The sequence below is a fragment of the Ammodytes marinus genome, assembly GCF_949987685.1.
Source record: "Ammodytes marinus genome assembly, chromosome: 5".
Taxonomy (NCBI): Eukaryota; Metazoa; Chordata; class Actinopteri; order Uranoscopiformes; family Ammodytidae; genus Ammodytes; species Ammodytes marinus.
Window position 1 is genome coordinate 14,464,017 of NC_137234.1, and position 70,914 is coordinate 14,534,930.

The 70,914-nt window shown below is 39.8% G+C and overlaps 5 protein-coding genes across 6 annotated transcripts in view; 3 read left to right on the forward strand and 2 right to left on the reverse strand.

Moving 5' to 3' along the window:
• Positions 1 to 3,318: 3,318 nt before the first annotated feature.
• dennd4a (DENN/MADD domain containing 4A) lies at positions 3,319 to 30,082 on the forward strand. Its single transcript, XM_080028620.1, has 31 exons — positions 3,319 to 3,447; positions 7,751 to 8,075; positions 8,265 to 8,511; positions 8,607 to 8,676; positions 8,801 to 8,970; positions 9,902 to 10,140; positions 10,267 to 10,333; positions 10,435 to 10,493; positions 10,613 to 10,757; positions 11,094 to 11,269; positions 11,637 to 11,737; positions 13,042 to 13,260; positions 13,668 to 13,813; positions 14,252 to 14,272; positions 16,778 to 16,911; positions 17,234 to 17,366; positions 19,568 to 19,774; positions 19,866 to 19,994; positions 20,098 to 20,242; positions 21,765 to 21,881; positions 22,629 to 22,739; positions 23,307 to 23,381; positions 23,498 to 24,360; positions 24,803 to 25,019; positions 25,633 to 25,724; positions 25,823 to 25,998; positions 26,229 to 26,646; positions 27,276 to 27,393; positions 27,662 to 27,824; positions 27,922 to 27,986; positions 28,465 to 30,082. The coding sequence occupies exons 2-31, from the start codon at positions 7,765 to 7,767 to the stop codon at positions 28,599 to 28,601; spliced, it is 5,271 nt and encodes a 1,756-aa protein (XP_079884746.1). The 5' UTR covers positions 3,319 to 3,447; positions 7,751 to 7,764; the 3' UTR covers positions 28,602 to 30,082.
• Positions 30,083 to 30,823: 741 nt separating this feature from the next.
• Positions 30,824 to 36,439, reverse strand: slc24a1 (solute carrier family 24 member 1; the record flags this gene model as incomplete). Its single annotated transcript, XM_080027267.1, has 9 exons — positions 30,824 to 31,073; positions 31,189 to 31,355; positions 31,566 to 31,655; positions 31,734 to 31,985; positions 32,157 to 32,245; positions 32,692 to 32,772; positions 33,466 to 33,574; positions 33,751 to 33,810; positions 35,396 to 36,439. The coding sequence occupies 9 exons, from the start codon at positions 36,437 to 36,439 to the stop codon at positions 30,824 to 30,826; spliced, it is 2,142 nt and encodes a 713-aa protein (XP_079883393.1).
• An 8,457-nt stretch (positions 36,440 to 44,896) lies between these two features.
• On the forward strand, positions 44,897 to 57,095 carry ints14 (integrator complex subunit 14). Its single transcript, XM_080028287.1, has 12 exons — positions 44,897 to 44,953; positions 45,347 to 45,634; positions 45,748 to 45,855; positions 45,945 to 46,100; positions 46,584 to 46,702; positions 46,799 to 46,941; positions 47,035 to 47,127; positions 47,514 to 47,658; positions 55,484 to 55,617; positions 55,868 to 55,986; positions 56,405 to 56,470; positions 56,549 to 57,095. The coding sequence occupies exons 2-12, from the start codon at positions 45,413 to 45,415 to the stop codon at positions 56,780 to 56,782; spliced, it is 1,539 nt and encodes a 512-aa protein (XP_079884413.1). The 5' UTR covers positions 44,897 to 44,953; positions 45,347 to 45,412; the 3' UTR covers positions 56,783 to 57,095.
• A 136-nt stretch (positions 57,096 to 57,231) lies between these two features.
• Positions 57,232 to 63,588, reverse strand: hacd3 (3-hydroxyacyl-CoA dehydratase 3). Its single transcript, XM_080028288.1, has 11 exons — positions 63,409 to 63,588; positions 62,496 to 62,538; positions 62,320 to 62,393; positions 62,067 to 62,231; positions 61,864 to 61,909; positions 59,783 to 59,893; positions 59,537 to 59,664; positions 59,286 to 59,398; positions 58,154 to 58,260; positions 57,937 to 58,068; positions 57,232 to 57,837 (listed from the first exon to the last, which is right to left on the reverse strand). The coding sequence occupies exons 1-11, from the start codon at positions 63,484 to 63,486 to the stop codon at positions 57,761 to 57,763; spliced, it is 1,074 nt and encodes a 357-aa protein (XP_079884414.1). The 5' UTR covers positions 63,487 to 63,588; the 3' UTR covers positions 57,232 to 57,760.
• A 130-nt stretch (positions 63,589 to 63,718) lies between these two features.
• Positions 63,719 to 70,914, forward strand: part of ppcdc (phosphopantothenoylcysteine decarboxylase) — an 11,050-nt gene continuing 3,854 nt past the window's right edge. For both annotated transcript variants that reach the window (XM_080027835.1, XM_080027836.1), the window contains exons 1-4: positions 63,719 to 63,925; positions 64,625 to 64,720; positions 69,438 to 69,566; positions 69,683 to 69,851. In XM_080027835.1, coding sequence (XP_079883961.1) covers positions 63,782 to 63,925; positions 64,625 to 64,720; positions 69,438 to 69,566; positions 69,683 to 69,851 — 538 coding nt within the window. In that variant the 5' untranslated portion in view covers positions 63,719 to 63,781. The remainder of the gene's footprint in view (positions 63,926 to 64,624; positions 64,721 to 69,437; positions 69,567 to 69,682; positions 69,852 to 70,914) is intronic.

The following is a 70,914-nucleotide window of genomic DNA, read 5'->3' on the forward strand; positions in this document are numbered from 1 at the left end:
AGGTCGATGGTTATCCAATATCAAGTCATATTATTAATTTAGTCAAAATCATGATGTGTAGACTTTCTACAGGCTGTCGCCCTTAATCACAGTTCACAGATCAGAAGGAATATCTGAAATATAAAAAAAATTCATTCATCCTCTAGTCTCGCAAAGCCAGACCAAAACTACATCAAGTAGTATTCATCCTCAGACCCTGAGTAAGTTAATGTAAATAAGTAGCCTATGTTGAGATAAAAACTGCTATTCCTCCTACTGGCCACCAGGGGGCATACACTGTGACACGTGCGCCACGCGTGAGAGTTGTTAGGGAAGAAATCAAAGCATGAAACCAATGACAAGTGAGCAGATAGGCTTTCTTTCATTATAGGAACTCCCCAAATATATAAAGCACGATATTATTATCATAAAAAACGAACCATCATCCTTCACCTAGTTCAAGATAGTTTTGGATTGCCTTTATATGCATCGGTTCTATGGTGTAATGGTTAGCACTCAGGACTCTGAATCCTGCGATCCGAGTTCAAATCTCGGTAGGACCTAAATTTTCACTTTGATTAAATCAATTTGTGCAGCTCTCGTTCGTAATTAAGAAACTATAGCGGTGACATTTGTAAGCAAGAATATGAAATTATTTCGACAGAGTGACTTACATTCAAACTTTTTTTAGCTACTTTCTTAAGTGTGGTGAGCAACTGACTGTTCTGTGTTATTTCAGAAGTATAAGGTTTATGACGGTTCACACAGTTAACATTCAGCCCAAGAATTTAAATAGAAAATATACAATTCAATATTATAAAAAGAGACATGTGCTAGCAGCTAGCCAATTATCTAGTTTAAAAAAGGGAGAGCAGTAGCCTACAACTGGTCAGAAAATGTGCAATGCTGCTTACATGGCCAGTTGATGATGTTCTGTTTGCGCAAATGTTTTCCAGTGTGTTGATTAGAAAATAGACTTAAATTACCTTGTTCAGCGGAAGTTTAGTAGGCTACTTCTTCTCTTTACAATTGATAGTCAACTTTTTTGAAATATCTAAAAGAATGTAGGCTGCAGACAATTGCCATGAGAGCTCTGTTGCTGCATTTGACAGCTGAAGTATTTTAGTCACTCATAGGCTTTAGCCTACTCCGCTCCCTGTTATTTGGGATGAGTGTAACGCCTGCAGAAGACGACTGCTTTTGATCCATAGCTCACAAGCACGTAGGCTACTGAGCTTTACGCTGAGATCAAAACACATCATGTGATGTCGGTGCCATGGATTCATGTTCAGGATTTGTAATAGGGCCTAATAGTTTGGAACCACGGTCATTTATTTAAAGTCAAAGACCATGACTGACCATGACTACAAATCTTGTTACTTTCACCTTTGATCATGTTTCGTAGCTGAATTCGTATGCAACTGTTAAAATCTGAGTGGCATCTTAGTGGTGAACGTTCAAGTACGCAATGCTCCCTGGGGAACCCCTCTTTTTCGAATAATAACAGTAGCTACAGTTCAATCAATCTCTAATCCCAAACTCTAACTCTCCCACTCCATCTTTTTACATGCCTGCAAAGGTAACAACATGTCAAAGATTCTGGATTTAGTGACTAAAATCACCTTTACCACCACACTTCTATTTCAATGTAATGTGGATGTCAATATTATACAAACATGACTTAGCAAAATGTCTCAAACTGGAGTAGCCTACATCTAATAACGGCAAATTTCCACAGAACTTTATGTCTTGTAATGACCACACAAGGGCAGTAGAGGGCAAGTCAACTGGCCATGTTGTCTCCGGCCTCAGGTGCCACTGTTCTGCACCAATTCAGTCTGGCAACATGAGCCATTGTGAACTTTTATTGACCGTAGCAACTGACAGAAAAGTTATTTCCCTTCAGCAGACTGAGTATAACAAATGCAATAGTCAGTTGTATTCCTTAATTACGCTAAACCATGTGCATGTAGTTGTTTTAGCAGAAGACATCAAAGGAGATGTAGTTATATACATTTTGAGAACAATGAAGACAATAAAAAGCACTTCGAGTCTTTTGCTGACATTGTGGAGAATAGAGCTAAAACTGCATAATTTATTCAGTCAATAGTCAGAAATCCTAAACATTTGGCTCGTTCCAGCTTCTCTAATGTGAGGATTTGTTGCCTTTTTGTGTTGTACATGATAGCAGAATGAATATATCTGGGTGAAATGTGGTTTCAATGTTTTTTTTTATTATTATTATTATTTTTACATTTTACAAAGAAAACAATAAGCCTAATTGTTTAATCAAAAACATATTGGCATATATTGATACTGAATGTTATTTTGCAGCTAATGTTCATTGCAGTTGTAAACATTTACATTTTGTGTGCTTGGAGAACACATTGTACAACAGGTGGCTAAATAAATAAAATATTCAAAATGCATATTTAAAAGTAATTAGACAGTATTGGTTTCTGGTCAAAAAGTTCGGCCAGCTCTGAAGCTATAACAGTAAACAGTGCTTTGTAAGCCCATTACTAGCCTACAATTTCTACTGCTATCAATAGCATTACTACTGCTAAGCTTAATAATAATAATAATAATAATAATAATAATAATAATAATAATAATAATAATAATAATAATAATAATAATAATAATAATAATAATAATAATAATAATAATAATAACAGTAAACAGTGCTTTGTAAGCCCATTACTAGCCTAATAATAATAATAATAATAATAATAATAATAATTATTATTATTATTATTATTATTATTATTATTATTATTTTTATGTGATCTGTGCATCAGTTAGAGAGTATATTTTTAAACTCTGATTTGTCTTTGCAAGATGTTTAATTGTTTTATCCTACAAGTGTTTATGAGTTGATTAGCTGATGGCTGTTTTTATTCATGCTAATAATAATAATAATAATAATAATAATAATAATAATAATAATAATAATAATAATAATAATAATAATAATAATAATAATAATAATAATAATTATTATTATTATTATTATTATTATTATTATTATTATTATTATTATTATTAAATTATACATCGTGTATAATTTTGTTTTTTGTTCTTACTGTGTGTGAAGTTGTGTTGTCCAGCATTAAATTGTAAAAGCAGAGCAAATGGTTTCCTCACACCAACAAACGTTGTTCTGCTGTCACGGCTGTCATCAGTGACGTCAGCGACGTTTGTAATCAGTCACGTGAACCGCGCAGGTCTGGATAAAGCGCTGCTCGCGACTACTCGGTCTGGTCTGTTCGCATCAGTCAAACCCCATTGTGAATTTTTATTTTTGTATGCTAACAAATTTAGACAGAGGAAGATAAATACAAAGAGGGGGAAAACAGACGAAGCAAACACTGAGGAATAATATTCCTCATCAACAGACATCTGGCTTTTATTTCCTCGCAGGCTCGTATTCGAGAGATCATCTTTCAATCGCCCTGATTCTGATTTGTGAGTAGATTCTTCTTTTATTGAGAATAATAAAAAACGCACCCAGCCTCTATGAAGCTGTTTGTTTATGTTAGTTTTTATTTATTTTTACATGTTGAGATTGTGTGATCATTTATGCGAGGATCGCGTTCAAAACTGGGTCCTTTAAATGACTATTTAAAGGGGTTGGATGGTGGATTGGGACGGTGAACAGGTTATATAATTGCAATTTCGCGTCATGCACCGCAAAACTGATTTAATGCTTTATAGTGAACATCGCAAGCTATATTTTACAGAGCGCCTATTGGTTACAATGATATCATATGGAGGCTTATTTTCATTGCATCCCGTGTTGATGCTCCGTAAGATGGCTTCTACTGATGTGGGCATATGAGAAAACCCCTCCGTAGTATTATGGTCGCTGTGGTCAGTCCTGTTTTTAAAGGAGCATGTGCTGGCTTTGTGCTGACCCAAATATTGCCAGTGTACGGAATGCATGCGATGCTAGCACATCAACGTTTTTGTTTTTATTTGCAGCATCACCTTAAATTATTTTTTCTTTCTTCATATTTCTGCTCTATTTAACTGGGCGTGTGTTGTTTCCTCAGGCACGGTCCCCCCTGTCAAACACAAGGAATGCAAATGTCTGATGGGGGTGAGGGTTGTCTCTACATGTTTAAGAGGGAACAGATGCTGAGTGAAATGTTGTGGTGGTTCCCTCCCTGATAAGACTGCCCATCCTCCCTCTAATCCTCGCACAGCCTGAGACTGACAGTCCAGCAGCCACTGCCTCTGTCTCTCGGGCCATCATTACAACAACAGTGTGGTGCTCACAGCAAAAGTCAAAAGGCTTTGATCTCACATCACCAAATCCCAGTGTAGAGGATCGATAAGGTTTAATACCAGGATCCTGCATGACAATGTAGTGTGGAAACTTGCCTTGTAACCCAGGCATGGGTGTTGAATAATCAATTACGTTGTTTCAAATGAGAAAAGCGTCATTGTCTCTTCATAGTATTCCAGACAGCATTTTTAAATAGTGTCAGTGTTCAAGCTTCAAACAGAACTCGTTTTCAAAATGTGTAAGTTAGTTTGTCAAAACTGATTCTGTTGGCAATTCCATCTTTGAATACTGGTTCTGTGTGGTCAAGCACTGTTAAAATCCAAATATGTTTATAGATGTTAGTCAAGACTTCAAGGGTTCCCTACATAACTAAAAAAATAGGTTAAACAAGGGAACAGAGGGATCAAAAATACATGGAGACCTTTACATTAAATAAAAGGTGAAACCATTAAGGGCACATTGCAATATTTTAAAATTAAGCACCGCATCCAAAAGATACAGACTGTGACGTTGGGTGTTCTTAGACAGTGTGGGGGAATCTGAATGTGTGGCTCCCTTGGGGGGATATTTAAAAGTTGAGAATATTATGCCACAAGTGGTTAGCAAATTACCAACTATTTGTAATCTCTGTAAAGCTGACGGTTGGAGGTGACTCATAAAAACAATAGTGGATGTGAACAGGGAAGTTGGCTTCTTAGTTGGTAAGAAGAGGAAATCCGCAGTGTCCTTATTTGTGCTGCTCTTATGAAGAAAACTGTGGTCAATGAATCGATTGCAGTTTCTGGATAGCACGTGAGTCACTCAATTCCAGTCTTGAAAAAGGAGTGCCTGCAATAAGGGAGATGGTAAGAAGAAGGGTAAATATCAAGTCTATTTTTTATACAGAGGCCTTTTTGGCAATAAAGGAGGTCTTAAAGGATTTTTAGGAGACACGTCTGTACATTGATTGGCTGAATTGGGTTAAAAAAAACGTACTTTGTAATTATTACTGTGATGTCACAGTAAAAGACATCACAGTAATATTTACAAAGTAAGTTTTTTTTAACCCTATATTTCTCTTTCTGTGATGTCACGAGAAAGAGAAATATAGGGTTAAAAAAAACACTCTTTCTGCCTTTTCTCAGGCTAGGATGAACCGATTTCAATTTTTTTCGCACATTTATACTACATAGGATCTCAGAATTCAATACACCTTCATATTCAAACCGGTGAAGTAGGCCTTTAATGTAAAACTAAGTAATCTCACAAAAAACAGTGCTGGGACAAAAACTGTGGCCAGGCTTGTTCACTGGGGTTGAGCGTTTGAAAGTTTCCAGAATTATCAGGATATATCTATTTGATATAGATTCTCAGGCTGTTTCAGAGACTGTTATTTTTTGTACCAAATATATCTGTGGTTTATTTGACAAATACATTGTTAGTTCAAGCATTAAATAGAGACATTTGCACTGTTAATTTTAGTGTTCAGTTTTAATGTTGCTGCTATGGCGAGGATTAGATATTATTTTGGGCCTCTCCTTCCTGTTGAGGGGGAGGAATATAGACACAGTAGATGGTTGTAGTTGGAAATGGAGATTACATATATTTTTAATCCTGACCCTTCCAAGTATTGTGCGACACATCTGCCATGATGCCATCGGCTGTGTATTCAGCAGCATCCATGCAATACCTACTGAGATACACAGGTATTTTTGTACAGACTTACGTAAGTCTGTACAAAATTTGAAGAAGAGGTGGATCTGCTAAACAAAAAAATGTTGGCCTTTTATCTCTCTTTGAAAATCAATAATTGTGAATGCATCTAATACAGGAAAAAATAGTGTAATATGTCTTATTTTCTAGAGAACTGTGGGACATTTTAGGTTTTCCTATTAGTCATCTCTGCAAATTATATGACATCTTGAAATAGTCAGAATCCCATGGCACTTTGTGAATCAATTTTGAACAAACGATTTGTAACAAAAACAAATCCTGTCATTTTAAAGTTTTGCTGTGATGTATATACAGGTTTTTTTTGCCATTTACAAAATCAATTATTTAAGGAGATATTTTTTTAAAGTTAAGAACGTTCTGCTTTTTGGCATGCTGACTCATCAGATGTTCCCACAAGGCTCAACACTAGCATGAATAAAAACAGCCATCAGCTAATCAACTCATAAACACTTGTAGGATAAAAAAATTAAACATCTTGCAAAGACGAATCAGAGTTTAAAAATATACTCTCTAACTGATGCACAGATCACATAAAAAAATAATAATATTATAATATATTTGACTGAACTTGGTTGGTAAATTGTTTTGGATGGTATTTTGGTCTCTGGCTCTGAAATGAGCCAAATAACTAAACCCAGGTTTTCTCTGACTGACCAGTTACAGATGGCTGAATCATCCTCGCCCCTTATGGCGTGACGATGGTAATGCTGCAGTTTGCTTGCTACTGTAGATTATCTCCCTTTTTCCATGTTCTGTTGTAAGCGGCCAGTTTCTGGCCCTGAGCCTGTAAGCAGTGCTTAGCTTTCTATACCATCCCTCGGCCACACGGGGGTAAACGGCTCATGGGCCCATTTAGCTTTAAAACTATTGGAAGCCAAAGTTCTAAGTGGGTGAGATATGGTCACAGCTTCTAGCGTGCCATGGTTCCTAGCAGTGACACATCCAGAACTTCATATCCCAGTGGGGAATATAATAGGCGTCAGTTTATCAGTGTGCTAGTGTGAGTGTGGAGGAACTGTTGAGAGAGATAAAGCAGGCTTTTCAGTTGAAGCACAATAAGCTGGCCCAGCGCTGAGAGGGCTTCCAGTGCTTCCAGGGCTCCATGCTTTGTGATAAAGCTCAAACAAGCTGACTCACATGCGCTCCCTTTATTCTTTTCTTCTTGAGCTCAGAATTTATGTTTATGTCTGAATGTTACCACGCCAAAAGCTCCGTGAAAGCTTTTTAAAGTGCACCATCTCTTAATTTCCAAATGCTCAGTTTGAGTTCTGGTACTTTTCCTCTCCACACATTTCTTCTGTTTTTCTTATTTTTTTCTACAAAGGCATGTGTTTTATCATACATAATCTGACATGGCATACAGCAAGGTCATTGGTCTGAAGTATTCCCATGTTTCATGGTGAAATATGGCAGTCAGGAATGCATGCTAAACGCTTCCAGATGCTTGCATTATATTCTGTTATTTCTTCAATGTGGTTTGCATTTGTAATGTAGTTAATGTCTGTTTAACATGCTGTATGGTTATCTCTATTTCCATGTTTAATTTGTCAATTGGAGCAGCCAGACAATTAATAGAGTGTGCTCAGAGATAAATTATAAAGGAAAACACTGTTTTAGCCAGCCTCAGTCATGTTGTTTCCTGGTGACAAGAACCCATTTTCCAATAGTTTTTAAAGCTAGACTCCATCTAGCATTGCAATATGATTAAAATGCATAATGGAAGCTTTCCCTCTCTCTCTCCCCCACCCTCTCTCCCCCTCCTCACAGAGTGGGAATGGGAAATGATGGAGGATAAAGGGCCCCGTGTAGCCGACTACTTTGTGGTTGCCGGCCTGACCGACTCGCCCAAGCCTTTGGAGGAGGGGCTCCACTTTGATGATGCCTGTCCCAAGTCTGTGAAACACGAAGCCCCCATCACTGATGTTGCCGTGGTGATCCGCTCCCTGGGTGAAGAAGTACCTCCGGGTTTCATCTGTGTGGAGAGTACCCCCACGGGCCTCTCTGCAGAGCTCAATGGAGCCAGCCTCAGGGGCCCACAGATCTACATGTGCTTCAGGCGAGGCCGAGATAAGCCTCCACTGACAGATCTTGGGTAAGCAGTAATCCTCAGTCACTGACCCTTTACTCGGCCAGCGCCACTAATCACTTCTTGGCCTTGGGTCACTATAATCTCCTCTTAAACTTGTCCTCTGGTGTGGCATCTATTCAGTGAATATATTATGAAAACCTATAGAGTCAATTTTCATATGAAAAAAAAGTCCAACAATTCCTTGTATTTCAGGATTCTCTATGAGTGGAAAGAGAAGCTGAAGGCTGGATGTCACATCGTCCAGACCACGCCCTCAGGTCGCCCTGCCAACATCAGCGGCTCGTCGTCCCAACGCATCTACATCACCTACCGCCGCGCCACCAAGAGCCAGCCACACACTTCACTGGCCGTCACTGATGTCTGCATCATTATCCCCGGCAAGGGGGAGACTCCCCCACACACTTTCTGCAAGGTGGACAAGAACCTCAACAGCAGCATGGTGGGATACAGCTCTGACAACACATTTGATGTCAAACAAAAAATTGCAAATTTGGATGGATATGTGATGTTCTTTTGTCTTTTCTTGCGTTCCAGTGGGGATCCTCAGTCTACCTTTGTTACAAGAAGTCTCTGGCAAAAGCAAACACAATCGCATACAAAGCAGGTAAAGCTGTGCTCCGAAGAATGTGGGAAAATTTCAGTTTTATTCAGGTATTCTTGCCTTTAAATGAACATGAAATGGAGTTATGAAAACTGTGTTTGACTTTGTTGTGTGTATTTGTGGACAGGTCTGCTGTGTAGGTACCCAGAAGAGGACTACGAGTCCTTCCCACTGCCTGAGTCAGTGCCTATGTTCTGCCTGCCCATGGGAGCTACTGTCGAGTGCTGGCCAGCACACACCAAACATTCTCTGCCTGTTTTTTCTACATTTGTACTGACGGGGGCCTCTGGAGAAAAGGTCAAACCAACTACTTATAATAGTGTCGCCATTAACTTTCTCCTTTCTCATAAACCTTTTTATTTTTATATTTTATTAAATTTATTTAGTTTCACTTATTTATTTTTTCCTTTTGTGTCATGCAAACACAGTTCACAGGAACATGTGTACTGACTTTGCCAAAGGAAACCATTACTCCCATCAGAGTCCCGCTAGGTTTAATTAACATCATCATTAATGAAGCAGTTCCCCCGAAGTTGGCATCGTTTTTTTGCCCTTTAAAACTCAAATCATCTCTTAATTGTTTAATTTCAGCCAGCCTCTCCATCTGCATCTCTCCCTGTGTCTGTCTCTGCGCATTAGTATCCTTATCGATTAGTGTGTTGATGAACCGCGGTAGTAATTCCAGGGAATTCCAGACTATCTCGATCAACTCCTAATCTCTGACTGGAATAAAAAATGATCTAAAGGCTGCGTTTTGAATACTAAAAGGTTAGTCTTTGAGAGCAATGCAGCATGAAAGTTTTTTTGCAGCTCATCCTTTGAATAATGGATAGCTAATGCACCACTTGGGCTGGTGCATAAGTTTAAATGCAGAATGCCTCAGTGCGCACTCCTTCTTCTCTGCAACCTCTAAACTGTAGTCTCCTGGCACTTCATGCCTGGAATGGTTTGTTTATGTATTTCTGAGGAACAGCTTCAAAGGACTGATGATTATGATTAAGCTGATAGTAGTATAACGAATATTCTCTAGAGGAACTCCTTCAATATCTTACCTAAATACGTTCTTTCAAAGGACCTCTGACTACTTTGGTTTGTGTCTTTGTAAAGTCTTTGTGTGTGTGTGTGTGTGTGTGTGTGTGTGTGTGTGCCGTGTGCGCATACTTCTGCATGTATTGGATACTCTTTATGCTGATCGTCACGTTTATATAATGATCCTTTTTGCTTGCAGGTGTACGGAGCAGCCATCCAGTTCTATGAGCCTCACTCAGAGGAGGACCTGACAGAGCGTCAACGTTCACAGCTCGGCCTGCCAAGCTCTGATCTGGGACCTGATGGGACCAGGAGCGTTTACAGCAACAAGAGCATCTGTCTGCTCTCACACTGGCCTTTCTTCCAGTCCTTCAGGAGCTTTCTCACATTCCTCTACCGTTACTCCATCTCTGGACCACATGCCCTGCCTATTGAAAAGTTAGAAATATTTCATAGATTCACTCTCTCATGTAGAAGTCTATCCAGTCACTCTGGTTTAAAGATTTAGGTCATTTCTAAATTCTTCCCATGTAGCTTTATTAAGTGATCTTTTTTTTCTCACAGGCACATCTCACACTTCATGCAAACAGTGCCGTTCCCCTCTATTCAGAGACCACGCATCCTAGTGCAGGTGAGCTTTAAAATGTGAAATTTGATGCGTAAAGAAACATTGTCGTTCATGAGCTAAATCCTCCAAACACTGATGCTCTAATGCTCTAATGTCTTCCACAGCTGTCTCCACACGACAGCCTGATACTGAGCCAACCTGTATCCTCACCACTGCCTCTCAGGTAGGCGAACATCAGTAAAATGCAAACTTACACCACAAAGACATACTTGATGCCGTTTTGTTCTGGAACCATTTGATATATTTTGCTTGTGTTTGTGTGTGTTTTTTCTTCTGCTTTAGCGGGGGAAGCCTCTCCACATTACTACTGAATCTGGGCCCAAAGAACGCGGCCACTCTGCTGGTGCTGGCTGTCACAGAGCACAAGATCCTGGTTCACTCCCTGCGTCCAGCTGTACTCACCAGTGTTACGGAGGCCCTTGTGTCCGTAGGTCTTTTGTTATTTTCTTTGCGACCACCCACTTTTCCTGCTAATAACACTTATTAATATGATTATAAGCTCAATGGTTGATGAGGTAAGCGGCAGAGCTGGTGCGTCAACGAATTACAGATAATTACATCAAATAATTATGGTGTTATGGATGTTCAAAAAGGATTACCTTTAAAGAAAAAACTGTCTCATAGAAATGTGCATATGAAGTCCTCGAAGAGAGCTGGAAATAATAAAGATTACTGGCTGATGTGCTGTTTAAATCTTCTGGAATCATTCTTCTGTGCGGTGTATGTGTAGATCATACTGATGGAAATGTCTTCTCACTTTCAGATGATCTTTCCCTTTCACTGGCCTTGCCCTTACATCCCCCTTTGCCCGCTGGCACTGGCCGGCGTGCTCAGTGCACCGTGCCCTTTCATCGTAGGTGTGGACTCCCGATACTTTGACCTTTACGTGCCCCCAACCGACATCAGCTGTGTGGATCTGGACACCAACACCATCTCCCAGTAAGCGACCGCTATCCGAACCGCTCTGTGATAAATGGCCGCCTTCAACTTTGATACACCCGGCCAAAACCCATCTTGTCATGGTTTCCTATTTAATAGGTCTGACGGTGAAAGTTCTTCCCAAGGTTATCATTATCAATCAGTCAGAGCCTCTTATGTAACGATAGGAGCTGGAATGTGAAATATTCCTAATATATACAAAAGTATATTTGAGTAATGCTGGTCTCCTACCTCAAATCAAAAGATCTTTTGCTGGAAGATTAAATTGTCAGTGCGGATTTAAGTGAATCCGTCTTACCCCCTATATCTTTTTGCAATGTTTCTCGACTGTCCTCCCCGTAATGAAAACCATGTGGTGTGCTTTCAGGAAAGACGACAAGAAGGCTTTGACATGGAAAATCCTGCCCAGGAGAGCGTGCAAACATCTTCTGAATAGCCTGAATAAGCTCTATCAGCAGCTCACTGAGGGTGAGTCCAGTCTGATGCTGTATCATTTCATGTGTTTTCATGAATAATTTAGTTAAGCTATTTGAGTCTGTTGAGTCAGCCCGTACAGTCCAGTTTACAGGAAAAGTCATTTGATGCTTACACTGTTATATAAAACCAACTTACGATGTTTATTGCATCCCAGGAGACGTTGTGGACAAAGTGTAATTTAGTCTTTATGATGTTCCCACTCCGGCCCCATCTACATTTGCTTAAATGATTGATTTGCGACAGAATTGCCTTTTTACCCCTTTCTCAACGTTCAGCATGTCAAGTGGCTGAACATATTAGGATCTATTATGGTGTGCCTGCCATAAAAAGAGCAATATCTTCCTCTATTACCATGGATTTCTGTCTTTGTGATGAAACATCTATGCAAAATGAATCCCTCCCCGAAGCTCTTTGATTGTGACGGACTAACATGTCTCTTTGATGTTTTCTGCTATCACCCTCCATTTTGGCTGAGCTGAAAAAACATTGATGTAATGTCAGGTTTTCTATTTTTGCCCAGTGAAACTAAAACATAAAATAGTTCTATAAATGGCAGTGTTTCTGGTACCTTTTGGTCATCCATTTTTTTAGAATAGAAATATTCCACAGGATGGAACCTACTGATGTTAATTCTCTGACTTTACTTTAGTAATTTTTCCTCATCAGTAAAAAAAAAAAAAACTTGATTATTACTAGATGGATTCCCATGAAATTTGTTAGACACAATCCATCGCCTCAGGATGAATTGTAATCTTTGGTGAGCTTTTAAATTTATATCGAGTGTCTACATCAGCTCAAACTTTTAACGGTTAATGACCAATTGCAAGCAACATACCTGTGTGTGCTATTGTTGCTCCAGTAATTACCAAGTGTTAGAATAAACTACAGAACCAAATTAAGGTGCTCAACATGGTAAACATTATACATAAGCTACTTATCATTAGCATTGCCTTTGTGAGCATGTTAGCTTTCTAAATTTAGCAATTAGACTCTTGGAGTTCATAGGGTATACATTGGCTTTATGCTGGTTGTTTTGCTTGTCACATTGTCACAAGAAAAAAATGGTATTCATTGTAGTATCTGCATTTTAGAAGGTAAAATAGTTTTTTGGTTAGCTAGTGGATAACTAGAATTCTAGTTTAAACAATTGTCCATCTGCCATGCAATTCTCTTCTTGTCCCTCTCTGAATATGTTGTGAGTAACTCTATCTGTGTTGCAGTTGTGTGGTTTTTGAAAAGCAATTATTTGTTGCCAAGTTAAACACTCTCAATAATCTACTGTTGTGTGCTCTCAGGTGGTCAGCTGAACCGTGAGGATGTGCAGATGGAGCACACAGTGACAGACAGTGAGCTGAATGGTGGCAAGAGCCTCCACACTCTGGAGCTGGAGATCCAGGAGGCCTTCCTGCGCTTCATGGCGGCCATCCTACGAGGTTACCGCTCCTACCTGCTGCCCATCACCCAAGCCCCCTCAGAGAAGACCACCGATGCCAGCTCCCTTTTCGACATTCAAGGTACACTTTGGTCTCAGTCTGTATTGCTATGTAATGTTCTGCAATAACAAAAACCTGCTGACAAGCCATTGTTCTCGTGCCTATACGTGATTCAGTACTTTAGTAGGTCAGATGTCTGAGTGCTGCTACATCAAACTTGCTTTTAATGAATCTGGTGATTTAGCTTAAGCCTCAGTGTAAATTAGGCTGGGATAGTAAGTCAGAGAAACCGTTGTGATTACTAGAACAATGTCCCTGCCCATCTGTGTGCTCTTATGCAAGCGGAGAACAACTTGTGTCTTTCGGCAGTATTAATTTCCTGTAAACGGTCTGAAACGTGTAATATATATATATATTTCCAGTCTCACAATCATATTTAAATGACTTCTTGTCATATTTGTTGTTGAATAATCTGTTTTGTTTCGTAGGCTTCCTGAAGAGCAGAGACCGCTCCCATCACAGGTTTTACTCCCTCATGACCAAGACTCAAATGTTCAGCCGTTTCATAGAGGAGTGCTCCTTTGTCAGTGATAAGGACGCCAGCCTGGCTTTCTTTGATGAGTGTGTTGACAAGGTGAGGTTTGCAGCTAATCCTTATTATGGATTGAATGTGTCAGAGACAATTTATCAGAAGAAAGGAAGTATTTTTTGCTGTGTAGGAACACATTCTCCAATAACAATATTTGGTATGGCCCAAGAAAAAAAACGAAGGCATTAATCACATGCTCTCCTCTCAATTAAGATGTCTCATTGGGGTCTTGGTTTAATTTGAAGGAGCTAATACACTACAGGAACTAATAGAAATAAATAAGTGTGTAATTAACTTCAACATCTCCCTTGAAATCTCCCTTGAGCCTTTTCTAATAGCATCAGCGCTACGCTTTTCTCACCACTAATGCCCACTGATGTTTTTAGTACTTTTTGTTGATGTTTTCCTCTTTTTCTTTTCTGATTTTCGTCCTTCTTCTATCTTTTCTGCTGCTCTGTTTTTCAACATGGCCCTGCACGCTAGCTATTTACCACTGGAAGCAAGGTAAGCCACTAGACTTTGTGTTGAAGTTGACTTCTTACCCACTTCCCCAGGCATTAGCATTAAGGTTCCTAAGGACCTTCACAGACTTGCTCTGCCCTGATAGGGACATGAGACCTGGTTTACTGTACCAAAGTCAGTGATGTTACCTACTGAGCTTTCTTCACTTCACAATCAAAGTCCTCAGTGTCGTAAATTGGTTGTCATGAAAATTTAGGTCCCACCGAGATTTTAACTGGGATCGCTGGACTCAGAGTCCAGAGTGCTAACCGTTACACCGTGGAACCATTGCCTCAGTTGTCAGTGGCTGTCAGCACAGTGTGCACTATCCTGAATCCAAACCGTCGAAGCCTTTTAGAAATATAATAAAGAAAGGTGGCGGTAATCTTTATTTGTGGAACTGCTACGAGTGTTATTCTGTCGGATGTGAACTAGTCCTGCATACGTTCTGTAACTGGTGGTGGTTTCTCATTTGGGGATATGACAGCTTTATGAATACAACCCGCCTGCACATGTTTTGAAACATGCAAAAAAGGACAAAAGATCCCCCTCCACTCACAAAAAAAAAAAAAAAAAACTCTTTGCTTGCAAACTTGTGCAATCAGGAAGTCACATTTACATCCTGCATGAACTCCTGTATCAGTGGTCATTGTGCTTATTATTGAGAAGTGGAAGCGTTGATTCACTCAGTTGCTGAGGTTGACAACAATCGTGTGATTGGGAAAGACCTGTTTGGGTGTAAGAGGAAGGGCAACAAGCGGAAAGACACTGAACGGAATCGAAATGAGGCCAAATAGGTCAGTGGGAGTCAAGTTGACTGAATCATCCACTTGACGGAGCGTAACAAACCTTGTAACGCAGTAGCACTGGGGAGCTTTTCAGCTGCTGCCATAATATTAATGTTTTCGTAAAGCTCATGTCTGAGATAAGCTGGTAATCGATTCAGATAAGCCAAGTGAATGTACATCGTTTGCAGCAGGCTTTTAATGATCCTAACATTGCCATGCAACACAAAGGAATGCTACTGCTGTTGTTTTCAGACACTGCATGAAGACAGTGGAGCTTTCTACACGTTTCTCCCTGCAGCAGTTCAGTGAGTCAGTTGTGAGCTGAAGGAAACGTGGCAGTCTAGTATCAAGCATTGTAACCAAAATGGTAGAGTTTAATGGCTTCATGTCCCTGGAGTATTACGACATCAATTTTGTCCAGGTCACTGCAGCCTGGATTCATTTAGTCTTGAGAGAATTCATAGGATCAAGCTCCTGCCTTGGCAGTGCCCTTAAGATAAATTGAGCATGGGGCACGGCCAAATTTATGATTTTAGATTAACTAATTACTGACATCTGTTTGTCCTCACTGACCCTCATGTCCGATCTAATCTGAGGGCTCATACAGTATCAGATCCCCGTGTGCCTCCAGGCAGCATTTGTGTCTATGGAATTGTGTTTATAGTAGTGGTGGGCCGTTATCGGCGTTAACGTGCTGCATTAACGCCAAACTCTTATCGGCGATAAAAAAAATATCGCCGTTAATCTCTTATTCCACCTCCTGTTCGGCTCAGGGCAGGGGAGATAATAATAGCCGGGGGCCGTTGTTGACACTTGAGGAGCCTTTATTCTCTCACACACCCGCCGCTCTCTCTCTCCATCACTTGCCCACGACACAATCGGGTATTGGAACGCAGGGTGGGTGTGTGTGGCCACCGGTCGCCACGTGACTATAAGTTTCCAAGTTTTAAACACTTCTATCTCTTCAACGTCACCGTACCCGAATCCTAAATATCCCCTTAGCAGACGCTATATTTCATCGGGGGGAAAACTTTGTTTTGCGCCACAGTTCAGCCGTAATGCTGCTGCACACACACACACACACACAGACACAGACACAGGCGCACACACACACGCTGCATGTCAGAGAGGGGCGCTACCAAAAAGACGAGAGGAGCGGTTGGAGCAGTTGGAGCGTTTAGAGACACATGCGTGCACATTTATTTACATAAAATCGCAATCGCAGTCATTTGTGCTGTTATGTAAAATGTTTCACTAAGGAAAATTACAGAAAAAGTAACGCACAGTGACTTTGATGAGTAACTTTAATCTGATTACTGGTTTGGAGATAGTAACGCGTTAGATTACTCGTTACTGAAAAAAGAGGTCCGATTCCGGTAACGCGTTACTAAGTAACATCTTGTTGAACATTATTTATTTTCATCACCAATTATCATAGTAGAACAGCTTCCTCAAGCAGATGAGCCCCTGGTCTGATGCGCCACCTGGCTTGAGAAACACGTTCTCAAAGACTTACTTTGAGTCATTATTTAGGAGCACACACATATTATGAATGAATTCAAATGAGCCATTTTAATCTAGATTAATCTAGATTAATTCCAAAATTAATCTAGATTAATCTAGATTAAAAAAATTAATCTATGCCCACCTCTAGTTTATAGCAAAGCTAAGAGCAGAGGGAAGTTCAATGATGAATGTGTGTGTGTCTCTTGAAAACCAGACGGACAGCGAACGGCCAGACGAAGCCAGACTGATCGAACTGGATGAATCCCACCGCAGTGAGCACACGGTCTACGTCAACCCTCCAGAGCTGCCTCCACTACCGCAGGGAGAAGAGCATCCACAGTGTTACAGGTACCACACTGCATATCAATCTTTGAAAATACAGATACAAGACAGCCTGTTTCTTTCTTTAACTCTGTATTTCAAAGACACACACTTTTAGAAAACTTCCCACTGACAGTGGGTGCGCTCAGTGCAGCTCCCAAAGGAGTGGCTTATCATCTATTGTTAAATAATTGGTCATAGCTTTGGGGCTTTTGTTATTATTTTTGAGCCTTTGGATTATCATGTCAGCGCTCAAGCTCAGAGCCAAACTATTGTGCATTTCACTTGGCTTTGGTATCTTTTACAGTTTAGGTCAGGGTATATGATTGTGTATATGTCTTGTCTACAGCTACTCTGGGTTCCCTGTGTTGAATGCTGAGCTGCTGGAGCCGCTGGACGGACCCAACACTCCATCAGCAGGCATGGCCTCACGCCACAGCAGTCCAGCCAGCCCTACAGCCATCTTTAGACGCTCGAAACAGGTCAGCAGTATGAGTAGTGACATTTTATATAGGGGAGAGTGGCCTAAGTTGTGCAACTTTTTACTCAAAGTGATTTTAAAGTGAGGCCTTGACAGTTATGTCTCCAACTCAAATATGTACATATATTTCAGGATGTTGTGCATCCCTGGCAATAAAAACTTTGGATCTGGAATAAACTGTTTAAGAAATATAGCTTTCGGAAAAAAAGTTGTCTTGTGGCACAACTTGCCCCCGGTGTGGTGTAAGTTGTGCCACAAGAGAGAATACCATCGGGTAAATTGTGCCATTGATATATATCTCATAAACTGTAATGCAAGACAAATCCATAAGACAATTACTTATTTAAGGTTTATTTAAAGTAAATAAAGTAAACATTTTACAAAGATTGAAGGTCAATTTTCTTAAACAAGGCCTAGCAGATCTAGGTGGTTTTGCCTGCAAAGCTCACAATGACAAAGTCACCATCATCATCTTTCTGGCCATCTGAACTCTCATCAGTGGTGTCGTTAAGTGGAATGGAGATGTCAGTCTCTTCTGAGCTACTGTAAACAATCACTTTCTTTTTGGTGACCAGCGTATACAGCCATGCCACTGGCACAACTCTCAGAAATGTACTTCGCACTAGTTGCTCCGTGTTTGTGACTGCCACCTGACAAATGTGATTCCCCCTCCATTTTTGCTTTTAAATCAAGGCTCAAAACCCATCTTTACACCCTGGTTTTTCCTCCCCATTAACTATCTTACCTCTGCACTACTATTTGTTTATATTTGTGGATGTATGGGCTTTATGTCTTTTATTTTTGTTATTGTTATTTTACCTTCATTGTTTATCTACTGAATGCACTATGTACAGCACTTAAATGTGATACCTGATGTTCTTAATGAATACACATTTAATGGCTGTGATCCTGTGGGAGCAGTAGTCATTTTCTTCAAGCTTCTATTCTGGTCTCATAACAAGGTTTATCCCAACTCCAGCCTCCTCCAGCACATAATGTTCCCAGCCCTGCATTTCTTTAATGACACTAATTAAACAGTGTGACAAGGTTCTCCTCCTTCAGCAGTCCCAGCACACTGGTTGCTCTTGATGTTAATTTCTAATTCCCAACAACAGCCCAATCAGACGCCCATCACCTTAATTACATGTTTGTATGAGTGGCTATAATGAAAATACTCTGCTTTAAACTGTGTACTGTTGTGTTGTAGCCGTTGTGTATTTTTTTTAGGTTAATTCACTTTTTGATTTTATACAGAATTTCAGAAGTGGAAATGTGATCATGCTTTGAAGCATTATCTTTTAAGTGCTTCCTTTTTATGCAAGCTGAAAGGATTTGCAGACAATATTTTTTTTAATGTCGTTATATTGTTATAACAGGATTATTAAAAATGTATCAATGGAACAAAAAAGGCAGTTTTCTCTAGATAATTATGGTGAACCAAAATAAAATGTTAAGTTATAAGAAAAAACATCAACCGTGTGTTATAACCGATTGATCATTGAGTTATTTCAAGATATACAATTGTTTTTGACTTTTAGATTTGTTTTGACTGGTAATCACACCATAACAGCATAAAAAAAAGTTTTTGCAAGCCCAACCGTTTTGGAATGCACTATGTACAGCACTTAAATGTGCTTTTATAAATATATTTTACTTACTTACTTACTTACTTATAACTCACATAGGCCCTTTGGCACAAATCACCCCAATCCCAGAATTTTGGATAATAGGCATGATGCAGCAGTTTAGGGCTGACATCGTGCTAACTATATAGACACAACGTGTAGCATACTAAAGCACTAAAACATGTGTCAAATGTTTTCAAACGTGTCTATAATTGTTCTGACACAATAATCAAAAAACCATGATCATGGAAATTCTACTTTGAAAGGCAAAAAACAGTTTTTTGAGCTTAAATGTGCTTATATCTTATTCCATGTTTCTCCCTTCTTGGTCACATTTCCAATTTCTTCTATGGTTTTCTAGAAACAAGGGATGGCACACTTCCCCAACCGCACAACTTAGGCCACTCTCCCCTACAGTATTTCAATTTTTATGATTTTTACAGTGTTTTGTCTGTGGTTTAATTGTACACAAATGAAGGAAACAGGTATAAATGTGAATGCAAAATGAAAATCTGGTTGCTTGAGCATGATGAATCATATCTAAATTATCTTTTTAATTTATTTATTTTTACCTCAGGAGATCAAATCAGCCCAAAAGATGGCCAAAACCCATTCGTCTATGCCTCAGATGTGGTCCAAGTGTCTGCTGCGCCACTGCTACGGCCTGTGGTTCATCTGCCTACCTGGGTTTGTCGGCACCTCGCACTCTAAGGTGCGGGCTCTGCGCACAGCTTACGACGTGCTGAGGAAGATGCAGGACAAGAAGTTACAGGCTCCAGATGAGGTGGGAAAAAGTACAAGACAACCACACAACTGTACACATGCAGTTGAGGTGCACATTCTTAATCTTTAAATCCTGGTGTTTTCTTTCCAAGGTGTGTTACCGTGTGTTGCTGCAGCTGTGTGGGCAGTACAGCCAGCCAGTCCTGGCTGTCAGGGTGTTGTTTGAGATGAAGAAAGCTGGAGTTCAACCCAATGCCATCACCTATGGGTACTACAACAAGGTACATGCTTTTACATACTGTAGATACACAGAGTGCAATAAACAAGCTAGTTTAGGTAAAGTTTGAAATCGTATGATCATACTCTACATGTTCACTACTTTAGGCCGTGTTGGAGAGCACCTGGCCCTCCACCACCAGAGGAGGGTACTTTTTGTGGGGAAAGCTGAGGAACGTGGTCCTAGGTGTGTTCCAGTTCAAACAAGCAGGGAGAAAACAACCGACATCTCACAGAGATCCTCAGCTTTCAGGTACGATGATCAATGTATTGACCCTACATTCCTACCAATATCTGATGTCTGGCTGATAACCACACTGATATGTTTCATCTTATAAGCAATTCTTCTAAAAACATCTGGTAAAATATCTATTTTTTTTGTCATGTATCGTCTAGCAAGTTAATCTTAAAAAGTTGACCTGCGCAGATACTCACTTACTCAGTCAGTAAGGGAATGTTTTTTAAGTTGAAGTTTCTAGTTCAGTCATCATTTATGTTTTCAGAACATTAATTTAAATGTATTCATTTTAAACTGCCAAGTCATATTTCACAAGGATTACAGCCATAATTAATGAGAAAATGCTTTTATACACGATGGAATCATCCACATATAAAATTACTGATTTATCAGCCATATCAGCCATAACAAGTATATCAAGCACTCCCAAATCAACTGTGTCTAGATGCTAAAAACACACATGGTAGTCATTGTTTCAAACCCTAACGCCAATTCGAACTTAAGTTGTTTTAGATTGCATTTTGATTGCACACAGATTTTGGAAATTAAATAGAAGATATTTCTTATTTACCTGATGTTCTTAATGAATAAACATTTAATGGTTGTGATCCTGTGGGAGCAGTAGTCATTTTCTTCAAGCTTCTATTCTGGTCTCATAACAAGGTTTATCCCAACTCCAGCCTCCTCCAGCACATAATGTTCCCAGCCCTGCATTTCTTTAATGACACTAATTAAACAGTGTGACAAGGTTCTCCTCCTTCAGCAGTCCCAGCACACAGGTTGCTCTTGATGTTAATCCCTAATTCCCAACAACAGCCCATTCAAACGCCCATCACCTTAATTACATGTTTGTATGAGTGGCTATAATGAAAATACTCTGCTTTAAACTGTGTACTGTTGTGTTGTAGCTGTTGTGTATTTTTTTTAGGTTAATTCACTTTTTGATTTTATACAGCATTTCAGAAGTGGAAATGTGATCATGCTTTGAAGCATTATCCTTTAAGTGCTTCCTTTTTATGCAAGCTGAAAGGATTTGCAGACAATAATTTTTTTAATGTCGTTATATTGTTATAACAGGATTATTAAAAATGTATCAATGGAACAAAAAAGGCAGTTTTCTCTAGATAATTATGGTGAACCAAAATAAAATGTTAAGTTATAAGAAAAAACATCAACCGTGTGTTATAACCGATTGATCATTGAGTTATTTCAAGATATACAATTGTTTTTGACTTTTAGATTTGTTTTGACTGGTAATCACACCATAACAGCATAAAAAAAAGTTTTTGCAAGCCCAACCGTTTTGGCTTCAATAATGTTGCACCCTTTTGAGTTCAAAATAAGACCAAAAAGTTAAACAATGACTCTCTTGGCATCCTTTAATGTTGAGCCTGCTACCTGGCATTTTAAGCATTCCTGCATTTTTGCAGTTTGTTTATACAATGCTTTAATACCAACTGTGCTCTGTTCCGTTAGAATCCTGTCGGTCTTTTGTTTCAACATCTCATCCTTTCCATTTTCTGTTATCTCCCTTCAGACGGCAGTGATCTTGACACAGTCAGCCATGGCAGTCTGGACAGTGCTAATGACTCTGCTGAGCGCATCTCCATTGACACTGACTTCACTAAAATGGATGATGATGGATTTAGTACAGGTGGGTAGCCAAAGCTCTGCGTCTTTCTTCTTCAAACCCTTTCACTCTCATTCTTTAATTGTGTAACTGCTATTCGTCACATCTCTTTTAATTTGAATTTAATTTGATAGAATTTACCACCTTAAAAGTGGCCAAACCACATGATTCATAAACTGTGACTTTGAATAGTTCAATGTTTTGACGTCATTGTACTCCACACATTCTGCTTTCTGTCAATCATCTCACCCCCACAGAAAGTAACAATTCTCCAGAACAAAGAAATGCTTCAAAACCTTTGTAAAATTATGTCAAATGTATTAACAGCTGGTTCCTTTTGCCTTACATGCTTAAAGTGATTTATAAGCAGGCTGAAACTCTACACTAACAATATCATGGATTTAAATCTGGCTCACAACTTGTCTCATCTTTCTCATCCTTAAGTGGAATAGTTGGATAAAGCAGCAATTTTGTGAGAATAAATTGAATCCCGGTAGAGGGAGGTTTGTATATTCTGCATTTCGACCTTGTGAATATGATGCAAGTTTTGAAAGACTCTACTCCTCCCCTGCTGCTCCTGCTTTTCTATTCTTGGAGTTTTGTGTGCGCTGCTGAGCTGCAGGGAAAGTCATCCATGGAAACTCAATACCTGGTTTTTCATTATCTCAACTCTGTTAAAAAAAAGAAAAGAAAAAAATGAAACTAAGCAGGGTGACAAAATAAAATCCCTGTTCTGTTCTCCCGAAGAGTAACAGCGTTTATCTGTTTCAGGTGGACAGTCAGACCAAGGCTATGATTCCCTTTCCAAAGAGGAGGAGAGGATGGGCAGCAGAGAGGGTGACAACACACCACTGGTGGAAGACAAAGCACCCAGGCGGTCCAGTGAGTTATAGATCAGCTTCTTCCTCTAAACTTTGACACTTAGTTGCTATTACTGCCGCAGTAAATCACTGCTTACTTGCAGCAAATTGAACACTCGCTCTTCAAAATCCTCCCATCGCAGCGTGGGTGTACTACTGCACTGTGTTCCCTATCCGCCCATTTGCTGTTATATTTAGATGTTTTTAAGCATTGATCTTGCTGGATGAATGTTTTATTTGAGCGGGTGAATGCCTGCATGACAGGATTTGTCTTACTTTGAATTATTAAATTTTTCGGGATAGAATTCAAGACAGCCATATTTTAGGATTACCTGCGGGTAATCCTTACAGCTGCCAGTTTCACCTTCTCCACCCCTTTTGCAACATCTTTATGTTGGCAAAAACAGCAGCAATTCAGCAACCTCTGAGCATTTATACATACATAAATAAATCCTTCATTCAAATAAACCCTGTGCTATACCCAACACATTTTTTGGTTGCAATGATTAAATACTGTTTATGATAGATTGGTCAAATGCACCAAAACGTCTTCGTCTTCCTAATCATTTGTTGTCATTTGAATCTCCAGCACCTGAGATCGAGGTTCCAATCAGCAGCATCTCTCCTTCTACTAGAGGCTGCAAATCATCAGATATCAGTGCAGGTAAGTTTTTATTTACAACAACAAAGTCAAGAAGCCATTTTTGGTTGTTTATTTAGAATATCAGTCTTACGGAATTGGAGCTGAATGTCTTGACACTTACATTTTTTTTGTCACAGCTAATGGCAACAAACTGGCTTCAAGTTCATCCAGTGACAACATTCTGTGCGGTGATCTGCCAAAGACAGAGAGGCCAAAATCTCTGGACTTGTCTGGTGGGCAAGGAAGTCTGAGGCTCACCGTCCCTCACCTTGGCTCAACAAAGCAGCATCATGTAGCCGCTGACAGACTGCACGGGGTGGAAGAAGAGGAGACAGAGAGCAACCAACAGAAAGCTCTGGTGGAGAGAAGTGTCAGCTGCAGCAGTGCAGTGCAGAGGCCAGGTGTGTCCATAGAGAGGAGCGTCAGCTGCAGTGGTGCTGCCGGGACTGTGAGGAGAACAGACATTGAGAGTGGCTTTGATCCCCTGTCACTGATCGCTTCGGACAAGGAGGCACAAGAACAGTGTGATCAGGAGAGCAGCAGCAGCAGCACGCCCACAGTGCGCCGCGACCTGGCCGAAGAGATCGAGATGTACATGAGTAACGCCAACAGCCCTTTGAGCAGCCGTGCAGCCAGTATGGACCTGCAGAATCCCTCCAGCCCTTCCTTTCGCCCCTCCTCGTCTCCTGCCGCCTCCCCGCGACCCCCCACCCTGCTCCGATCCAACACACACCTCCCGCTGCCCGTCCAATCTAAAGAGAGGCTGAGGCATTCACCGTCTCTCCCTCTGGGAATGTGTAGCAAAGACAGGGAGAGGCCTACCTCCCTGGTGTCACCCTCGTCCCCTACTCCCTCCTCCTCCTCCACTTTCTCCATGGACTCACTGTTCACTCCGACTCTGGACATCTTCAAGAGCAGCGTCCTGTCGGCAGGGAAGGGCGTGGCTGAGAAGGCCAGCCGCCTGTACTCTCGCCTGTCCTCCCAGACTTCGTTAACGCAGGTTGGTAGCGCAGCGTTTCCCACACATAACAAAGGCCTCGTTTCCACTGAGCAGGGAAGTTACGTAACTATCATGAGATCGTAGCGGCGGGACACAGTATGGACTCTTCACTCTTGCCGAAGTCATTACACTCAGTGGTTTATCTGTCACACGTAAATAATTCTTTCGACCAATCAATGGACTGCAGTGTGTAGCTCCACCCTTTTGGAACCCTTTGGGATGGCTTGTTACCCCAATGAAAGGTTCCAAGAAAAAGTTGCGGCTCGGCTCGCTTATATTAGGACCTTTCCCAACTTTTGAAAGTGGAAATGCAAATAAAAGCATGCCGAGCCAACTGAACTGAACCGCACCGCTCAGTTGAAACGAGGCTTATTATTCTCCATGTAACTGTTGGTAAAACAAACAGCCCCCACAATGAATCTTTTCTCTTCCTCTCCTGCAGGAATCAAACTGTGACCGGATCAGTGTCTCTTCACTGGCCTCGGGAGATGCTGACTGCTCGTCACTACTCGACAATGACTCTTGTCTGGACCCCGATGGCTTCACCTCCCCCCAACACAGCAGCCTGTCACGACTCAGGAGGAGCCCTGTCGTGGGTCACACCAACCTGGGCAGCCCCAGCACCCCAAACAGAGTGTTCAGACACAGCTCCTTCTCTGGTTCGTGCTTTAATCAGTCTGCATTACAAATACTGTTGGAATAAAGCCACTAGTTTAATTTATACGTTCATATGTGGAATCTTGTAATGTTTTAGGCAAACAGCACATTTATTTAAAGTAGTCTGCTGTCTTTGTGAAAAGCATCTCCGATGAGAAAAGTTCAAAGCTTACAACTGTGCTTATTAAGTCGCTGTTTTGACTGCGGTATTAAGCCCTTCCCTAACAGAACACTTCTTGGCCATCTAAATTTAGAGTAAGAGAAAAACACAGTAATGCAGAGTGTCGGCTGTGTTGTTTTGTGTGAAACTAGGCCAGCAGGCATGAGGGCTGAATAAGTGTGTAGGCTCCTCTTCACTCAGCCACAGGCCCTATGCTAAACACAAACATAATTTGAACAGGTAAAAATGCATGTCACTCACATGCACACTCCCAGGCCCACCATTGTGAAACACAGATTCAATTTAGGTCACTGCTCATAATTAAACACGTCCGCTGATTGTACACTTTGTTTCTTTTTTTTTCCACTTTGGACTTTTCTAATCCAAATATGTATAGATGTTAAATCTTGGCTTTGTCCAGTGTGTCTAATTATAAAATCCTCCATTGTATCCAGGTGGTTTGGTACCTCCCCCTAAGACACCTCACACTCCAGATTCTTCCCCCGACAACAACCGTTTCCAACCCACTCCCAATTACACCATAGAGGTAAGTTACTGACATATACGACTGGTCTGTGAGTAATCATGATTAAGTGTTACACTGTTTTCTGATATCTCTCTCATCCTGCTGCTTTTCTGTCACAGGTGCAGATGTCCAGCTGTTCACTTTGTAAGACGTGTGACTGTCTGGTGTATGATGAGGAGATCATGGCTGGCTGGACGGCCAACGACTCAAACCTCAACAGCTCTTGTCCCTTCTGCGGCACAGCCTTCCTGCCTTTCCTCAATGTGGAGATCAAAGACCTGAGGCCACAGACCAGGTAAATGCCCCATTTTTACTGAGTCCAACAAAAAGTCCATATCATCACAAAGTACACAGCTGCTTTGAATAATTCATCAGCTTTAATGTTCTTTCATCTGTCTATTTTTAAAAGTGTCTTACTAAAGCTGTCTGGCACACACACACACACACACACACACACACACACACACAACATCTTTTATCCCTGTGGCCATCCCTTTTAAACAGATCCACTCTGTCTCCCTTCAGGCCTTCTAGGGAAACTAATCCTGTTATAGAGGAGGACACGTCGGCGTCACCCAATTCTGATGCTGAAATGTCTCCGGAAGATTGTACAGCTGAGTCATCTGCAGCTCCCACGCAGAAGCAGGAGAAGCAGGAGAGCAGTGGGAGTGCTCCAGCTCTACCCCTAGCCCCAACCCCTACCCCAACCCGGTTCCCAACGGCTGCTCCAGTGACGGTGCCATATCTGAGCCCTCTGGTCCTGTGGAAGGAGCTGGAGAGCCTGCTGGTGAATGAAGGCGACCAGGCCATCTCCTCCCCGAGTATTGTCGACCAGCACCCCATCGTCTTCTGGAACCTTGTGTGGTTCTTCAGGAGGATGGAGCTGCCGAGCAACTTGCCGGCTCTTATCCTGGCCTCCCAGCACTGTAGCCATGGAGACCAGGTGAACATTGATCCGTTATATAGACATAAAGCCATCTTTTTTATCAACGTTATTTTAAAGGAATAGCGTGACATTTTGTGAAATACACTCTCACTTTCTTGCGATGAGTTACATGAGAATGTTGATACCACCCCCATATCTTTACGAAGGTACCATTAGCAGTTGGTTAGCTTAGCTAAGCACAAAGACTTGAAAAGAGGAAGACACTTAGCCTGGGTCTGTCCAAAGTAGGGTTATATTCCGAAGCTTTCCCCTCTGAAGCTTACTAATCAACACATTTTCTGTCATCTTTTCAATCTGTACAAAAACCGCACGGAAAGACAAATTGTTGTTTTATTGGTTATTGTGCACCATAAAACTTTTTTGAGAGTGGAGGTAGTGAGACAGGGTGGTATTGGTCTTCTCATGTGACTCCTTCTGCAATAAAAGCAACTACTTTGGTGACTCCTAGTGGTAGTTAAAATTAAGACACTGTAAAAGCAGTAGATAATACACATTTTCATTGTGAAAATGTTTTTCAAATACAAGCTCAACATTTTTATAAAGGCAACAACATTACAATTACTACCCATTAGGGCTGTAACACACAGAGTAAGGGATTCATCTTCTATACGTTTTATCACTTGCAGACTCCTCAGAGCGTTTCATCTGAGGACAGTAAGCAGGTGCTAGTGAGGATTATGTGGGACAACCTGAAGTTGCACCAAGACAAAGTTCAACCCTGCTACGTCCTGTGGAACACACATTGTGAGTTGTTAAACTGTTACTTGATCAGACTGAGGTCTAATATGTATCAAAATGTGAAAACTATTTTTCAGGTAACGCAAGTTTCATCAAGGTCAGATATTTGCATGTAAATTAAATAATGCAAAAGAAGTAAGTAGAGAACCATGCATAATTTAGTTCAGGACTCAGATCAGTCATGCTGCCCTTATCAGTGCAGAACATTCAGAGTTGACTTTGAGATGAATGAGACTTTGATCAGGGTGACTTTTTCTTTCCACTTTGTTTGCAGGTGCAAACTCTCTGGTTCGCTCAGGGCTGTGTGAAGAAGGCCAGCTCTTCACTGTGGAGCTACTGCAGGGTTTTGTGAGGAGCATTAAGAAGGGCGACGTCTATCATTCAATGAGCCAGATCATCCAGCTGCTTGGGCCGGAGCTGGGTTTTAAAAGACAAAGGTGAGGAGATAAAGATTTTAGTGTAAAGCCATGTGTGAAAGATGATATGAAAGATGAAAGACTTATTGTTTTATTTCTATTTTCTTCTTTCAAAAAGGAGCCTGTACCGAGATTTGTTGTCCCTCGCTCTGGTGGCTTTGGGAAAACACAACATTAATATCAGTAAGTTCAAATGCATGATATCCTGTCTTTGGCCAGGGTAGTGGTTTGTCTGTTGTACGATGAAACGATTTGGTCCACTGAAAAATGGTCTATGGTATGGATTGCCATTAAATTTAGTTGAGGAGGAGAAATACTGCTGAAAGGCCTTGTGTCCGAAATGTGCTCTAAAAATAAACTTGCCTTGCCTTGCCTTGCTGACATTGTTGATCCCCAACTAATGATGATTAGTCAAGTTGAGAAAAGTCAAGTTGAGAAAAGTCTTACCGGTTTAACATCATCATGTTAGCAATGTCCTTGTGTGCCAACATGACATAAGCATTTAACTGACCGCTCTCCTGGGCACAGCCTCGCTAGAACTTCTTGCTTTGTCGAATACATGCTCAAGGGTAATGGATAAAATGCATTAAATACAATGCAAATGTGCTGACCCTGACACATATAACGTCCACATTATGAACCAATCATTATTTAATTACAGATGCTTTCGACCGGGAGTACAAGTTGGCATACGATCGCCTCACCCCCAACCAGGTTAAACTGACACACAACTGCGACCGGCCCCCTGGAGCAGGGGTCATGGAGTGCAGGAAGACTTTTGGGGAGCTGAGTCTGTGAACTACTTCTCATCTTTGGTCCCTTCATGTGTGTCCTTCAACCGTAGTCACTGTAGCTGTTTTTTTTTTGTTTTTTGGACTGCTCCTCAGACTCAGGACCAGCTCACCTGACTGGAGCGCAGAGCTCGGAAGCACAATTGGAAAATGACACTTAATGTAAAGCAACTGCCATGAGTTCCTAGTGTACTGTTAGAGCTGAAAGGCCTGTGTATGTAAATATTTAGAAAAACCCACCGTATTTTCAGTATAAGTATAGTAAAATGTTTGTACAGTTATTATACGGTTTATTTTATGAATTTGTTTCCTGTTAAAGCTGTGAGTAAGTAGGTAAAAAGTAAGTGTATGTTCACATTGTCGAAATCCTCCAGCGGTCCTGGTGACCTTGTTAAGACTGTTGTTGAGTGTGTGTTTGTATAATAAGTACTGGCTTTTAGACATTCATGTTTTTACAAAGCACTTTGGTCGAGATGAGCTCCTGCCATTCATTCTCCTTTACGTAACTCTGTGGCCCAGCAGCCTGCGCTTAAGTGACTTTTTATTTGGCAGCTGCAGGACTTACTTTACTGTCTAATATTTCAATGATATGCAGTTAAAGCAAAAGAAAGCAAAGAAAATCCCCCTGTACACCTGGCTCATATGCCTGCATACACTAAACAAGAGGGTGACATTAAAAGATTATGAAATATTATATTATTTCAGATTCAAAAAGGGAGTACTAAATTATGTATATGCACATTGTTCATTATTTTATTATTTATTTTGTACAACCTACCAAAAATACCCCAAAAGGGAATATTACGTTTATGATTTATTTACAGTTTTTTAAGCAATACCTTTTTTTAAAGTGAGGGATTGAATAATTTATGTATTATATGGGACCACTAGGGATATATTTCCTCAAACACAGTACAATCAAACTAACTGAAAATAAACGTTTTCCATTTAATCAACACAATTTGTTTTGATAAAGAATCTAATTTATTACCACAGTAATGGATCTATGATAATGTACAGAGTATATGATTCTAGTATTTTGTATATTCTCTTTTGATCTTCACTGTATGCTGTAGATGTCAGTTTTACAACAGTGCACTGTTTAATGTGACAGTTTTGAATCTCTTTGAACAGACAGAAGTGTGAGTTTCTTTGCACTGAACGTAATAAATGTAAAATGTATGAAGTTATAAACAACAGCTCTGACCTGCCTTCATTCAATATCACGTCCAACAATGAGTGTAATGGTTCACTGTGTTATGCATCGTCTCTTTCACTATTATCTGACAAAACCTGCCTGGAAATGATGCAGCTCCACAGCTTTTTACTAGACTTCACAACGAGAACTTATGATGCTGGATCAGACAAGGCTGTCTATCTGCACGAAATAAAACACCAATCTCACAGCATGAACATTTGCATTTTAATCACCTTGTAAATTGTGACAAACAAACAAAACACTGATGACCAAAACATAATTTGATGTCTACATGTTGTTTACACGATTTGTCAATTGAAACAATGTTTATGAAGTCTTATTTATCATTTGTACCACAGATTCTAATTTGTATGATTTTTATATACAGTATATAAAAAAGAAATCTTTTTTCCCCCTGGCTGGATCTATAGTTTGCTTTCATTAATGAATAAATACATTTATTCTATGGCTGTCAAGTTTGAATTTTTCCAAACCGTTTTTATGTCTAACTTTTTTCTTTTTTTAATGGAAGAGTTCAAGCAAGCTTAGGTTCTCTTTAATGAAAGTTATAAAACAGTTGTTGGCTCAAGCGTGGACTTACATATTATACAAAATTCACATTTAGAAACCATGTACATTTTCCAAAATGTGATGCACATATTCTGGATTGTAATTCCCTTCTGTTTTGTAAGAAATTAAGAAATGTTATAATCCCTGTACGTGTTAATTATTGTAATGCACATCCTATACTATACATCACAGTAGTTTAGCAACTCCTCCTGGTGTAATCAGAAATGTATGTCAAAGCTTCCATCGTTGCTAAATATAGGTAACAATTTCTAAAAAGAGTTGTAGTTTATTATTGCTGACACATGTCACCGGTAGTTATGCAGAGCAACTACTGTAGCATTTCTGCACTGTTTCTACAGATTTCCAGACCCCATGCTCATGGGATGAATGGGTTCATAGCTCTGCTTCAGATCACAGGCTTAGAGGATGCCTGCTGTAGAGGAGGCTTCTGCTCACACAGTTCATATGGAAATTGGGCAGCTGATGAGGCGATCTTCCAGCATCACGCTCAGCACCAAGAAGATAAAGTAGAGCAGGAACATGGTGAGGCCCAGAGACTTACTCATGTTCCACTTGCAGGACGCAATGGAGATGATGACAAAGAGGAGCATGATGAAGAGCAGCACGATGGCACAGAAGAGCCCGTTACTGCTGACAGCTACTGGAGCGAAACCATGGGCCGACGAGTACAGCAGCCATGGGACGGGAAGACTTTTGACACAAAGTGACAGAGTGAGTTACGCAGATAAAATAGGAGTCCCAAATAAGTCCCATTAAATGAGTCAGCAATTTTTATTTAATTTTTTCAGGCTTTATCGGAGCTCACCCCACAGTGATGTCGAAGATGTTGCTGCCGACAGAGCTGGACACAGCCATGTCCCCAAGGCCTTTTCGTGCCACAATCACACTGGTTATGAGGTCAGGGATGGACGTCCCTGCAGCCAGGATAGTCAGGCCCATGATCTCCTCTGAGATGCCGACGGTCTCACCCACCTACAAGGGCAAGCCACAGTTCAGTCTGACTTACAGGACTTCTTCACTAGTTCAGGGATATTTGAATGGCTTAATCCTTTGACGCTTGGATACCCAGCTTCCAGTTTACACCAATCTTTGTGAAAGCTGCTTTGTGCCTGTGAGCACAACCACAAAAACACACATAAATCATTTGACGATCCATCTCTAACTGTTAATACAGTAACTGACCTGATGGGCCCACCACACCATGAGGTAGGAGAATATAGCAATCCACATGATAGAGCCCAGGAAGGTGAACGCAAAGAATCGTCTGGATTTCTGTTGGACAACATAAAAACAGTGTTGAGACATTTCAGATACCACGGCTGATCTCAGATAAGGTGCCTGGGTCTTCACCTGGTTGCGAACATCTGGAACCGTGAGCCACAGAGGGAAGATTATGGGAAACAGGAAGAGGTAGGTGGCCCGTTCACGCTGGGTCTCGGGCCACTTTAAGGACAGGGGTTCATCTTCTTTCTCCTCCTCCTCCTCTTCCTCTTCTTCATCATCTTCACCTTCACTAGATTCATCACTGTCTTCATCGCTGTCATCTCCGTCACTGTCAGAGTCTTCGGAGTCTCTTGAACCATCATTTTCTCTTTCTTTCTCCTGAAGTGAAAGGAAAGGAATCATGATGAATGACCGCAGATGCGAAAAATAAGTAAAGGAACATTACAAAGAAGCGTAACGAGCCCAAAGATGGTCTTAAGCTGAGTGCATTGACTCTTAGGTATCTAAAGTGTGACTTTTGACAACCAACAGGTTATGGTTGGAGAGTACCTTCTTGTTCTCTGTTTGCTCCTTCTTCTCTGTTGCTGGGACTAGGGCAGCCTCCGGCATGTTGGTCTGCTCAGTTTCCCCCCCACCATCTGCGAAAGGAATTTGTGTGCATTTCCTCTATGCCATTTATTCATTCAGCCATCTAAAGCTAATTTCATGTTGTAATACTATAACTGGTCACTTGGAGTAATGCAGTGTGTGTGTTGTTAGGACTAACAGGAAATATGAGGTCATCCTTATGGCTACTGCACTGGATGAGGTCTCTGTCTTCATAGATGTATGCATTTTGATTGTATTACATGCTCCCGTGGGCACTTTGCCTTTAGTGCTGTTGTATCTGTATGCAAATGAATGTAGTCATTGTGTTTTAATTGTGCCTCTCTATATAGAATTCATATTTAACTACTTGTCAACCCTCCACAGTACAGAATAAGATGATTTTGACTTTTGACATGAAAACAGAGCTTTGCAGCCCAAATGATGAGCAGCTTTCGGAACAACAAAAGGATGACCATATACTGTACTTCCATTTTACCTTTACTTTTGTCTTGAATTTTGCTGTTTGTCGTCCGTCTTGCCACATCATTCAGAGTCGCAGCCTTGTCCTTAAATTTCTCTACAAACGAACAAGCTTGTTTAAGTTACCATAAAAATAAAGGTAATTTATATTGAGGAAAAATAAGCATTCACACCATTCATGAATTAGACGTAGAACGTAAACCACTGGCAGAATAACATCAAATACACAGAATCATTGTAGGCATTGTTGTTTCCTACTGACCCAATGTCACACATTAAATACACACACCACAAACAAGCTTAATCAATAGCAAAGGTCGATATAGTTCACCATGCAGTACACAGGAGGATGGATAGCAACTTCAAACAGTGATTGTGACAATACATTCAAAAGCATCTAAAACTTTTCCTTTCCATCTTTTTTCTTGTATTAAATATGCTAATTTCCCCCAAATACTATACATATATTTGATTAACAAAACCCTCTTTATCTTTTAGTTTGGAAGCATTATTTAGTTAAGTAAGGTGGTTATATGGATTCTTAATAATGTTGCTTTGATGCATCTCAATATCACTTTTTAGTATGCCTCTTTTATAATGTAAATTGTTAAATATACACAATTATTATTAATGTTTACATGTAAAACGACATTTCACTTGGCTAAGATCATAGCTATACTAAAAAAAAAATCTTATCTCACTATAGGGCTACACTCTGTTCCCTCCATAGACTGGGGTCTGTTGCTTAGTATCAATCTGGACTTAGTGCGGTTTTGGCTGTGATACTCACCTTCTCCTATTGGGTCTAACGTGTGGATCACAAGTTGGAAGATTGTGTTTCTCATGGTGCTGTTGTGTAAAGAAGCTGAACTTCCCCCTCGCTGGAGAGATGGCTTCAACTGAGGAAATATACGGCTGCAGTCAAACCACACAAATCACACAATGACAGACGATGAAACATTAATATAAGACCATCATGTCATAGTGGAGGCCAGGCCTGTATATTTTTTCTTGAAAAGTGCCTTCACACGTGAATGCTTCCACTTGCAGTGGATTGGCTGGTTTGATTTTGTACCTTTGACTGATTCTTGTCCTTTGGAGCAGGATGGGCATAATCATCATCTCCCCAGTTTGTCTGCATGCAACAAAACATGTTCAATGATTATTATTGTTAGAGAACCATTTAAGTGTTTTTATTTTGGTAGAACAGGGAGCGCCAGGGTAGCACAACACATATAATTGCAACGTTCAAGCAGGCAACGTTTTTTGCATGACTGTCCCCTATCTCCCTCCCCATATTTCCTCTTTGCATTTGAAATCGAATGAATAAAGATGTGTGTGTGTGTATAGGGCCTTGTCAGTTGTACATGTTAATATGAAAGGTGGAGGTGTGTGTCATATATAATTTAAATTGTATACTATAGTTTTCGACCAAAGAAATAATAATAAAGCTAATGAAAATAATAGTCAGTCAACACAGTATGTTCTCTATGAACCCAGCTCCAGCATTATATTCAGCTCAACAAATACCCCAACTGTGCACAAGTACTGTAGCTGCATTACGCCTCAATTATATTTACCAGGGTTAACCAAGGTATAAGTGGTTTTATAGTTTATACAGAGCCGCAGCTCCTCAAGGGATAAGTTTGCTGTGGCTGATCAGTTTTTCGCCCCACAAGACCTTTTTACTCAAAGTGACTTTAAAGTGAGACCATGACATTAATGTCTCTGACTAAAATATGTACCTATATTTCCAGATGTGGTGCATCCCTGGCAACAATAACTTTGGATCTGTAATAAACTATTTAAGAAATATAGCTTCAGAAAAGAAAGTCTTGTGGTATAACTTGCAATCAATATGTTGAGGTAAATTGTGCCATTGATATACAGTATATCTCATAAACTGTAATGCTATATAAAAGCAGGACAAATCCATTAGAAAATTACTCATTTAAGGTTTATTTAAAGTAAATGAATAAAATATTTTACAAAGACTGAATGTCAATTTTCTTAAACAAGGCCTTGCAGGTCTAGGTGGTTTTACCTGCAAAGCTCACAATGACAAAGTCACCAGCAGACTCATTATTCTGGCCATCTGAACTCTCATCAGTGATGTTGTTAAGTGAAATGGAGATGTCAGTCTCTTCTGGGCTAAAAATTGGCACAAATCACCCCAACCACAGCATTTTGGAAAAAATAGCATGATGCAGCAATTTAGGGCTAATATTGTGCTAACTGTATAGACTCATAGTGTAGCATACTAAAGCACTAAAACATGTGTCAAAAATTTTCAAAGTTGTTTATAATTGCTCAGACACAATAATCAAAAAACCTTGATCATTGAAAATTTACTTTGAAAGTCAAAAAACTGTTTTTTTTTTAGCTTAAATATGCTTACCTCTCATTCCATGTGTCTCCCTTCTTTACAGGATGAGTCAAATGGATGGCTCTTCAAAAATGTGTGGTCACATGACCAATTTCTTCTATGGTTTTCTAGAAACAAGGGGTGGCACTACTTCCCCCTGGCACAACTCACCCCACTCTCCCCTATGCAAGAATTTAGGAAACATTTTGGGAAAATGCCTACAAACGGTTTCTTCCACATTTAAGAAAATTCTCTGCGATATAAATACCTGATAAAAGACTCTTTATTGTGCCAATTAATGAAACGAAAGAAAAGGATTGTACACCCTGATTTTATCTATGGCTGGAGAGCTTACCTCATCGGATTCCCCCAGAGCAATAATTCTGACAATGTTCTTGTGTTTGTGGAGTTGGGTCTTGAAGGCCTGTTCAATTTGCACATTGAACTTCATGAAAATCACGTATAGAGTGTAACTGGTCACCAGCATCATGCTCTCCCACCACATTATGACATTATCCAGGAAGAAGATGATGAGCAAGATGAGGTCAAGTATGTAGAAGGACACATCTCTGAAAAGTGGCCACCACGTTAGATGAAGCACCTCCCGAGAAAACAAAGCACACATGCCAATCACAAACAAAATGTTGAAAACTGCCGAACCGACAATTGTGCCAATACCCACATTGCTGTGGGCGATGAAAACTCCTATGAAGGAGGTGAAGAGCTCAGGGGCTGAACCGCCGGCAGCCATGAAAGTGGCTCCTGCAACATCATCAGAAATGGCAAACTTGTCGGTGATAACCCCCAGTGCCGGAACAAAAAACTCATCACACACAATCGCAAGTGAAATGAACATGTACATCATGCCAAAAATGTGGAGGATCACCCAGCCTTGTCTGCGGTCCTCAACAGAAAATATATCTTTAGGGTATTCACTCTTTATGTATGGAGATTCACCGGGAGTAGCAGGAGTGATGGTCATTACAGGAGGAGCTGGAGCTGGTGTAGGGGTCTCCGGTGTAGGCTCAGGGGCCACATAAATACAATGCACAATAGTCCAGTTTGTACCTGGAGCTGATTGAAATTCATTGATGGAGGATGCTTTAAAATCTGTAGTTGTATCCGGATGATGTTCCATGTGCATCTCTGGTGTTGTTTGATCTTTGGGCTCTGATTCATGCGTAGCAGTGACCGGTTTCTTCAGCCCATGAGTCTCTACTATAGCTTCCTCAACCCCATCTGTTGAACCTTCTCCAAAATCCTCTCCAATCAGAGGTATTGGAACAGACTCGTACAGCCTGGCACTAATGGTCAGCTGGTAGAGGGTACAGAGGAAAACCCCAGTGAGAAGAAAGACGACCCGGCTCAGCTGCAGTCTCTTCCTTCTTGTATAAAACATTTCCCCTCCAAAGCAGTGAGGCTACTGGCTATGGAGAATTAAGCTGCATAAATGGGCTTTGGTAGAGGACCAGTCCAGCTCTTTCCCCAACAGACCATGGGGGGACAGAATCCAAAAGTTTAGCGGTGAGATTCATGTCACATTCTCAACTCCTTTGAAAGTCCTGCCAATTGTAAATGAAAGAAAGTGTCAGAGACACAATGACATTAAGACAGCAGATGGCATAACAGTGTAGTGTATGTTAAACACACTTGAATAATTCAAATAATGCACCTCCTGCATAATTGCCCGTAATAGAATTATTGGTAAGCCCATTTAGAAGCAGCGGGTGAGGAGTGATGGATAAATACAATAGAACTACACAATCAACAAACAGGGGCAAAGGTAAGATACAAAAGTAACTATAAAGAAAAACTGAAAAGGAAAATAAAAAATAGTTAGGTTTTAGTTTCATTTCCATGTAAATTACAAAGAGAAATAAAAACAATGCATTTTAATTTCAAGATATAGACTTACCACAGAAGAATCTTGCACAGTCAAGGGTGAAAATATTTCCAAAAGCAGATTTCCAAAGCTGGGTATTGTGGCAGAAACTAAAGTCCAAACTGTTGCCAATGGCCAAAGGGTTATTTAGGGCACAGGACAAGTCTTAACAATGGATCAGCATAATACCTAATACCTGAAGTCTTCTAAGAGGATTATGTGCATTGTATCACTCACACTTCATCATGAGCCTCCCTTAGTAATATTAAAATGAAAGGGAAATGAAAGTGGAGCTGCAGGTTACTGTGATTATATTGCACCACTGTAGAATTTAAAGAAATAATCTAATGAACTCTAAAACGGACACTTGAAAATAATATTTTGTGATAATATAATGAGACGTTAACTGGAATGGCTGATTTTAACTCCAGTCCAAAATGCAAAAATGTGCATAATCCTTAAGGAGTTCCTTGGTATATTTTTGTGCCGCATTGTTCAGCACAGGAACATGAAATTTCCCATTTAAAGTGAACATCACAGAGGAACTATTTAATCCCAAGTGAACTGGATTCACAGGGACGACACATTACAACCGAAAATAATGGCAAACTACCAAAGTGGGTAAGTTATTGTGTAGTCTATTGGCTATTATTTGTAACCTCTCAATTAAACCCCAAATATCATACCTGCTATAGGCTACTTGGCTATATACCTCAGAATGCAGATGGTGCAGGGTTCCTACATGTGACCCAGTGTTTTGGGTTTTTCTTCAATAAATCCTGTGTGTTCAAATGATTGCAGACCTTACAACTACCCAGGACACACAGGACGCAACTTTTTAAATTGGATTCTTAGTACTTAATACTATTTTATAATAATATATCCGTGGAAAATCCATGTGTTTTGTTTTCAAATAGCTCTTAGGCCTTGCGAACCTGTAGAGAACTCTGCCTGCCACGCCTAGTTACAGATGATAATCCAAGCCGAAACAAATGCTGGTAGTGGCGATTTACATATATTGGAATAATGCAACTGTCATAACTGGGTAAACTATCAACCTAAAAGCTAGCCTGCTATTATTTCTAGATTGTACAGCCGAGGTTGTAAAGCATCTCAACTTCATTTTTCCAAATATTTACATGTTTGAACAAAACTTAAGTAGTAATTGGCTATAGCCTAACATTGCTGCTCAAGAAAATATATTTAGTGAACAATATAAAAAGGTAAATAAATTAATAAAACATTGAATTGTTCTCCAAAAATGTTCTATATGCATTGTCCTGTATAAGGAGCCCTAAAAGTGACAAAATGTTTTAAAGGTTTATGGAATAGTCCTAAATCAAAAAGATATGTTAATATATTTTAACAGTAATTTCATTAGAGTAGAGACATACAGTATAAAGCAAATACTATTGTGTCCTGTAGATGGTGCTGGGTAACTATGTTTCTTCTTCTCCAACTGGTTGTAACATCAGACCAAACAGGGGTCACATAACATCTGAAATCACACATTTAATTAATCATTATTATATATTAATATTAATATACATAGTGCTTATATTGTACAATAAAGAACATTTAAAATACTCACTTGATAATAATTGCCTTACAATCTTGCAGTGAGAGTCCTTTTTGAATCAACAGGATATTTAAAATAAAAATAAAACATTTTGTCCTCACAGAAAGCAATAAGGTGATATTAATCAAATATGACCCGTTTAAACTCCTTACAGAGAATTACTAGCTTACATATCATTCAAGTTTACATCAGACTTCTTGGAAAAAGGGAGTGTTTCGACAGGTTTATGAGGAGAAGAGAGATAATTGTTCTGCATAAGACCCATTAAATTATCTTATCTATTCTGGTGCAACAACAGCCCTTTTCTGTAGCCTTTGGACACATTGTGTCCTTTTATGGACAGAGACCAGCTGAGTCACATTAGGCATTCTCATTTGAAAATAGTACGCAATACAAGTGTGTGTGTGTGTGTGTGTGTGTGTGTGTGTGTGTGTGTGTGTGTGTGTGTGCGTGCGTGTGTCGCCAGGGAGATAAAGTAGAAAAGGAACATGGTGAAACCCAGTGCCATTCAACTTCCACTGACATGATGCAGTAGAGATAACGATAAGGAGGAGCATGAGTGAGAGCAGCACAATGGCACAGCAGAGCTCATTGTTGCTAAAGGCCATTGGATGAAGAGTACAGGAACCATGGGACTAGAAGACTTTCATAAAGAAATGGACAGAGCAAGAGAAAGAATGATTAAACTGTCAACTGTGCGTGCTATAATCAGCATTTCTTTTTCAAGTGGGACTGATCAGGCTGAAGGAGCTCCCAGTCCCCCCACAGTGATGTTGAAGATTTTACTTACCACATAGTTGGATTCAGCCATGTCCCGCAGGCATTTATGTGTCACTATCACACTGGTAATGAGGTCAGGGATGGATGTCTCTGCAGCCAGAATAGACTTCATCTGATCTGAGAGGACAATAGTCTCACGCATACAGTCTGAATCACTGGTATAAGGACAATTTTAATTGAATTGGATAAAAGTGATACCCTAATTATATATTGGAATATCATAGTGTTTTTTCTGCACTCAGTTTCCTTTTGTTCAATTTTTAATCTGTCAGTGATTTACACTGTCACCCTTTCCACCTGTCACTCTTATTCTTTGCTTCGGGAGCATATGTCACTTGAGTGTGGTCTCTTGGACTGTGACTTGATTCTCTGGTTATTCTCTGACAAATAAAGAAAAGGCGGTTATTAACTCCCCCAGGTTTTTTAAAATGGTGTTAGTTAGAATCCCCTCCAGGGTTAAAATGATTCAAAGTTAAATCCAAAAGGGAGACATTGTAACATGAAAAAGAGTCTTCACTGTAAAGGAAATAGTAAGGTAAGTCCTAAAACCTTAAATTGTGTTCAATTTTGATATCTGACTCATAGAGTAAACACTAAACATAAAGAGAAACATATATGGCAGCCTTTCCTTGAATATTTAAGTTACAGTATGTAATTGGAAGTCCTCAACCTGTAATTGTTGGAAATGTTCATTTCTTCAGCTAAGTATGTATATTCTCTCTTAAAATTGCACATCATGAACTCTAAACTTTTGGAGGTTAAGGCTAAAACTTACCGACCTTGACTGATCTTTTTTATAATTCTTGCTAAAGAATGCTTAATTTCTCAAGCTATTGTGATTTCACATTGTGATGGTGTGTGTGTGTGTGTGTGTGTGTGTGTGTGTGTGTGTGTGTGTGTGTGTGTGTGTGTGTGTGTGTGTGGTGTGTGTGTGTGTGTGTGTGTGTGTGTGTGTGTGTGTGTGTGTGTGTGTGTGTGTGTGTGTGTGATAAAGCTCCTGACCCAGAGAGGTTACTTTTTGACACACTCCAAAATGTACAATCATTGCATCTGCTTACATCTGCTCAGGGTTGTTGAGAAACCCAAGCAACATTTTTCGAATAGCATTTTAAATGTCTTGCTCAAGTGAGTAAGAGGGATGAACTAACAAATGTGATATGTATTAAAACACACTTTTGACCAGGCTATGAAATTGTGTTGTATTCAACTTCACTCAGGAGACAGTTAAGGTAGTTACAAATGTGTTACTTTGTGATGTGTAATTTTTAGAGAGAGAATATAACTGAAGAAATTAACATTTCTAACAATTACAGGTTTCTAAGGACTTCCTATTACCAGTGGCGTGCACAGACATTTTGGGGGGCAGGTGCTCATTGCAAAAAAAAGCGCACAATATATTCTATTGATGAATGACCAAATCATTTTAAGGGTACTTGTACAAAATCCCCCCCTGGCCTAATGACTTTTAATACCCGGCCACACATAGTGTTTCTCAAAGGAATTTGGGAGACTGTGTTTGGGACCCTGGACCTTCTAGGGGGGTCAGGGGGAATGCTCCCCTGGAATAAAAATTTTAACCTTTTAAAGTAAAATTCATCAATCAGGTGCACTTTGAGAAGAAAGCTAAGGCTAAATCACCTGTGTCGATGTGGGCTATTTAGTACTATTTTCTGGAATAATTTGGAGACACAGAATTACAGAAAAAATGTACATGTTTGAAAAAAAAAACTGTCAGTTTCGGATTTTTTTAAATAATCCCTTATCCCGAATTATCTCTTTGAAGTCTTCGTTAGGCCCCTGATCTCCGTACTAATAATATCCTATTAAGGTAAATACAAGATTACCGCAAGTCTGGTAACATAGAAATAACTTATGGTTGGGACAAAATAATATAATTAGCTTATATAGCTTCATGATTTAGTACCACCAACCCACTTTGCGTAGTTAAAATAAAATGTGTGGACAGCTTTTAAGATATTTCAATAACATTTGAGGAACAGTTCAACATTAAAATCTGAGTTTTAAAAGGCTTAAAGGTTAAGACCAACTGGTCTTAACTAAGCCTGGTTGTAACTGCTAAGTAGGGCGTAGTTAAGACCAGGCTTAAGAATGGGCGTAGTTAAGACCAGGCTTAAGAATGGGCGTAGTTAAGACCAGGCTTAAGAATGGACAGTTAACATGACTCTGGTCTTGACTCTGACCCTTCATCTTCATCTTCCTCCTTGCTGCTGGTGGATGCTTTCATCCAGGAGAGCAGAGAGCTGCTCCCCTGGGCTGCCTGCTGTAGCTCCCTTTCTTTTGCCTTTTTAACCTCTCCTTTCTAGGCATTATACTGCAATTTGTAAATAAAAAGAGACCAACCATATAAAATAAGACTGCTTGGTTACATTACAACCAGGCACAAGGCTACTTTATCTGCAGGCAATTGGGAATTGCCTGTTTGTCAATTAGCAAATAAATTACTGCATGTGTTAATTATATAGCCTAAAGTAAACCTAAACAACACTAAATATTCAGCATGCTGATAGATTCACATGCTGTACCAGTGACAAACTCCGCCGACATTAGTTGTGTTCATCACGTCATATCTATTTTTTGGGGGGGGCTAGCTTGTTAAGCAGGACAGTCGGCTAATTTATGCTCAGCTGTGTGGCGCTGCATGATAGAGGCTACTTTAAAACAGAGACAAATAAATGCAAGTTATAGCTTGGCAACTGAGGCTTAGGGGGCAAACAATACACTCTTGACTCCATTCAATGTATGTGTTACCTCGCTGGTGGGGCAGGGCAGGCCGGGGAGTAGGTGTGTGTGTGCAGCAGCTGTGAACTGCTGCGGCAACGCGCCTCCGTTTGTGTCCACTCTGCGCGTTCACGTTGAAGTGTGTGCGGAGGAGGAGGAAGGGGGGCATATTTATTGGGGCATTATTGTCAAACGTTTTTAATCGTTGAGCATTTATAGATGATAAAAAGAAAAAAAAGAAAAAAAAAATAACTTTCAGATTTAAAAAAAAAAAAAATCAAAAGGGCACTTGATTGGGCCAGGGGAAAAGGGCAGGTGCTTCAGCACCACTTCAGGTCTACCTGTGCACGCCACTGCCTATTACATACTGTTATAAAGTCAAGGAAAGGCTGCCGTACCTGGTCTCATATCTGTCTTAATAGGTCAAAGGTCAAAGTCACACCAAGGTGTGTTCTTAATCTCATGTTTATAACCTTCTAGTCCTTTTATTTGGATGCACCTTTTATTGCTTTGATGCCATTGTACACAGCTGTAGCTATTCAAAAGATTAGTTTGCTTTGGCTGAGTGGCTTACACCAAGGCCTTTGAAGGTGGCTACCATTTCTGTCTTTTGACATCCCAAATATGGAGAAAATATGTCATGAAGATTGAGTATTGCAGGTTTCATGGCTATTATTAAAGGTGAAGTAAGCGGTTTATTTGTGTTAATATATGTGTTATATCACTCCATAATCCTACAGCAATCACTTCAACAGAGTGCGGACGTCATATCACAGGTCTCCAAGTAATTCTGATTTGCAGTAATAGCCCAATTAAAATATTGTAGTATCCCAATTTTTTATCCAATCAGGAGAGAGAACGTTATAAACGGTTTCTCGTCTCACTCTCACTGCCGGTGCACGCCAGAGCAATAGATGGGTGAATGTGTATGCGCCCACAATGGCGGAGCAGTTAAAATTCCTTCCCAATGTCTGTTTTGATGGTTTTTATCATGTTTTATCCGGTTTTATCACACTTATGGATCTGAGATGATGCTAGATAACTTGCTGCTTGAAGACCGCAATGCATTAATGTGGTGACATAGGGACGAGCGAGGGGACTGCTAACTGCAGTAACTGACAGGAAGTTAGCTAAAAGTGAAGCTGAAGTAATTGTCTTTGGTGCCAAAGATGAACAATTAAAAGTCAGCGCACAGCTTACATCCGTTATGTTAGAAGCCACACCCCAAGCCAGAAATCTTGGTGTTGTTGTAGACTCCGACTTGAATTTCAAGAAACACATAAAATCAATTAATAAATCAGCCTACTACCACCTAAAAAACATATCAAGAATTAAAGGGCTTATGTCTCAGCAAGACTTAGAAAAACCTGTCCATGCATTTATCTTTAGTAGACTTGACTACTGTAACAGTGTCCTTGCTGGCCTTCCAAAAAAATCTATCAGACAGCTTCAGCTAATTCAGAACGCTGCTGCTCGAGTCCTCACTAGGACCAAAAAAGTGGATCACATTACCCCAGTTCTGAGGTCTTTACACTGGCTTCCAGTCACTCAAAGAATTGATTTCAAAATACTGATGTTGGTTTATAAAGCACTAAATGGTTTAGGGCCAAAATACATTACTGATATGCTGATAAGTTATGAACCGTCCAGAGCCCTTAGGTCGTCTGGGACAGGTCTACTTACAGTCCCTAGAGTTAGGACTAAACGAGGAGAAGCAGCTTTTAGTTTTTATGCACCAACAATCTGGAACAAACTCCCAGAGAACTTGAGGTGTGCTGCAACTCTCAGTTCTTTTAAATCGAGTCTGAAGACTTTTTTGTTTCCATTTTAACCTGCAATTTTCATTCTATTTGCTTCTTTTATTAAATCCAGTTTTCATGTTTTTATTTTTTTTATTTTTATTTGCTTCTTTTAATCGCTTTTAAATGTTTTATAATGTGTTTTATGTATTCTAATCTTGCCCCTGTAAAGCACTTTGAGTGGCCTTGTGTCTGAATTGTGCTATATAAATAAACTTGCCTTGCCTTGCCTTGCCTTGCCTTGCCTTGCCTAAAAGAACCATTCCGCTTACATCACCTTTAATAGGCTACCAAAATTATGAATGAGCGAACAATTTTCACTTTAGAAGGCCTGCATCGGTTTTGTTTTGTCAAGTTATGTTGCATAATAACAGGGCAGACAGGGATATTTATTGTGTGTTTATATTTTCTTCACTTGTATTGCATTTTGGATTTTTGTTGTTATTTATGCACTGGGGACAACGAGCATTTCACTGCACAATGTAGAGATATGGTGTGGAAGTATGGTATATGTGACAAATAAAAGCTTGAACTTGACGTGTCCTGTGTCACTAACATAGGCCTACATTGTGACGTGAGTTTCTTAATTCTTAATAATTGAAATCCGTGTAATATTGATGAACAATTTTACATTTTACATTGACAGATGAGTGAGTTTTCCAGATTTCGCTGTTCACATGACCTCTGGGTCACTAAACAGATAAAAGCAAAAGAAAACGCAGCTCAGTTAATCCCTGCACTTCAAGGACTTGTCATGGAATAAAGGTTTAAAAGAGCAGGGTTCACTTCAGAGAAGGTGTCATCCAATTCTGGTTTTAACAATGGAGTTTTATCCAAATCAAGAAAATGGTCCCACCAGTCTGAATACTGCGTTGGTTTTTTGAGGATGCGGGAAAAAATTAAATCTGAAGTTGTTACTGGATGACGTAGCCTATCTCTTGCATTTCTGGGGTTGTTCATGTTTTGCAGTGACATTTTCCCCCAGCCCCTGGTTTTCTGCTGCAGCCTTCTCGTCCGTTTAGAACAGAAATATAAAACGGAACTATTTATTCTGAAGCACACGGTTGTCATCCGGACGGAAATAGTGGCGCACAGTACAACACAAACAGTGGATGGCGAGCGAAACGTTGAATGGCACGTACATATTTAGTCTTGGTTACATTCATTTTTCACTTTGTACTTACACGTATGCATTGCTATGGTCTAATATATTAAATGGTAACACGATCGTTTCTTTCGTGGTATTCTCTGGCGTTAGGTTGCAGAATGCTAGCGTCAGTTAGCCAACATTAGCTAAAAGTGATTGCTGTGACATCCTCTTCGGTCAGGGTCGTTTTGTGATCTACCTTAAACGTACTACTCATCAAAGTAGTGGCGCCGACATGTATGACTTAATAAACTAGATAAATAATTATCGTGTTAACATGCCGTCTAGAATCTGCAAGAGACCTTAAGAAAGCACGTTTATCGTCTTAGTTTAGTGTTGTTGTCCTCTAAAATGTCATAATTCTCTTTCTTTCGCTGCAGTGGGAGTACGTCGGACGGTACTTTGAGTCCATTGTATTGTTGGGGAATCTGAATAAGCAGTGAGCCATGCCTACCGTGGTGTTAATGGACGTGTCTCTGTCCATGACCCGGCCGGTGTCGCTGGACAGCAGCGAGGAGTTTCAGAGGAAGAACCTGGCTGTCCACGGATTGAACATGTTGTTCGAACACATGGCATCAAACTACCGACTGGAGTTCACATCCCTGATGGCATTCTCTTCCCTCTGGGAGCTTCTGGTGCCTTTCACCAGGGATTACAATGCATTACAGGTACAGGTGTCCCTCACGTGAGAAAGCATGAGTCAGTGCTTCTTGTTGTTGCTACTTTAGCAGAAAATGAGTCTCACTTTGGAGTCAACTTATTCATGTCTTTTTCTATGCAGGAGGCTCTGGGTAACCTGGAGGACTATGATAAGACCTGTGTCGAGGCAGCTCTCCAGGGAGTTAGTAATGTGGTACAGCAGGAGTGGGGCAGTGCATGTCCCTGTCAGGTATTTACAATTGTGGGATCAGATCATTTTCCATAGTGATTTGATTCTGTGACAGTTAAGTTTATGTACCTTCTTAATTTGTCCTATAGATGGTGCTGGTTACTGATGGCTCTCTCGGCATCGGAAAGGGTTCCCTACGTCAGTCCCTTCAAACACTGAAGCAGCGTGGGGATGACAAGAAGTTCCCACTTCCATTCCCTTTCCCAACCAAACTGTACATCATGTGTGTAGCCAATGCAGAGGAGGTACTGAGTTGCCCTTATTTTTGCTGTTCAACGTTTGTTTTTTACTTGCTTGCATTTCTAATCTGAACACTGTTTGCGTAAAACTGTATTCACCTCCAAATTTGATCAGATAACTTGTAAGTTATGCAGTAAGACTTTTGATTACTTTGGATTTGTGAATGGATCTGTCCCTGAATTGGGAAATGGAAAACCCCTACACATCTCCTGCTACAGTTCTTTGTATTGATTGTTAATAAGAATATGTACGCAAAGTTTTTGCATGTTGAAAGCACTTATAATGTCTAAATTATGAAAGCACTGAGTTAAAGACTTAAACCAATATATGTCTTTTGGAGAACATGAGCACATTCTTTTTTCTGACTTTTTTGTTGAGCAGTTTCTATTGTGTCCAAGTAAAACTTAAACTCATGGCAAGTTAGCGCTTCATTGCATTTGCTATCTTAAACCATTGCAACCCCCCCCCCCCGTCTTGTGTAATTGCAGTTACAGATGACTGATGCCATGGACAACTTGGAGGAGCTTCTTACTCTCAGCGGAGGTGACGGACAGATCTTCACTGTGGAGGGACCGCTTTGCATTAAGAGTGTACAGGCCATGTTTGGGTATGAGGGAAATAATAAGGAAAGAGAAAATGACTTTTTCTTGTTCTTTATGTTTATGAGGAACCTTATACCATGTTGGGTCTTTTTATGTCTCAGGAGGCTTATTGATTACGCATACTCCCCCTTCCACGCCGTCCTGCACTGTGGGAACCAGTCCTCAGACGTTCAGGTCTTCCCCCGACCTGAGCCTGTTGTGATGGATGAAGAGGTGGAGCCTATGCCCCGAGTAGTCAGTTCAGGTACCCAGCTGGCTAATGAAATGATATTCATTAATTATTTCAAAACTTTTCTTCTTTCATATAACATGTTTTACTCTGTTACACTTGTTTCAGATTTGGAAATCATTGGCTTCATTGAGATTGCTGACATTGCCAGTCCTCCCGTTATCTCCAGACACTTGGTACTGCCTATTGCTGTAATCAAAGGTCAGTGTTGTGTTTCAAAACAAACAAAAAAACATTTATTTCGCTGAGCATTAAAATCAACTGAATCTCGCCGACGCCTCAATGCTTTTGGTGAAATTGATTTTCAGAGATTTTCTTTAAAGGAGTGGATTGTTTTAAAACAGATTTTCCCCTGCAATGTATGTACCCCATGTTTACAAAGTTGCTCCTCGCTTTGAAAAACCACTGTTCACTGCAGCTTTTTCTTTTTGCAAGAAATCACAGTAAATAGAAATTAATGCATAGTTAAAATAAAATATGTTTGTGATAATAAAAAAAAAACTATATGAAATTCAACAAGCCTTATTAATCAATGAACATGTCAGATTACGGTACTATCAATGTGTTTTGTTTGTACTTCATTTCAGAGGTGGATGAAGTTGGCACTGGAGCCACAGAGGAGCCAGAAGAGGAACCCTCTGCCAGTCAAATGGCAGGCAAAAGTCCAAACTTCTGTGTACTTTTGCACGGCAGTCTGAAAGTTGAGGGCATGGTGGCACTGGTCCAGCTGGGGTGAGATGCAACACAAGATGTTTGAATCATATTCTGATCAGGGCCGCCCATAAGGGGTAGAAAGTGGGAAGGCTTTCTAGGGCCCAGCCACTTGGGGTGCCCATGGTCTTTGGAAGCCAAGAACCTAACTAAGCTAAGCTTTATTTTTAGATATTTATGTCAAAATCTATTCAAAGTTGGGTGTTTACACAGAGCCGCAGCTCCGCTTACGGCCATTTAAAAAGCAGTAGAAAAGCAGAAATGTTCGAAATGTTTCAGATTGAGCACAGCGGAGTGTAACCATTTCAAACATAATCCATCCTATAAACCCTTTGTGTGCCAAATGGTGACAAGATTGGGTTTTGATATCAAACAGTTTTGTCTGGATTATATTTCCTGAGTCGTTCCACATGTACCTGCTACTTGTGTCTGGGTCACACACACACACCTACTCACACACACCTACTCACACACACACACACACACATTCTTATTCTTTTCAAGGCTAATTAATAATATTGAATACTATCTTTAGTTTTTCTGTTGCGAAACAAATTACCCTCACAGGGGAGACAATGATACATGACAGAGTTTGTGTGTTCAACTCTCTCACGTCCTTTGTACATCCTAAGTGTGAATGTAATGGCGTAAATTACATTTTTTTTTAGCTTTGTGGGATGTAGGCTATGATTAAAGAAATAGCATTGTTGGCACAGTCTATGGTTAAGATAATAACATAACGACTTTGACCAACTTCAGAAGCCAGGTCTGTTATGTAATGTAAACGGGGTAGGCGTCATAACAAGCCGGTGCTACATTTTATCAGCATGTAAGAAAAATATTTTTAGATTTATAATTGTTTTTGATGTTTTCACCTTAATTTGATAGTTCAGGACAGTGGGAGAGAGAGAGGGAGAGAGAGAGACAGGGAGAGAGTGATAGAGAGGGAGGGAGAGAGAGAGAGAGGGAGAGAGAGACATAGAGAGGGAGGGAGAGAGGGACAAATTCAACAAGGACTTAGCCTTAATGTTATCCACTCTAAGACATTTTTTCTATGTTGTTTATGCCGTGTTTATTTGCGTCTCTGGCACTTTCTGTTTTTTTCTTAAATACGACGGTGTTTACAAAAACAATTCAGATGCAGACAAAAAACAGACAGACAGACAGACAGACACAGTGGATTGAAAAATGATGATTTGAAAAGATTTGACATACGACGGTATTTACAAAAAAACTACCGTACTTTCCGTACTATATGCCGCACTGGACAATAAGCCGTAGGTGTTATAATGTTTAATTACCATATGTAAGAGTTTGTGCACAGAGGGGATTGTCGGGAAAGAGATGGCTGCTTGAGGAAGCTCCCACATTTCAACAAACAAGTTGCATATTTGCATAACGTACGTAAGTGTTACCATTTTGTGCAATAGTAGCTATTAGGGATGGGCACGAGTGTTTTCGCTACTCGTGTGATCGCTTGCATTCCTCGAGGATCAATCGATTCCTCGTTAAACTTTTTTCTATTTTTAGGACGCAACGCATCTGTCTACAGAACAACGGTTGACCGCAATAAAGCGCTCAATGCTTATGTCAAACAGTCACAGTTGCCATATGATATTAAGGATTTATTTTCCACAAGTTTAAAACACATTTTCCTAACTGAAAGTAATTAAATAAGCGGGCCACAATTCAAACCGATCGAGTAGGTCTGCGGTGGAGAGAGAAAAAAGAGAGAGAAAAAAAGCATGGGCTGCAGTTGGCTAACATTCAAAATAGACATTTAAAATAAGAAGGGCAGCAAATACAATACAATTATTGTCCTACAATTTAAACACATAGATAGGCTAAATAACTCACTAAAGCAGTAGAAGTAGTAGGCTAGTATATCCAACCGCGTAATGTTCACTCCTGTCTGTGACTAATTACCGCGACTAATTCCTCGTTAACGGAACGTTACACCGTCGGCTTTTGAATCTCAATCCTATATTCCATAATAAAGGCTTCTTAAATGTCGTTTGCTCGAATGTGCCCGAAGTCAGCCTGGCTTCTTTACGTGCCTTTCCAAGTTTTCCAGCACCGCATTCAGCTCCGTGGTGCTGTAGAGACCACACGCTGCACGGAGGTGGCAGTTATTTGCGGTTTCTGTTTGACACAACGCTTAGTTTATTTAACTTGGATCAAAATATTTAATTTTGTTAAACTTTATATCCGTTTTGTGCCGTTTTGTACACGTATATAACATTTTAAAATAGGGGCGGCCCGCCGGCCGGCCTAAAGGCTACAAACACTAAAAAAAACAAAAAACGATTTTCCTCATCCACCAATCGAGATCATTTGAAACGAGGAGTACTCGAGTACTCGATTACTAACGCCCATCCCCAGTAGCTACAGAATATATACTGTGCTGTGTAATAACAGGGTCGAAAAACGGGGAAAAAGTCGCGGCTTGTAGGCCGAAAAGTACGGTATTCAGGTGTGCGCTGCATCTTCAGTCTGAAAACACATGCAGGAATATTTATGAAAGCAAACGGTATTCCTTTCTCCTCAACAGCTCTTTTTTAATGAAAATAGTTTGTGTTTTTGTTGAGTGTGTATTTTTTTTTAAGATATTTGTTTTTGGCATTTTTATGCTTTATTGACAGTGTAGAGACAGAGTTGAAATGGGGCAGAGAGGGGAGTGACATGCAGAGAACGACCGCGGGCTAGAATCGAACCCGGGTCCGCTGCTGGCCGAGGCCCATGGGAGGGACGCCCTACTTGCGTGTGTATTTGATATTATAAAGTATTATTATTACTTGATGTATTTGGTCGATTGTTAATAAAGTCAGATATTAGATCTGTGTACTCCTCAGCAGGGCCGCCCATTAGGGGTAGAAAGTGTGAAAGCTTTCTAGGGCCCAGCCACTTGGGGGGCCCATGGTCTTTGGCAGCCAAGAACCTAACTAAGCTAAACTTTATTTTTAGATATTTATGTCAATATCTATTAAAAGTTGGGTGTTTACACAGAGCCGCGGCTCCGCTTAGGGCCATTTAAAAAGCAGTAGAAAAGCAGAAATTTTCAAAATGTTTCAGATTGAGCACAGCGGAGTGTAACCGTTTCAAACATAACCGTTTCCATCCTATAAACCCTTTGTGTGCCAAATGGTGACAGGATTGGGTTTTGATATAAAACAGTTTTGACTGGATTATATTTCCTGAGTCGTTCCACATGTACCTGCTACTTGTGTCTGGGTGTGGTTGTGAAAAGTATTTGGACCCCATGAAAAAACAGGTTGGGTACCTTTTGTAGTTCTTCTACATTCTTATAAAGAGGACAGGCTAGTTACTCTGTCATTTTCCTGGGTCTACAAACAGGTTTAAAGCATCTCTCCCCATAAAGTATATTTTTGTGATAAAGAATTTCCCTTTGGGGACTATGCCTTCTAATAGTCCAGGCAAAATAGCGTTTTTCATAGAATAAATTGTAAAAGAATTTTTTTCAGCTCAGATAATTTCTATGAGGTGTCCAGAACAACATACTAAAAGTCCTAAGAAATCCTAGTTGGGGAAATATGTTTAATTCTCATCAATCCGAGATGTGTGCCAATAAGGCGAGACACCAATAAATCCCAATGGGGCTATTTTTTTCCTTTACTCCTATCAAAATGAAACTTTACACAATGAAAGTATCCATGAAAATTTAAATGTTTTGTATTACAATTTTCTTTGAAAATTTATTTTAATATGCAAATGAGCTATACACTAATCGTACACGCCCAAAATAAACCCAAATAGGCTTAATTTTTTCCTTTACTCCTACCACAATAAAACTTTACATAGTAGAAGTATACTTGAAAAGTAAAACATTTTGTATTACAAGTTTCTTTTTAAATGAATTTGAATATGCACATGAGCTCCACACTTATTGAATATCCAATCATCGTACTGCCAATGGGTGATGGCGATGCTGCTTTTAGACTGGCCTCTAACCTGAAAAACTGCCTGGCTTACCTGCCAGGGGTATAACAGGTGCCCCTCATGAATTAGATCCCCCCCCCCCCCCCCCCCAGCTAGTGTCATTTTTTACTTTTTTCAGTGCCATTCCCTTTCCTATGCCAAATAGACGAGATGTAGAATCACAGCCTGAAATGGCATGGAGAAAGAGGAGATTGTCACACACCTTGGGACCAATTAACTCGCCTTTTGGAATTTTATTTATTTTGACTATCATTAATTAATTTTTATCAATACCAGTATTTTTATATGAAATAACAGATTTTTGTTGATCAATTCCACATTTTTCTTTACCGGAAATCAATTGTTAAAACTGATAAAAAAAAAAAATTATTTGACAACTTTTGTATGTGCAAAAGTTTGTGAACCCTGAGCTGCATTGCTTAAATGGAGCAGGTAAACACAATCAGGTGGGCCAAATTGAGTGATGAAATGGACCAATGTAATGAGAGATCTTTAGGGAAGTAATTGGGCGGCACCAGATAAAACAGAGATAAAACCAGGTCAGTTTAGGCTCACCAAAGTGAACCCATACAGGTCAGACATGCCAAAAGGGAAAGACAATCTCAGAGGATCTCAGGAAGAGATTTGTGATGTTGCACATTTGTCTGGGGACAGCTATACATTAATTTATTTGGTTCTTGTGCCATAAACAGCTTGTGTGCATTCAGATCAGTATGATGCAACAAGAGTACTAACAAGTCTGTGTCATCACCTACTGAGACTGTGTCTTTTGTTCTGGCAGAGGCAATGGCAGTTTGGACAATGAGCACATCTGCATCGTGCTTTGCATGGTTTGTGATACACCATTTTTTGTCTTACAAGTTTCTTTGAAAATGAATTTTAATATGCAAATGAGCTATGCACTAATCAAATATAGGCTACCCAAAATATATCTGCATAGGCTTCAATTTTACCTTTACTCCTACCACATTAAAACTTTACACAATGAAAGTCTACATGAAAAGTAAAACATTTGTATTAGAAGTTAAAATATAATGGTGAAGGCTTTCCAGAAGGGGTTGGTCGAACGTCAGAACAGGGGTCACATCATACTGCAGAGCTTGAGTTGCCACAAACCTCAATGTTGAGTATATGCAGGATTCATCACTGGGATCAAGATCAATCATTGGGAGTAATGTTACTGAAGCTCTCCCAGGGTGTTCATCTAGATTCTAGAAGATGCAGGATCTGCATCATACCAGACCATGATGGCCTTTGAGAGTGAAGGAGTAGGGATGTCTTCCACAAAACATCCAGCTGTGATGTTTTGTTATCTGCTGGCAACAGAGCCAGTGGCTGATACACAATAGGTTCACGTATAGGAGGAATCATAAAGTACTGAATGTGTATGCAACCAACCGCAGCAATATCTGCAGCAGTCACTTGGATCTTTAAAGGAAAAAATTAAGCCTATGCGGATATATTTTGGGTAGCCTATATTTGATTAGAGTATAGCTAATTTGCATATTAAAATTAATTTTCAAAGAAACTTGTAAGATAAAAATGTTGTATCACAAACCATACAAAGCACGATGCAGATGTGCTCATTGTCCAAACTGCCATTGCCTCTGCCAGAACAAAAGACACAGTCTCAGTAGGTGATGACACAGACTTGTTAGTACTCTTGTTGCATCATGCTGATCTGAATGCACACGAGCTGTTTATGGCACCAGAACCAAAGAAAGCAACAAAAACAAGACGGATATGGTGCATAAAGTAGACAAAGGAGTTACTTGGTCCCAAGGTGTGTGACAATCTCCTCTTTCTCCATGCCATTTCAGGCTGTGATTCTACATCTCGTCTATTTGGCATAGGAAAGGGAATGGCACTGGCCTGGAACTCCAGACCTGCCACTAGGCGCTGGCAAATTAAATGTGCTGCGCCTGTTGGTCTGGGCACTCTCCATTGAAGCTCATTAAATTTGTCAAGAAATCCTGAGCTGCGTTTTAATTGGTTCTATCTGATATGGGCGGGCCAGAGCCCTATGTATGGTGCTCTGGGGCCTCGACCCTTTACAATTTGGAAGACGGCACTCAAATCTTTCATTAGCAAGTAAGAGGAATGTTCTGTTTTGCCGACCGACCACGGCAAAAGTTCAATTTAACAGTTAACCCCACTGTTCGCTAAACGAACGGGGCTTAATACGTCACATTGTTCATTGCTCTGATTGGATGTAGTGCTATCAAATTGCGTGCAGTGGCATTTGAAGAGACAAATCTAATTCATGAGAGGCACCTGTTATACCCCTGGCAGGTAAGCCAGGCAGTTTTTCAGGTTAGAGGCCAGTCTAAAAACAGCATCGCCATCACCCATTGGCAGTAGGATGATTGGATATTCAATAAGTGTGGAGCTCATGTGCATATTCAAATTCATTTAAAAAGAAACTTGTAATACAAAATGTTTTACTTTTCAAGTATACTTTTACTATGTAAAGTTTTATTGTGGTATGAGTAAAGGAAAAAATTAAGCTTATTTGGGTTTATTTTGGGCGTGTACGATTAGTGTATAGCTCATTTGCATATTAAAATGAATTTTCAAAGAAACTTGTAATACAAAACATTTAAATTTTCATGGATACTTTCATTGTGTAAAGTTTCATTTTGATAGGACTAAAGGAAAAAAATAGCCCCATTGGGATTTATTGGTGTCTCGCCTTATTGGCACACATCTAGGATTGATGAGAATTAAACATGTTTCCCCAACTAGGATTTCTTAGGACTTTTAGTATGTTGTTCTGGACACCTCATAGAAATGATCTGAGTTGAAAAAAATTCTTTTACAATTTATTCTATTTTTGGCCCCAAAATGCCTTACTTTGCCTGGCCTATAAAGGCTTTGACATAAGTCTTCAGGTTGACACGACCAGCCAGGTCTGACCAGTTTTTCACAAACCTGGCCAATCGACCAACCAGCCGGGTCATACCACAATGAAGCTGACGAGCAGCATCATCCTGTTTTAATTATTGCCGTAACCACCAAGGTCCTGCTTTCTGTATTGTTTCTAAAAATAAAAAATAAAAATAGACCTAAAAAAGTTCTTAATGCAAAGAAAGATACAAGGCACAAAGAAGTTGGAAATAACTGAAGGAACAGATTTGAGTTCAAAGCAGAGCTGTACAGTGCGACAGTTTTGATCGCATTTGCTACTGAAATTGATCACGTGCGATGATGAATACAAGTCCACTCGCACTAGTGCGACAGTAGCCTGGCTCCGCCCGCCTACCTACTTCCGCTCAAATTAAATTTTTCTGTACAAATTAAATGAAGTACGATGGTCTGGTTGGACCAGGCTAGTGCGACAGCTTGCTAATGATCAGATGCTGTCTCTTTGAGACACAGAGGTGCGCTGCACAACACTGCTTTGAGGGCTCTACATTAACACTCTCCAAAGGCGGGTAAATGTAGTCTTAGGCAAGTCAGTTATTGAGTCCACCCTCCACTTTGGCTGGTGAAAGACGTGTCCTCGAAATCTGTGCTTGTGCGGCGATTCTAGCGTCTAAAAACTTCACCAACGGCAATAACCAGAAGGAGACGGCTCTTAACATTAATGCAGTTAAGTTAGCGCGTGTGCAAACAGAACATTTCCTGTGCGCCTTCACATTAAAAGCCTGTTAAGATAGTTATTCTCTTTAAAAATACATGTATGTGTTTATTGAGGGATGAGCGCACTCACACACATTGATAGGAGTAAAGCATGGGTAAGGGGGGCCCATTGTCTGGAGGTTTTCAGGGGCCCAGACAATTGTGTGGGCAGGCCTGATTCTGATCAAAACTTAGTGCATCTTCAGAGTAAAACCAGTTAATACATTTTGTTTTGGCAATGGCTTCAATCTAGTTTACTTTTCCTCAGGCCAGAGTGGTTTGGCATGCTGTACTCCCAAGCTGACAGTAAGAAGAAATCCAACCTGATGATGTCTCTGTTTGAGCCTGGACCAGAGCCTCTGCCTTGGCTGGGCAAGATCTCACACTTGGGACCAATATCAGGTAACCACTTCTCCCGTCACGGCGTCTGGTTGCTCTGCAGGCTCTTGTCACAACAAGTTTTCTACATATTTACTAAATATCTATGACATGTGGTACGGGTACATCATTGTTTATTTTTTAAAGAGCAAAAGCCTCTCTATGTGTACATAATCAAGTAGTCAATGATTTACACAGGTCTATTACAAAGTCGGACTCCTGTGATCGAGATACTGACGCCACTGTGAAGTTCATGATCTCTCTGGTATTTCAGAGGCTGCTGAAAATCCATATGGAGAGGATGACAGTAAAAGTCCATTCCCTGTGCAGCCGCAGGCCAAACGAAGCTATGCCCAGAACGTCACTGTGTGGATTAAAGCCAGTGGACTACAGGTAGAGCAAACGTTACTGTATAAACATTGTTTGTAGAAGTCTTTGGAGAAATGGCGATTGGTTTTATTTTTTGGGGGGGGCGTTATTTTTTTACTTGCCATGTCTAAAGATGTTTTGTTCCCAAAGTGCACATGCCAGGGTATTTCAAGGCGGTTTTGATGCACCGCAGCTAGGACATTATAATTATTGCTGATAAGTGTATGCCATATCACAGTTGTGCGTTTCTTTTAATAGTTCAGTTCAACATCCGATTAAAAAATAAATAAAAATTTGGTAAATGTTATTAAACTTAAATTGAATGGATATGGTGTCTCATTGTTGATGCACGGTATTTTTTACAATCATGTGACTAACTTCACAAACGGCCCTTGGTGTGAACACATCACACACTTATGTCATTCAAACTGTCATTCTACAGACTGATGTGCAGAAGATCCTGAGGAACGCAAGAAAACTGCCAGATAAAACTCAAACCTTCTACAAAGTAAGTTTAGCTGAACACGGCTCGTTTACTATATTTTTTTCATAACTTAATTGACTGTTTTGTATTTGAATCTGTCAGGAGTTGAACCGTCTTCGGAAGGCTGCCTTGGCTTTCGGTTTCTGGGAGCTCCTGAAGGGAGTAGCGGATCTACTAGAGAGAGAGTGCACCCTGCTGCCAGACTCGGCCCATCCGGATGCAGCGTTCCAGCTCTCTCACGCCGCACAGCAACTTAAACTGGCGAGCACTGGGGACTCCCAGTATGCTGCTTTTGATCACAACATTGTTCCCATGCACACTGACTTCTCAAGCTGAGCCTCGTTTGAATTAGTAAAAAGTGGACTTAGATATAACAGCATCAGACTGTGTGGACCAACGTGGAGACTGCACTTGTGTGTGCTAAACGTAGTGTGAATAACCCATTGAAGGAGCTATATGTGGAACCTAAATTAGTCCGACTGATAACGTACACTCCTTCTTTGAAACTGCCTAAACATGGCAAAATGTTTGTGTACATATCTTTTTTTATTTTTTATGTGTTCCTTTGTAGGATCTTTTTCACAGATTGACAAGATTAAATTTTTTATTCAGTGTCTGTCAAATAAATGTTGCGTTACAGGAAACCTGGAAAGTGACTGTTAAAGATGGTATTTGAAATTCAGGTGTCAACATTTTGCAATAGCTGAACAAGAAAAGTATACAAATACGACTTCTTTATAGCAGGCTTTTATTGAGCATAATGGACACAATATGCTCTCTGTATTTTAGAAATCACCAGTATACCTTATATCTTTACCCTGAGTTTTTTTTTATTTTGGGGGGGGGGGGTGATTCAGAAATCTGGAATGATAACGAATACAGTAGTTGTTGAGAACATTGTCCATTTCTTCTTTCGTACACAAATAATTTATCAAATGACATCAGCAGGTTTTTTTTAATCAGTGCCTAAAATACCACTGAAGTCAACCAATATTAAAAGGAAAGGGAAACACAGTATCACACGGGATAAAGTGAAATGGCTTACAGCTTTTCACTAATCTACAAAATACCGACATATCTAAGAGATATCAATCACCGGTGAATAATTAAGACCTAATCTATGCAATGATGAAATATTGCATCATCTGCAGGATGTTAACATTTATTATTTTAGTGAGAGCAAACAGGCTGTGGTAAAGAAAAAGTAATACATAACAACTGTTAACTGATTTGACAGGAGAATGGTTTATAATGAGGATTCAAAGTTTCTTGAGAAATAAGCAGGCAGCTGAGGTGTCTGAGGAGCGCTGCTTCTCAATTTGCTTTCCTCTTCTTGGTACGGTAACGCTTCTTCCTCTGCTTGTAAAGATGGTTGAAGTTGATAAAGAGTCCTAAAGAGGAACGGAAAGTTGATATCAGAACATAAATGCTGATATAAGAGTACAACCATTCAAAGATGCATATCATTCATTTCTTATTCGGAGACTCACCCAGAAACATGAGAACAAGATAGACGTGCAGGAAATAAGAGAAGCTGATGGAGGTACCGATGGCTTTAGGCAGAGGAATTCTCAACAGTTTGGTCTCGTCAAAGATGGGAATGGATTGTATCACAGCCGCAGCTACATGGCATCAGGATATGAGATACATTTTAGAACTTGCGAGTGAAAAATTATAAATAATTGTGAGGGAAGTAAACAAGCTTACCCTCGGCTATAACACCTAACGGGTATAGTGGTATCCAGATGGTGTATCGCAGCCATGTGAGAGTTTTCCACTCTGTATTGAAACAGCCCAGCATGTAAAATGGATACCTGCAATGGGAGCATGGTGTTAGTTTTAGGGAGGAAACACAAGGCGGGTTGCCACAAGCTTGCATCCATAACAGTCCGTCCTCGTAACCGCTGTCATGCTGATTCTTGTAACACAAGCTGCTGCCCCATTCTGCTACTTGGTAAACCTTAACCTCAAACTTGTGTCTGTCAAAATTAGACTGTAGTTATTCTCGGAATGATGCAAACATACTGAGCAGGTTTGCATTTTTGTTTACTTTTACTGAGAGTGTGCTTGTTTCAACGATTATTGCCACATAAGCCAAACTGCAATGTTTTTATCGTGTTGTAGGGCTTCAACACTTGATTTTATTCAACATAGATTAATCTGCTGATTATTTTCTCAATTTTCACGATACAACTAAAATGTCAGGTCTGCACAACATTTGAAAACAGTGTTAAATGTCCCTCACTAATTCCTAGAGCACAAGGTTACGTCATTAAATGTCTTGTTTTATAGACAAATAGTCCACAACCCAAAATACTAAATTTGCTACAACCCTAGGCCAATAAAAGCAAGGCATTATCTCACATTTGAGAAACTGGAACCTTTGAATTGGCATTTTTGAATCATCGATAATCAAAATAGTTCACAATCCTTTTTTTTTAATTTATCGTCTAAACATTGCAGCTCTAATTTGTTGCTACTTTTTTTTTTATTCTGTGGTCTTGAGTGAGCTGAATCAAGCTAAGAAGTGGTATAATCTGGCATTTACAATCGTATTGACGTTAAAATTATATTAAAAGTAAATCCACAGTTGAGCAAACGTTTATGTCCATTTTGGTGTGATTTGTGGATAATAAATAATACTGAAGGGATATAAAAGTGATCATTCTTCACTAACTCCTGGAGTGCCTTGGTAGCAGAGTGGTCACCCCCATTTTTTTTTTAATGTTTCCTGTGTTCCTCTCAGCTTTTCAACTAACCATTAAAAAGTGAAATTCCCCAAAAATATCTCAAAAACCAAGAACATTTACATGACTGTTGACAAAGACACAAGGCTTACCGAAAAATTTCTATGGCGCTCCATAGATAGAAAACGAAGAACACAACTGGCTGGTGGTGCATTTCCTCCAAACTACCGAAAATTATGAATAGGATGAAATTCCTTCCAACAACCTAGTAAAAGCATGTAAAATGAAATGAGTACTTACACTTGAATTATATTGGGATGCTAACTGTTATGCTAATTTTTCAATTGCGCAAGAGCAGGTGTCACCGTGCATCATGAAACTCTGGCAAATGAGCAACCAATACCTGTATAAGAGTGGGAATAACACCAGTGCGGACGACACCAAAAGCAGCGTTGAGGACCTCCACCGATGCCAGGATCTGGCAGAAGAACATCACGTCCGATATGGTGTGAAATGTGTCGTACAGGGAATCTGAAATGAGAGTAATATTATAAATTACAGCTCCTAAGTTGTTTTGTAAAGAAATTAATCAGTGAAGGAAAAAAATAAAAATAAATACTAAGCCAAAGTTTGTATTAAATGCTCTCACCCTGGCCAAAGATAAACAGCCGCACAGTCATGTTGACAAAGATCCATGAGAAACCAAGAAACTGGACCAGGTTGTACAGAAACAAATATCCTGTTTTCAAGCTGACGAACCCTGGAACATTAAAAAAAAAGAGAGAAATATTTTAGGCAACTGAAGCAAACAACTTGCTTATGTCTTGAACAAAAATAAATCTGTATTAAGTAAAATAATTTTCTTGTGTGACACTTGTATAATACCATATTTGTAGTAAACATGTCTGATGCCCTGCTTCTTAAAATGCCATCTGGTCGACATCTGGACTGTAATAAACCCCTGAAGGAAAAATTAACACCCCTAATGCAATCATTCAGTAAAGGAAATGGCCCATGAACTGAGTTATGGTCTGTTATGCCTTAGTTGCTTCCTTTCTGAAAACAACCTGTTCACTGACAGTAGCTATTGCTTTGCCCTGGTGTATAAAGCCTCTGGTGAAGATGCCCTGATAATCCATTCCTCTCCAGTCGCTGATTGATTGATTCAAACCTTTTGCACAAAAGCTATATGGTAACACTTTACAATAAGAGTACATTAATTAATTGTTGGTAAATAACGTAATGCTATTCACAGTTTGTTAATGCTCATTAAGAATGAAATAACTGTTAATACAAAGTTATTAACGGTTAGTTAATACTTGAACAACCATTCACTATGCTTATTTAACCGTTATGCTTAATTAATGCCTAACTATTATTAATTAAGCATTAATTAAAGGTTCAGTAAGCGGAATGGTCAGTTTAGCTAACTTCCTGTCAGTGACCGCAGTTAGCAGTCCCCTCCCTCGTCCCCACGACACCACATTAATGCACTGCGGTCTTCAAGCAGCGAGTTATCTAGCATCATCTCAGATCCATAAGTGCGATAAAACATGATAAAAACCATCAAAACAGACATTGGGAAGGATTTTTACCTGCTCCACCATTGTAGGCGCACACACATTCACCCACCTGCACGTGCACCGGCAGTGAGACGGGTGGCAGTTTGTAGCGTTCTCTCTTCTGATTGGTTATTAGTAGTGGAATCCCCGAAAAGTTTATTTGCCGATTACATGCAGAGCGAGTGACTGAGAGATCGGCTTTATAAAACACGCACACTAGTGATCACTGTATGAATAAAGAGCGATTTAACACTTATATTAACATAAATAAATCGCTTACTTCACCTTTAAGCATAACTGTTATTTAAAGCTTAGTTAATGATTACTAGTAAGAATTAACTAAGCCGTTAAATATCTGGCACAGAACCGGTTTTAATCCATGGTATACAGAAAGGATGCACATTAAGATTTAATGCTATTTACATGCAGGAGGTCATTAAATCATGTCAGATCTGTGTGCGTGTGTTAGGGTCAGCTATAGGGGGACAGGAAGCCTTAATTAACTGGATTATATAGATTGAACAAGGCCATGGGTATATACTGAGGGACGCCTCACGTTTTGAGTAATGTACACATCGTCAAATTAACGTAAATAGTAGGATGAGGTAATGTAAACTGTTTTCAGCCAATTCGAATGGACCAGGTCTTGACGAAATGTAGTATTGTGTAGTATAGAGAAGGGGGTAAATCCAGTTTATTGGACTTTTAGAAGAGATGCACAATGAGAAAGGCAAGTTTTTCCTTGGTTGGGACTCAATGCATATTTCATAATCGAATGCTTATTAAGATTTCTTGTTAGGAAATTGGGAACTGGACGTCGGCCAGTCCAGACTGATGCAAGGCTTGAGAAAAATGCTGTTTCAATAAAAAATCCTCTACCACCCACCTGGCCTAGTCTCAGTGGAATCATTGTATCAACCAAACTTCACTTTTGATGGAAGAAGCCCGCAAAGATACTTCCCTGTTAATAATGGTTAGTTAATGCTTAGTTACTGTTTGTAAAGCATTAACTATGCATTAACTAACAGTTATTTAATGTACCCTTATTGTAAAGTGTTACCAGCTTTATCTGCAATAAACTTAGCTTAGCTGAAGTCAACCAAGCCCCCTAAAAAAAAAACACTCCAACAAAATTGTTAAGACAGGCATGCATTCAGAGAGATCTTACCTTCCTCTTTATGCCTCGAAGCCTTCAGTCTGTTCTTTTTCTCCTCCTTTTCAAAGTAACAAGAAGAAGAAGTTGAATATATATTTTATAAAAGACAAAACAAAACAGAACAATCTTATTTTGGATATCGGAGTAATATTGTAATTTTGCTGTGTTGATTATCCAGCTCATAAATGCGCAGGTCAATGTCCCAATGTTGTCACCTTTTCCCGGATCTCCATCTCAGCGTCTGACTCGTCTAACCAGCGGTCAAAGTCGGGTACCAGGAAGACTGGTTTGCGCTCCTGTGCCGTCAATCGTTCCCACCAGCCTCGCTGCTCTTTCAGCACTGTAATATTCACCTGCCGCTGCGTGGATTTGTGGCTCACCTAGACAAACAGGTCCATTCATTGAGCACAGTCAACATAATTGCTTGCATATGTGGAAATGTAGCAGTATGTGGACAAATTGATATACCTCTGGCTTTACAGGAGAGAGAAACTCCAGGCTGAACTCGTATTCATTTAGTCCTTTAGCACCGTGACCCTGAGCTACACACACAAACAAACAAAAAATACAACAAAAACACGTCACAAATCATGAACCTCTTAAGAATATTTTCATAGTCAAAACAACATATAAATGTGTATCACCTCTGAACTGAAGCACGTTTTCCTGTACATGGACGTCAATATTCTGCAAAAAAAGAAAAAGAAACTGAGAGGCAGACGATGAGCTTACTTCCTCCTACACAATGATAATTCAAGTATCATATTTTCCCTTGTGCACAATACCACTGTACAGACAGAGACACGTTAGGCAAACATACTGTACATTTTTTGGAAGGACTGACAAGTTAGACCTAGAAAACAATCAAGCAAGGACAAACATTCTATAATACATAAGCAATAGACACATTTAATTACCAGCCAGAATCATTTCCTCGTTTTTAAGGAAATCGAGGAAATTAGCCGTTTTCACACCTCTATTGTATAGAGCTCATGTCATGTTGCTGTTTACAGTTTAATAAACAGTATAGCAATGTACAGTGCTATAAAAAGCAAACTGTGCGAGGAGTAGGATGTCTAAATTGTGTGCTGAGGAGCTCCCTTCCTGCAGCTCGAAGTTTGAAGTAACATCTTTGGGTGGAGCAACACCTGCCCTTCAGCCCCACTGACCTCGATATTGTAACACTCCGCCCCTGCAGCTCGAGATAAAGCGGAATGGGGTATTTTTAGTGTTATTGCACCATCTGACTGATACACACACACAACCATGCGACTTATCGCTTATTCCGTGCATCACTGAAGAGGTTTGGCAGGCATTAGATTCTGATACACGGACCCCATCACCTATAACAAGAGGATCTTTTTCTCCTATCACCCAATATGCAAAATGTTCAGGTGCCAGCCGTGTGGTTTTTACTGGAACAGGTTTTTGCAGCCTGCATTTGATTTGCATGATTTAATATTTACCCTTAGTAGAGCGATACAGCTGTGCACGAGACGGTCAGAAAGTACCATGATTATGAAAAGTGTGTCCTGTCCTGTACAGCTGTTAGCTCACCTGAGCGTCTGTGAGATCCACTCGCAGGTAAATCTCTTCATGGCGTTGAGCCCAGTAAACAAGAGGCGTGAGTGTCATTGTTGCGTATTTGTTTTTTTCAAATAGAGGTTTGTTTCATACAAATATCAGACTTGGAGCACAATGAATGAAGCCTTCTTGCTTCATGCTAGCCGTCCAGAAAGCTAGAATATTCTGCGAACGAGCGCGCTCGCCTAGCGTAGCGACGTGCTCGTGCAGGAGAGCGAGATACAGCCGTTGGTTGTGTTCTCCTCTGATTGGTTCGCCGTCGATATTTACGGAAGTGGGGAAGTACAATCAATTTACAGGAGCACGCCAAGACATTTTTTGGTCTCTTACGTTGTGCTATGCTAATATGCAGTCGAAAGAAAATGTGTCTTGTCTCAAAACTGATTTACTGACATCTAGCGAGGCTTTTCGTGTCCTCATTGGCGTGACGGGAAGCGTTGCAGCCCTGAAACTGCCTCTTTTGGTATCCCAGCTTCTTCAGCTCCCTGGGGTGAGCTGCTTCATGTTATTTTTTTTTTCTATTCAGAAAGCACATACATTGTTGTTTCTCTGAATGGCAGCTTTATTTGGTCCTTGCCAGTGCGCATAGGCTCACCTTGACCGCAAGATGGAGACGTAGCTGCTGTGGGGCAACTGTATCAAACCAAAGCAACAATAACAGCAGTATAATCTTGTTGTTATAGTCCTTTTATGAATCTCAAGTAGTGTTAAACCTCTTTTAGTAAGTCAATGGATTCAACTAACGAAACAGATAGCACATACATAGCCTGTGAACTAGAAAAAAAATGGAAACGTAAGTGACAGTACAGTAAGAGAGGTAGGACAAGTATGTGACATTTTTTGTGATACATAAAATTAAGAAAAAGGGACTGTATATTGTTGTACTTAACCGTTTTTAGAGATGTGTAGTTGTTAACATCCTCAACATTTGCAAGAAACATTCATGAGATTGCTGCACACAGGTCATATGGTCCTGGGAAATGCTGCCATAAGCACATTGTCATGTAAAACTAACTGTACGATTTGCAAAGGTATGCTCAACGGTAAGACCCATAAAAGGGTCTCTAAGTTAAAGGTCAGTTACTTGCCGCCCCCGTAGCTTTACACCTCTTCAGCACTACAGAAACACTCAAATGTGCTCTTAAAAATCCCTGTAACTGTCTGTGTGTTGTTTTGTTTTATGCTACAGGTGGATGTAAGAGTGGTCACCACTGAGCATGCCAAGCACTTCTACAATCCTGCCGAGGTTTCAGTAAAAATCTATAGTGACAGTGACGAGTGGGAGGTAACAATGAACTTCAAATACAGTATAGTCTCACTAACAGTTATAACTAACAGTCCATAGCAACGTTTCTCAGACCTTGTACCCCTGATAAGCTGACTGAATTGTGGAACATTTCTCAAATTTGATGCTAAGTGAAATCATTGGAATTTTTTTCTTTATATACAGTATATATATACCTAATAAAGTGGCCGGTGAGTGTATACAGTCACCGGCCACTTTATTAGGTAGAGCGGTTTTTCTTGTTAAGAAATACAACTTATCAGCCAATCACATGTCAGCAACTCAATGCATTTATGCATGTAAACCTGGACGGGACAACTTATTGAAGTTAAAACTGAGCAGCAGAATGGGGAAGAAATGGGTTTTAAGTGACTATGAACATGGCAATGTTAAGGGTGCCAGGAGGGCTGGTATGAGTATTTCAGAAACTGCTGATCTACTGGGATTTTCACTCTAAACCATCTCTAGGGCTTACAGAGAATGGTCCGAAAAAGAAAAAATATCCAGTGAGCGGCATTTGTGTGGACGTAAAATGCCGTGTTGAAGTCAGAGGTCAGTGGAGGATGGGCATACTGGTTCGAGATGATAGAAAGGCAACAGTAACTCAAATAACCACTCGGGTATGCAGAATACCATCTCTGAACGACCAACCTTGAAGCAGATGGGCTAAAGCAACACCCCTCTGGGTGCCACCCCTGTCAGCTAAAAACAGGAAAATTAAGCTATAATTCTCACAGGATCACCAATATTACACATTAGAAGATTGAAAAATAATGCCTGGTCTGATGAGTCTCGATTTAAGTTACGACATTCAGATGGCAGCTTCAGAATTTGGCGTAAACAACATGAAAGTATGGATCTATCCTGCCATGCACCATCAATGCCATGTTCAAAGTCACCTAAACCCCCTTTCTTCTCCATTCTGATGCTTGGTTTGACTTCAGTACATTGTCTTGACCACGTTCAAATGCCTAAATGCATTAAATTGCTGCCATGTGATTGGCTGATTAGCTTTTTGTTTTTATAAGCCATTGGACATAGGGCTGGGTATCGTCAAGGACTTCGGGATACGATACGTATCATGATACACTGGTCACGATACGATATATCACGATATATCACAATATATTGCGTATCTTGATATATCATGATATATTGCGATATTCCATAAACAAGTTGCCTTGTCAAACATAACAGCACAATATATTGATAATTGCAAAGACAAATGAAGTCAAAACTATTTAATTCACAACTTCCTTTACTATTTTTCTTAATTTTTCTTTTGGTTTTGGCAAATGATTAAACACTGCTGCAGCTGCCATAACATCAACATAACAAATCCAATTCACTCTTGTACTAACTGTACAGGACACAATGAAAATGAAAACACATCAGTGTGCTTTTGTGACACAGTGAATCTTAAGTATTCTTATAAACAAAACTGATCTAACTTCAATAGTCAGTATCCTAGAGGCTCAGGCCTGACAGCAGACATGGGTTTAAATCTGATCCGTGGTTCTGTGCATTTCATTCCCTCTCTGCCCCATTTCATATCTGTATCTCTGCACTGCCAATAAAGCATTGAAAAGCAAAAAAAAAACTCATAAAAAATGTATAAAAAAATATCGATTTTTTGTTATAAAAATCGATACTGATATCGATATTTCGATTTTTTAACACAGCCCTAATTGGACAGGTGTACCTAATAAAGTGGCCGGTGAGTGTATACTGTATATATTAGGGCTGTCAAATTAACACGTTAATTTCGATTAATTAATCACAGAAAAATTAACGCGTATTAATCACACGTCTATATTGCCCTTTGACCCGGTGCAAAAGTGGTGCGCAGCTGCACCTGTAGCTTGCGGACACGGCCCGCACGGGTAAAAAAGAGAAAAGTAAAGAGAGAAGCAGGGGAAAGGGGCAGAGGGCTCTATGGACGGTTTATGGGATGCTTTTGGCAAATAAGCATGAAGGTAGGAAGACATCTTACTTTATTCTCCGCAGTGTCTGTGCATTATTGATTTAGTGGGTGCAACAATGTAGGTTCAAAACAGTAACTCTCAATCTTCCTCCATGTGTCTCAATTTTGTTTGCTAGCTGTCTCGTCTCCCGCATAAACGGACACCCGCCCGTGTGTGTGTGTGTGTCAATATTTTTGCTTATGAGTACGACGATGGCGCATCTGTGGCAGTGCAGCGCTGTCTGTTGTGGGAGATGGAAAGTCGTCATTTAGTCTGTTATTTTTTTTGAGAAAATTCGGCGCTAGTTCCTAATTTTATTTCATGAAGAAACCTGGCTGAGGGGAGGAGACAGAAGTTACGAGAGAGAGAGAGAGAGAGAGAGAGAGAGAGAGAGAGAAACAAGCTGTAGTGGGCTATACAGCTGTTTATAAACAGGCATAAAAGTGTCATAAAAGTATGCGATCAATTTAGATTAATTAATCACAGAGCCTGTAATTAATTAGATTAATTTTTTTAATTGCTTGACAGCCCTAATAAATATATATACAGTGCTGTGTGAAAGTTTGTGAACCTCTTGAGCCTTTTGGAATTTTATTTATTTTAACCATTATTAATTCATTTTTTTCAATACCAGTATTTTGTATATGAAATAACAGATGTTTGTTTATCAATTCAACATTTTTCTTTTCCAGAAATCAATTGTTAAAATAGATAAAACAAATTATTTGACAAATGTTGTATGTGCAAAAGTTTGTGAACCCTAAGCTGCATTGCTTAAATCGAGCAAGGTAAACACAATCAGGTGGGCCAAACTGATTGATGAAATAGACCAATGTAATGAGAGATCTTTAGGGAAGAAATTGGGCGCCACTAGATAAAACCAGATCAGTTTAGGCCCACCAAACTGAACCCATATAGGTCAGACATGCTAAAAGGGAAAAAAATCTCAGAGGATCTCAGGAATAGAGTTGTGATGCTGCACATTTGTCTGGGGACAGCTATAGATTAATTCAAAAAAAGTTTGAGCTCCATCGGTCCACCGTGAGGCAAATCATCTAGAAATGGAGAGCTTTACGAGTGACTGAACATCTGCCTAGAAGTGGACTTCCTTCAAAAATATCTTCAATCGCCACAAGAAAAGTATTTTTTTAGTTAACAGCCAACCCAAACATTACATCTAGTGATTTGCAGACCTCTCTTGCAGCATCTGGGACAGATGTGCATGGTTCCACAATAAGAAGAAAACTCAGTCAAAATGGCTTTCATGGGAGGGTTGCTGAAGAAGCCAATGCTCTCAAAAAAGAACAAAACTGCTTGTCACAACTTTGCCAGAGAGCACCTGGAGATACCTGAAGTCTTATTCTGAGGACAGATTAGTCCAAAATTGAACTGTTTGGTCACAACCAAAACCGCCATGTTTGGGCAAAAACGCAACTCTGCCTACCACCAAGAGAACCTTCTCCCAAGTGAATAATGGTGGTGGCAAATGGTCTGCAAATCTCCAGATGTAATGTGTGGGTTGGCTTTTACCTGAAAAATCCCTTTTCTTGTGGCGTTTGAGAATATTTTTGAAGGAAGTCCACTTCTAGGCAGATGTTAAGTCACTCTTAAAGCTCTCCATTTGTAGATGATTTGCCTCACGGTGGGCCGATGGAGCTCAAACCTTTTTATACGAATGTATAGCTGTCCCCAGACAAATGTGCAACATCAAAACTCTATTCCTGAGATCCTCTGAGATTTTTTTCCCTTTGAGCATGTCTGACCTGTATGGGTTCAGTTTGGTGGGCCTAAACTGACCTGGTTTTATCTTTGTTTTATCTAGTGGCGCCCAATTTCTTCCCTAAAGATCTCTCATTAGATTGGTCTATTTCATCAATCAGTTTGGCCCACCTGATTGTGTTTACCTTGCTCGATTTAAGCAATGCAGCTTAGGGTTCACAAACTTTTGCACATACAACATTTGTCAAATCATTTGTTTTATCTATTTTAACAATTGATTTCTGGAAAAGAAAAATGTTGAATTGATAAACAAACATCTGTTATTTCATATAAAAAATACTGTTATTGAAAAAAATTAATTAATAATGGTTAAAATAAATAAAATTCCAAAAGGCTCAAGGGGTTCACAAACTTTCACACGACACTGTATATATATAGTGCTGCTTGAAAGTATGTGAACCCCTTGAGCCTTTTGGAATTTTCTTTTTTTTAACCATTATTAATACATTTTTATCATTAATTAATTTTTATCAATACCAGTATTTTTATATGAAATAACAGATGTTTGTTTATCAATTCAACATTTTTCTTTTCAGGAAATCAATTGTTAAAGCAGATAAAACAAATGATTTGCCAACTTTTGTATGTGCAAAAGTTTGTGAACCCTATGAGTTGCATTGCTTAAATCGAGCAGGTAAACACAATCAGGTGGGCCAAATTGAGTGATGAAATGGACCAATGTAAGGAGAGATCTTTAGGGAAGAAATTGGGCGGCACTAGATAAAACAGAGATAAAACCAGGTCAGTTTGGGCTCACATACATATATATATTTTTTCATTCAAATTCAATGTGTTTGAAGCTCCTTTCATGCTCAAGACATTGGATGCAATACTTAAAATCGCTTTTGACTTTTCAAGTATTTTGAGACAGAAAAACATGATCAAGGTTTACCATGGTCTAATGCATTCCAGAAAGGAAGTGAGGAAATGAGTGTCTCAGTGGTTGTGTGCCTAACGGGATGTCTCTGTTCTAGTGTTGGAGTCAGAGGTCTGACCCTGTGCTTCACATTGAGCTAAGACGCTGGGCAGACCTACTTGTCATTGCCCCCATTGATGCCAACACTCTTGGAAAGATTGCTAGTGGCATTTGTGACAATCTGCTGGTGAGATTATGCAACTATTATCTTGATTACTTTCATAATTGTATGGCAAATAATAATTAATTACATATGATCTATCTAGAATAATTTCTGAGTGGTTACATCTTTGTCATTGGCAGACATGTGTGGTAAGAGCATGGGACACCAGTCGCCCTCTCCTCTTCTGCCCTGCAATGAATACAGCCATGTGGCAGCATCCAATCACAGCCCAGCAGGTATCCAGACTGATAGAGTTTGGATATGTGGAAATCCCCTGCATTTCTAAGAAGCTAGTTTGTGGAGATGAAGGTGGGTTTTAATACCAGAATAAACTAAAGGATAGTATCTATCAATATTAACTTTCACCTTATGAAATCTCAGATATTAAGACCCTGTTGTTTTTTAAAAATTATATTATTATAACCTTTATTTAACCAGGTTAGTCTCTGGCCAAGATGGAGAGCAGTACACAGTTATAGTTACAACATAACACACAAGACAAAATACAAGTTCGAAACGCACCTTAAGTGCAATTGGGAAAATGCATTACCTTTGACCAAAATAATAACAATATATTTGAAATGTGAGCATTATTTGATAGAGACTATTGGTCTCACATAGCCTACTGTAGGCCTACCTCTGAAATCTTCAATAACACATTATAAAGCAGCATCAAGATATGCTCCCCATATTCTTACAGTGTACAATGGATGAGTAGTGGTGTAAAATAACGTGATTCTGTAGTGGGAGCATCGTTTGAGTGGTAATTGGTCTATCCACATCCTGTACCCCTGAAATCTTCAATAAAGACGTTATTAACCAGCATCAAAATATGCTCCCCATAGAGTGTACATATGGTGAATAGTGGTGTAAAATAACCTGATTCTATACGCGGAGCATCGTTTGATAGCGGTAAGGTCTACGGATCAAATACGCTACCAAAGACGTAAGGTAGCATTTTCTGATAGGGTAGCATGATTTGATAGAGTCTGCTATCAAGTAGCGCTACGGTAGCAAAATCTGACAAGGGAGCAGAAATTGGCAGAACACCGGCACACAGAGGCAGGGGAGAGCAAAGTGATAAGTAGATATTCTCAGACCACTAGCTGAATGGCTAATATGACATTTTTCCCAAATATTACAGTGACAAAGTTACCCACCCCAGCTTTAAGTGCAATTGGGAAAATACATTACATTTGACCAAAATAATAACAATATATTGGAAATGTGAAAAAATCTAGCAGGAAGAACTTAGAAACTACTACATTCTACAGATTCAAATCTCATATAGTAATTTCAATGTACACTCAACAAAAATATAAACGCAACACTTTTGTTTTTGCTCCCATTTTTCATGAGATGGACTTAAAGA

What these genes read in the sequence shown, in the direction of transcription:
- hacd3 (XM_080028288.1), bottom strand. Translation starts at nt 63,486, where the DNA reads ATGACACTCACGCCTCTTGTTTACTGGGCTCAACGCCATGAAGAGATT. An exon ending in TCTCTCCTGTAAAGCCAGAG is followed by an intron (nt 62,232 to 62,319) that starts GTATATCAATTT and finishes CTGTTTGTCTAG; the next exon opens with GTGAGCCACAAATCCACGCA. An exon ending in AGCGCCATAGAAATTTTTCG is followed by an intron (nt 58,261 to 59,285) that starts GTAAGCCTTGTG and finishes CTCCCATTGCAG; the next exon opens with GTATCCATTTTACATGCTGG.
- dennd4a (XM_080028620.1), top strand. Translation starts at nt 7,765, where the DNA reads ATGATGGAGGATAAAGGGCCCCGTGTAGCCGACTACTTTGTGGTTGCC. An exon ending in TCCTCACCACTGCCTCTCAG is followed by an intron (nt 10,494 to 10,612) that starts GTAGGCGAACAT and finishes CTTCTGCTTTAG; the next exon opens with CGGGGGAAGCCTCTCCACAT. An exon ending in CTGGGTTTTAAAAGACAAAG is followed by an intron (nt 27,825 to 27,921) that starts GTGAGGAGATAA and finishes TCTTTCAAAAAG; the next exon opens with GAGCCTGTACCGAGATTTGT.
- ints14 (XM_080028287.1), top strand. Translation starts at nt 45,413, where the DNA reads ATGCCTACCGTGGTGTTAATGGACGTGTCTCTGTCCATGACCCGGCCG. An exon ending in GCAGTGCATGTCCCTGTCAG is followed by an intron (nt 45,856 to 45,944) that starts GTATTTACAATT and finishes TTTGTCCTATAG; the next exon opens with ATGGTGCTGGTTACTGATGG. An exon ending in GCCCCGAGTAGTCAGTTCAG is followed by an intron (nt 46,942 to 47,034) that starts GTACCCAGCTGG and finishes CACTTGTTTCAG; the next exon opens with ATTTGGAAATCATTGGCTTC.